The sequence below is a fragment of the Dama dama genome, chromosome 13 (genome assembly GCF_033118175.1).
Source record: "Dama dama isolate Ldn47 chromosome 13, ASM3311817v1, whole genome shotgun sequence".
NCBI classification, from domain to species: domain Eukaryota; kingdom Metazoa; phylum Chordata; class Mammalia; order Artiodactyla; family Cervidae; genus Dama; species Dama dama.
The window spans coordinates 11,072,698-11,141,168 of record NC_083693.1 but is presented as its reverse complement, the minus strand read 5'-3'; the positions used below and the strand labels follow the sequence as shown (position 1 = coordinate 11,141,168).

The following is a 68,471-nucleotide window of genomic DNA, read 5'->3' as shown; positions in this document are numbered from 1 at the left end:
GGCAAACTGGGAAATATGGGAAAATTGTGATATATACCATACCAACACAAAACACAGAAGGTAAAGTTGGCACTTGTAGTAAGTCTCCAACTTATTTTATTACCGTATCGGTCTATTATTTCAATAGTAAAACTTCTTCCACTGTCCTTTCTTAAACCAATCTATCCATGCATCAATCCATTCAGAAGGCCACCCTGAAACCATCAGTGATGCTCAGGCAATCAGTCCATCTATATGCACTGATTCCTATATTCATCCATTATTCTAGCCAGACATATCTGCACCTAACAATCTAAACACCCGTATTATCTCTACATCTAACATTCCATTCTGGAATCTAATTAAATTCTAATGTCTAGGTATCTATCTACACTTTCACTGAATATTATGTCCATCAATTCATATATGCAACTGCTTGTTTCTAAAACATTGATTCTTGGATAGCAGCCATCCTGACTGGCGTGTAATGGTACCTCATTGTGGTTTTGATTTGCATTTCTCTAATAATGAGTGATGTTGAGCATCTTTTCATGTGTTTGTTAGCCATCTGTATGTCTTCTTTGGAGAAATGTCTGTTTAGTTCTTTGGCCCATTTTTTGATTGGGTCATTTATTTTTCTGGAATTGAGCTGCAGGAGTTGCTTGTATATTTTTGAGATTAATCCTTTGTCTGTTTCTTCATTTGCTATTATTTTCTCCCAATCTGAGGGCTGTCTTTTCACCTTACTTATAGTTTCCTTTGTAGTGCAAAAGCTTTTAAGTTTCATTAGGTCCCATTTGTTTAGTTTTGCTTTTATTTCCAATATTCTGGGAGATGGGTCATAGAGGATCTTGCTGTGATTTATGTCGGAGAGTGTTTTGCCTATGTTCTCCTCTAGGAGTTTTATAGTTTCTGGTCTTACATTTAGATCTTTAATCCATTTTGAGTTTATTTTTGTGTATGGTGTCAGAAAGTGTTCTAGTTTCATTCTTTTACAAGTGGTTGACCAGTTTTCCCAGCACCACTTGTTAAAGAGGTCGTCTTTTTTCCATTGTATATCCTTGCCTCCTTTGTCAAAGATAAGGTGTCCATAGGTTCGTGGATTTATCTCTGGGCTTTCTATTCTGTTCCACTGATCTATATTTCTGTCTTTGTGCCAGTACCATACTGTCTTGATGACTGTGGCTTTGTAGTAGAGTCTGAAGTCAGGCAGGTTGATTCCTCCAGTTCCATTCTTCTTTCTCAAGATTACTTTGGCTATTCGAGGCTTTTTGTATTTCCATACAAATTGTGAAATTCTTTGGTCTAGTTCTGTGAAAAATACCGTTGGTAGCTTGATAGGGATTGCATTGAATCTATAGACTGCTTTGGGTAGAATAGCCATTTTGACAATATTAATTCTTCCAATCCATGAACACGGTATGTTTCTCACGCCAGTCAGGATGGCTGCTATCCAAAAGTCTACAAGCAATAAATGCTGGAGAGGGTGTGGAGAAAAGGGAACCCTCTTACACTGTTGGTGGGAATGCAAACTAGTACAGCCGCTATGGAAAACAGTGTGGAGATTTCTTAAAAAACTGGAAATAGAACTGCCATATGACCCAGCAATCCCACTTCTGGGCATACACACTGAGAAAACCAGATCTGAAAGCGACACGTGCACCCCAATGTTCATCGCAGCACTGTTTATAATAGCCAGGACATGGAAGCAACCTAGATGCCCATCAGCAGATGAATGGATAAGGAAGCTGTGGTACATATACACCATGGAATATTACTCAGCCATTAAAAAGAATTCATTTGAACCAGTCCTAATGAGATGGATGAAGCTGGAGCCCATTATACAGAGTGAAGTAAGCCAGAAAGATAAAGAACATTACAGCATACTGACACATGTATATGGAATTTAGACAGGTGATAACGATAACCCTATATGCAGAACAGAAAAAGAGACACAGAAATACAGAACAGACTTTTGAACTTTGTGGGAGAATGTGAGGGTGGGATATTTCAAAAGAACAGCATGTATACTATCTATGGTGAAACAGATCACCAGCCCAGGTGGGATGCACGAGACAAGTGCTCCGGCCTGGTGCACTGGGAAGACCCAGAGGAATCGGGTGGAGAGGGAGGTGGGAGGGGGGATCGGGATTGGGAATACATGTAAATCCATGGCTGATTCATATCAATGTATGACAAAACCCACTGGGAAAAAAAAATAATAATAAAAAAATAAATAAATAAATAAATAAATAAATAAAACATTGATTCTTACACCCAGTCATCCATCCATATATATTCTAGTTTCCATCCAGTCTTACCTTCAGTCAAATTTGCATCATTTATCCATTACTGTCAGAGAAGGCAATGGCACCCCACTCCAGTACTCTTGCCTGGAAAATCCCATGGATGGAGGAGCCTGGTAGGCTGCAGTCCATGGGGTCGCGAAGAGTCAGACATGACTGAGCGACTTCACTTTCACTTTTCACTTTTATGCATTGGAGAAGGAAATGGCAACCCACTCCAGTGTTCTTGCCTGGAGAATCCCAGGGATGGGGTCGCACAGAGTCGGACACGACTGAAGTGACTTAGCAATCCATTACTGTACCCTAAATCCCATAAAGCAATAGATTATTGCATCTATCTCTCCCACTCCTCTTTCTTTCCAATCTTGCATTCTTTCACCTACTAATTATTAAATCTACATAAGCTTGATTATGTATAAAATCTCATCATTACAATTACATCCTTCTTTCCATTTATCCACTCATACAACCAAGTTTTAAACCATCAATCCAACTCTCCATTCTATGCACTCATGCAAAAATTCTTGAATACCATTCTATGCACCAAGTCTTGAATTCCTTTCTGCAATTTATCCATCTATATTAGTCAAACTCAAAGAAATTTCAAAGTCTCACAGCCTTAACAAAACAATTACTTTTCATGCTATGGTTTAATCTTCCAGGATATTCTCCTTTTGTAGCAGCTATACTTTAACACTTGATTATATGATCAGTACAGGTAAGAGATGAAGGAGAATTGCACACAATCTACTGAAGTCTTCTACCCATGACACATTTCAGGTATGCTGCTTTTTCTTCAAAAAGTTAAGAGTTTTATTATGATTGACTGGAAGAGATTTTCACGAGGTATTGCTGGATGGGAAGAATATGATGCAGCCTATGTGTAATATGAACTGATTTTTGAAACAAACTAGTACAGAAATGCTCATGTATATCCACAATTATAGTTGGGAGACTTACATGGCTCACTTTGAGCAACTAATAGGCTACTATGCTAAAAATCAGCTAGAATATACAAAACTGAAAAACATAATCAACAGAGTGCTCCATGAAAACATAGATTTCCCCAAGGAACATATACCAAGATAGGCCACAGCTCAAGCCATAAAACAAGCAAATCTAAACAAATTTAAAATAAAAGAAACCAGAAAGGGTATATTCTCTGACAGTGGATTCAAATGAGAAATCAACACAGAAAGACAACAGGAAAAATGTGTAAACACTTGGAAAATAAGCAACACTGCCATGCTACATTTTACAGCGAGTTATACTATCCAAGAAACTTTCTCTCAGAGTACAGAAAGCAGTACAGTATTTCTCACATTGCCTATCACAGAAATAAATAAGCAGGATAACAGTAGTGGAACAGTGTGGCAGAGACCAAGACAGGACCAGAAAGAACAAATGAGTATCTCTCAAGACTTAAACATGCTTCACCCGCCCAAGACTGAGGGTACTCACAGGATCTTCCCAGTGCAATTTTAAAATTTCTAAAGAACAATGATTGCTATATGTCTCACATTCAACACTTTGCATTTTGTAGTTCTTATTGCAGTTGCCTTGTCCTTGGTCTGTAGCTGTACATTTGGAAGCAAGTTACTGATAAATTTAAGTTCATCTCTGGGCCAATAGTAAGCTAAAATGGAAACCTCACATAGCTGTCCTTTATAGGACTGCTGCCAAGTCACCTCATTTTTCTGTGTGGTAAGACAGAACATTTTATTATATTCAACCTTCAAGCAAAAAGTGTCAAAAGTAACATACTCATAAATTGTTTGAACATTAAACATATATTTAGACTATTTTAAAGTATATGAGCCAGATGAAGACAATACTGTGCATCATTCCAAAATTAGATAGTGAAAAGAATGTAACAAATGGAACATAATAAAACACTTTGTAAAGTGGAAAGGAAACACAAAAAGGTAAATAAAGCATTTAAAAGGTAAATAAAAACCAAGCATTATTTGCTATATAAATCTAAATAGAATAAAAATGAATTTTATAAAGGTGAAGGAAAAATATCCTAATTATAAGCTATACAAGTGAATTCTGTAGAATGAATACACATTTGAATACTCAGAATTCTCTTACATCTCTATGTGTACACAAGATTCCTAACACAGTATCAGCAATATAATATTAGCAATACAACTAACTGTTAAATACTCAAGTTTATTTGCAGTTCTTTCTGTCTTTAGACTACAGTACATGAATTTACACTAATCACCTTTGGAGACTTGCTAGTTATTTTACACTGATAATGAAATGGAAATAATCAAGGATTCATCTTTTGTTTTCAGCTGAATTAAGAATCAACATAGTTGTAGAAAGCTCCTATTTAAATCAAGAAACGTGCAACTATTAATGAAATAATGAATAAGGCCATGATTTTTTAAGTGAGCAGCTGATGCCAAAATTAAATACCAAAAGATTCTTCACATTATAGAAAGATATACAAACACTATGATGTAATAATATCCTTATAATGAATTGTGGTGTGTTGCAATTAGAAACATTTCTAAAACACATCATTAAGGAATGAATAAAACCAGTCTGATAAGGCATTTAAAATCTAAATGCCACAGAAAAATGAAAATAGCATCTGTTTGTGTCCTCTTTGATTTCTTTCATCAGTGTTTTATAGTTTTCTATGTATAGGTCTTTTGTTTCTTTAGGTAGATATACTCCTAAGTATTTTATTCTTTTTGTTGCAATGGTGAATGGTATTGTTTCCTTAATTTCTCTTTCTGTTTTTTCATTGTTAGTATATAGGAATGCAAGGGATTTCTGTGTGTTAATTTTATATCCTGCAACTTTATTATATTCATTGATTAGCTCCAGTAATTTTCTGGTAGAGTCTTTAGGGTTTTCTATATAGAGGATCATGTCATCTGCAAACAGTGAGAGTTTTACTTCTTCTTTTCCTATCTGGATTCCTTTTACTTCTTTTTCTGCTCTGATTGCTGTGGCCAGAACTTCCAACACTATGTTGAATAGTAGTGGTGAGAGTGGGCACCCTTGTCTTGTTCCTGATTTCAGGAGAAATGCCTTCAATTTTTCACCATTGAGGGTGATGCTTGCTGTGGGTTTGTCATATATAGCTTTTATTATGTTGAGGTATGTTCCTTCTATTCCTGCTTTTTGGAGAGTTTTCACAAACAGATGGAGAAACATACCGTGTTCATGGATTGGAAGAATCAATATTGTCAAAATGGCTATTCTACCCAAAGCAGTCTATAGATTCAATGCAATCCCTATCAAGCTACCAACGGTATTTTTCACAGAACTAGACCAAAGAATTTCACAATTTGTATGGAAATACAAAAAACCTCGAATAGCCAAAGTAATCTTGAGAAAGAAGAATGGAACTGGAGGAATCAACCTGCCTGACTTCAGACTCTACTACAAAGCCACAGTCATCAAGACAGTATGGTACTGGCACAAAGACAGAAATATAGATCAGTGGAACAGAATAGAAAGCCCAGAGATAAATCTACGAACCTAATGGACACCTTATCTTTGACAAAGGAGGCAAGGATATACAATGGAAAAAAGACGACCTCTTTAACAAGTGGTGCTGGGAAAACTGGTCAACCACTTGTAAAAGAATGAAACTAGAACACTTTCTGACACCATACACAAAAATAAACTCAAAATGGATTAAAGATCTAAATGTAAGACCAGAAACTATAAAACTCCTAGAGGAGAACATAGGCAAAACACTCTCCGACATAAATCACAGCAAGATCCTCTATGACCCATCTCCCAGAATATTGGAAATAAAAGCAAAACTAAACAAATGGGACCTAATGAAACTTAAAAGCTTTTGCACTACAAAGGAAACTATAAGTAAGGTGAAAAGACAGCCCTCAGATTGGGAGAAAATAATAGCAAATGAAGAAACAGACAAAGGATTAATCTCAAAAATATACAAGCAACTCCTGCAGCTCAATTCCAGAAAAATAAATGACCCAATCAAAAAATGGGCCAAAGAACTAAACAGACATTTCTCCAAAGAAGACATACAGATGGCTAACAAACACATGAAAAGATGCTCAACATCACTCATTATTAGAGAAATGCAAATCAAAACCACAATGAGGTACCATTACACGCCAGTCAGGATGGCTGCTATCCAAATGTCTACAAGCAATAAATGCTGGAGAGGGTGTGGAGAAAAGGGAACCCTCTTACACTGTTGGTGGGAATGCAAACTAGTACAGCCGCTATGGAAAACAGTGTGGAGATTTCTTAAAAAACTGGAAATAGAACTGCCATATGACCCAGCAATCCCACTTCTGGGCATACACACTGAGGAAACCAGATCTGAAAGAGACACGTGCACCCCAATGTTCATCGCAGCACTGTTTATAATAGCCAGGACATGGAAGCAACCTAGATGCCCATCAGCAGATGAATGGATAAGGAAGCTGTGGTACATATACACCATGGAATATTACTCAGCCATTAAAAAGAATTCATTTGAACCAGTCCTAATGAGATGGATGAAGCTGGAGCCTATTCTACAGAGCGAAGTAAGCCAGAAAGATAAAGAACATTACAGCATACTAACACATATATATGGAATTTAGAAAGGTGATAACGATAACCCTATATGCAAAACAGAAAAAGAGACACAGAAATACAGAACAGACTTTTGAACTTTGTGGGAGAATGTGAGGGTGGGATATTTCAAAAGAACAGCATGTATACTATCTATGGTGAAACAGATCACCAGCCCAGGTGGGATGCATGAGACAAGTGCTCCAGCCTGGTGCACTGGGAAGACCCAGAGGAATCGGGTGGAGAGGGAGGTGGGAGGGGGGATCGGGATTGGGAATACATGTAAATCCATGGCTGATTCATATCATTGTATGACAAAACCCACTGGGAAAATAATAATAATAATAATAATAAAAAAAAATAAAAAAATAAAAAAAAAAAAGAAAATAGCAAATACCACCACAGGTACCATGTCAAGAATACAAACGTTCAAAAGTTTGAAGGGAAAATGGCCTGACTGCCTCCAAAGAGAAATGACATGAAAATCTTAAAAATCCAGGGTTGCTGTAGAACCATGATTAACAAACCAAAAGAAACAAAAGGCATAATTCTTCAATTGTGGAGTTGAACAATACAACAATTTTAAAAACATAAAATAAGTTTAAATAAGAATTTTTATCAAGAAATATTTCATAGGTGGGACTAGGTATCCCACTATGATATAAGGAATGATTACATTTTATATTTTTCTAGATGTAGTATGATGGTATATCTTAAAAATGTTAGTGTCCCCAAATCTTGAGGTAACAAAATACATTCAGAAAAAATAAAACTAAATCTCAGATGTTATTTTTTGAATGAGAAGATGGAAAAATGGAAGATGCATTATCAGAGTCTCATCTGGGGCATATTTTAAGACATTCCATTAGCCAAGAGTTCACAGAAAACTGAAAACACTGTCAAACTTCCTACATGAAATAAAACAAAAAAAGAATAAAGGTCAGCAACTAATCAACAGCATGTCAACTTAGTAAGACTAAAATCATGTTTAACAGAATGATAGAGATATAGATCTCTTAGAAGCTTATACAGCTACTTAGAATTCTACACTGGACAATACACATCTTTCATAGCAACACTGCTGCTGCTCTAAGTCGCTTCAGTTGTGTCTGACTCTGTGTGACCCCATAGACAGCAGCCCACCAGGCTCCCCCGACCCTGGGGTTCTCCAGGCAAGAACACTGGAGTGAGTTGCCATTTCCTTCTCAAATGCATCACAGTAAAAAGTGAAAGTGAAGTCGCTCAGTCATGTCTGACTCTTAGCAACCCCGTGGAACCTACCAGGTTCCCCCATCCATGGAATTTTCCAGGCAAGAGTACTGGAGTGGGGTGCCATTGCCTTCTCCACCTACCAACACTAACATAGTTACAAATATGTAACTGTACTTCTTATATGTTTATATATAACTATGTTTATGATATAAACATAAATCATATATTATTCATAAAGGTATTTATATAGTCTATATACATATATATATGTATATATATATATATACACACACACACACAGAATGGGAAAGAGAATATATGAGATAGAGACAATACAAAATCTCAAGGTAGAAATAATCTAAACCAATTAACTCACCACAATGCATTCAATACACTAAAAACTAGCGCATGGATGCTTGTGTGCCAAGTCGCTTCAGTCATACTCAACTCTTTGTGACCTTATGGACTGTAGCCCAACACGCTCCTCTGTCCATGGGATTCTCCAGGCAAGTATACTGGAGTGGGTTGCCATTTCCTCCTCCAGAGGATTTTCCCAACCCAGGGATTGAACCTGTGTCTCTTATGTCTCCCACACTGACAGACAAATTCTTTATCACTAGCACCACCTGGAAAGCCCAAAAACTAATGAGTAAAATCATTAAGAATGTAAAAAACAAGAGAATCAAATTCCTCCAAAATGAAATAAATTTAAACAGATCAAATATTAAAAGCATTTAACATACACACAAAAAGGGAAATATCCTATATTAAAATAAATTAAGAAATTAAGCACGTGATAAATAAATTAATGCATTTGCCAAACCAAGATAAAAGTAGCCTAGATAAAAATGCATTCCCAGCTTGGATTCAGATTTCTTCCAACTATCATAGATATCTTTGGAACAACTAACAAATTTACATGGGGATATATTCTAAGATATATTTAGGGATTCTAGTTAATACTAGGGATATGAAATTGTAGTTATTTAAAATGTGATCTGTACACATACAAATATAGGACCAAAGTATTGCTGTATTTCTAATTTTCAAAATATGGCAAAGTTCTGATAACTATTAGTTCTAGTTGCTAAATATGTGAAAGTTTATTATGCTCTCTTCTGTCTTTGAAACTTTTCATAACAAAAACTGGATAGTTCTCAAAAACCTACACAGGGAATTACCATGACTCCTAGCAACTTTAGTTCTAAGTATCTACGCAAAAGATATGAAAACAGAGTCTCAGACATTTCTATACCAGTATTCATAGAATCATTATTCAATGTGGATAGCCATTAGCCCTGTTATTCAAAGTAAAAGAGCGGAAATACCCAAGTGTTCATCAACAGAAAAAATGTGGTTTACACATAGAAAGCCATAAAAAGAAAAATGAAATTCTGATACATATTTTGCTTTTCAAATCTTATTTCCATTAAGGAACCAGGGATCCTAGGAGAAATGGTGGGTTTCACAACTGGGGTTAAGATAAGAACAAAATGAACCTGTATACCGTTACTGGAGAAAGGATAGGGACATGTTGAAAAGACAGAGGCCAAATGTGGGATAATTCAGAAAAAAAACATTAATGTAGTGGATATCCATCTTTATCTATAGAGTAAAGAAAATATCCATGAGTCTACACTGAAATGAATAACTGAAAAACTGAATAGGGGAGAGTGGACAACTCCCAATTGGACAACTTCATATAATAAAATGCAGGCACCGAGGAAATCAGAATTGAAAGAGACACGTGTACCCCAATGTTCATCGCAGCACTGTTTACAATAGCCAGGATATGGAAGCAACCTAGATGTCCATTGGCAGATGAATGGATAAGAAAGCTGTGGTATGTATACACAATGAAATATTACTAAGCTATTAAAAAGAATGCGTTTGAATCAGTTCTAATGAGGTGGATGAAACTGGAGCCTACTATACAGAGTGAAGTAAGTCAGAAAGAAAAGCATTAATACAGTATACTAACACATATATATGGAATTTAGAAAGATGGCAGCAATGACCCTATATGCGAGACAGCAAGACACACAGATGTAAAGAACAGTCTTTTGGACTCTGTGGGAGAAGGTGAGGGTGGGATGATTTGAGAGGGTAGCGTTGAAACGTGTATATTATCATATGTGAAGTGGATCGCTGGTCCAGGGCTGATGCATGAGACAGGGTGCTCAGGGCTGGTGCACTGGGATGACCTGAGGGATGGGATGGGGAGGGAGGTGGGAGGGGGTTCAGGATGGGGACCACAGGTACACCCATAGCAGATTCATGTCAACGTATGGCAAAAACCACTATAATACTGTAAAGTAGTTAGCCTCCCATTAAAATAAATAAATTTAAAAAATAAAAATAAAATGTAGACTTGACAGATTTTCTTAAAATTATGGTTTGACAAGAAACTTCAATACACTAAAATTAGCATATCAAAGTATGATAAGAGTACTGACATTATCTTTTACAAAAGATACTTATTAATTACAATACTAAGCAAGCAAAGCTACATCACTAGTCATAAGGCACTATCAACATATGTTGTTGGTTAGAACGTCAGGACTCACTTATGACTCCATGGACTGTAGCCCCCAGGCTCCTGTCCATCGGATTTCCTCAGCAAGAATACTAGAGTGGGGTGCCATGCCTTCCTCCAGGTGGTCTTTCAGACCCAGGAATTCAACCCAAGTCTCCTGCTTGGCAGGCGGATTCTTTACCACTGAGCCACAAGGGAAGCCCACTGTCAACATTATGTGATCCCTAGTGATGAACTGAGAACTACATTACTTCTGTAGTAATTGTGACAAAAGTGTATAATTTCAAACTCAAAGGGAAAAAAAAAAGCACACAAACTCATACAGAGAGATGTGCGTGGTTCAGGTATTTTGTAGATTCTCCAAGTGTTAAAAATCAAAAAAATCAAAGCAAACTGAACAGCCGTCCCAAATAAGAAATCAAGCAGACTTTGACAACTACATGCAATGTTGGATACCACTTTAGATGTATAAAATTATCAGTTGATAACAGCACATCAATAGACATTTCCTGTTTTATATAACTGTATACTGCAAATGAAAGATGTTTACGTAAGTAGTTGGAAAATATTAAAAACACAAATGAACAACAACAAAAGCCTATGTAGTACCTTGCAACATTTGTGGAGGAATAAAGTCTATAAAAAATTTTACTAGAATTAAAAATGAAATAAGGCTAATATTTCCTGTTTCCAGTCCAATGAAAAAACATTCAAAACAGTTTTGACAGAGCTAGTAAAGCAAGCACAAAATAAAGTTCTGTGTTTAGGACTATCTTCTCAGAAAGTGTCAATAAAATAATGATGGCTCTAATAGGGGAGAGATAATATAAAAATAAACAAATTATAGTTCACATATTCATTGGATACAAAAATATTCATTTTTAGAAAAATTCAGTTATTTTATCTTAATTAATCAATAATTAAAATGGCAAGTATGATCAACTTGAAAACAAGACATTTTATTAAACCAGTCACCAAATGTGATGAAAATTTCTTAAAGGAGAAAAAGTTCCTAAGATGACCCATAAGTACTTAAGTACATAAAGAAAATCATAGAGTTTCAATGAAATTGTATTTGAAAAATATGAAAGCTGATTTACATATATTAACATGAAAAAAACTAGTTATGTAATCCCCATCACTACATTAACAAAACTATGAAATGCTTGGGAATGAATTTTAAAAAGAAAGCTAAACTAGCAGTATTCCAACATAACAATTTGATTAGAAAAATAGAAAGACATACCTTGTGGTTTGCCAGGAACTCTCAATTTTAAAGAGGTCTAGTCTCCTAATTAATCTATTAAATTGTCACAAATGAAATAAAAACTGCATTATTTTTTCCAACTTGCAATGTAATTTTAAGCATCAATTGAGAGAAAAAATGCAAGTGTAGACAGGAAATATTCTGAAAAAGAACAGAAATGAGATAGAGCTCAATGGAATAGAAAAGATTCATCAGTAATTTTAAAATAACAATAGAAAGTAAGGCAGATAAATAAATAGAAATTCAATCAATTATATGTCAGAATTTCTATGATTATGGCAGAAGTGAAGATGAGTGGTAACTACCTAAGTCAAGGTAAACAATTTGAATATGTAAAACCACAGTAAGGATATAAGGAAAGAGAAATAAAATGGCAAAACATCTGAGGAAAAAAAACAGAGAAGAAATGATACTAATACAAACATGTTTTAAAGAAAAACACAAAACTCAAAAGGCATAAAACATAGCATGATTATATTTTAATACACAACCAAAATACAAAACACCACAGAAAATTGACAGCAATAAAATATGGTATTTCATTTGCACTACACTAAGACAATGATGTAGCAAGGAAAATGAAAGGAAAAAAAAAACAGAGCAAAATGAAATAAGGCAAGAGATTGGTAAGGACTAAGCAAATATGAGATGACAGAACTGAACAGTTAACAGAAGAAAAGGCCAATTTCTTTGTAACATCATCTTGCCAAAGAATAAAAATGTAACATTTATACAGTTTTAGCAAATATATCCACATAAACACTTGTAGATAAGATTGATGAAATCCTATCTACATAATAGAGGAAAATCTATTTTACTTTGGACTCGAAACTATAAATGTTGGGTATCCTTAGTCTTCAGTTTCACTGGAATTATCTCAACAAATTAGTTGAATAAATTTGCAATTTATATATAAACAATGTTTACTGATTAGAAAAATTTATGGCTAGTATATACAGATCCCCTAAAATGCTGTGTTAACTGATCAATAAACCCACACGATGTGCACCAAATTTCAACAATAATTAGGTACACAGACAGAGGTGGCAGAATCAGAGGAGGAAAAACAGCATTTAAAAAGTAAAATGTTACACTTAAAATTTTCCATATCCTTTGAAATCTTGAAAATTGTGATTTTTTTTATTAATCAATTTTAAATTTCCCTGTGATAAATGAAAATTTTAAATATACACACTAATACTTTTGGGAGCATTGAAATGAAGCTTTGACATTACAAGGTCCTGGGCGTCTTTGTGTAACAATGTCTCCATCATTCAAGCTCCTGAGATTCAGTCCAATAGCAACAATGAAAACAGTCCACATGCCTGATTACAATTCTCTCCAATTACCCTTTGGGTCACTTTCAAATTTGAGCCTTCTCAGCCAGTTTTTCTGATCTACAGGGAGTGTTTGTTGCAATACAATAATGAGGAATTGCCATACATTATGAAGATTATTTTTTGGTTTTATGGAAGATGGTGGCAGAATCAGCAGCATCAGTTTTCCTATGTTGTCATCACTTGAGAGGACACACTGGGGGAAAAAATAGGTAAAGGTTAGTAGCACACTTCATTACATAAAATGAAATGCAATAAATAGCAATTCTAATATGAAAAAACAACAGGTGAATCAAAATTTGCCTTGGAATTCTTTTAACAATGAGAAAGTAAGGTATTGGTAGTCTTATATCTTGCTTCTTATATCTTCTGGACTGATCCTTTGAACTGTCTCCTCACATTGTCTACGTCTCCTTTTTATTACTCTTTTATCTCCAGATCACTCACTCATGATATCCTGCAATCTACATGGCTTTCTGTATAAGAAACATACCAATACCTAAACATTTCAATGAAAATATCCAAGAAGCTTAGTCCATTTGATAAGAAAAATAGTAACTAATCAGGATGGGGAATACATGTAAATCCATGGCTGATTCATGTCAATGTATGACAAAAACCACTACAATACTGTAAAGTAATTAGCCTCCAACTAATAAAAATAAATGGAAAAAAAAGATATAAAGGCTACAAGGGAACTTAGGAAAACATTTAGTTCCTAATCCATTACTTTGCTGCTGCTACTGCTAAGTCACTTCAGTGGTGTCCGACTCTGTGCGACCCCGTAGATGGCAGCCCACCAGGCTCCCCCGTCCCTGGGATTCTCCAGGCAAGAACACTGGAGTGGGTTGCCATTTCCTTCTCCAATGCATGACAGTGAAAAGTGAAAGTGAAGTCACTCAGTCGTGTCCGACTCTTAGTGATCCCACGGACTGCAGCCTACCAGGCTCCCCCATCCATGGGATTTTCCAGGCAAGAGTACTGGAGTGGGGTGCCACTGCCTTCTCCGAATCCATTACTCTAGGCCCTATCAAAATTGCTGAGCAGGTACCTCTCAAAAAACCATTAATCTTGTCTTTGAAAAAGTGAAAAGAAAGTGAAAGGACAATGGCTCTGCCATGTCTGACTCTGCGATCCCATGGACTATACAGTCCATGGAATTCTCCAGGCCAGAATACTGGAGTGGGTAGTCTCTCTCTCTCCAGAGGATCTTCTCAACCCAGAGATCGAATCCAGGTCTCCTGCACTGCAGGTGGATTCATTACCAGCTGAGCCACAAGGGAAGCCCAAGAATACTTAAGTGGGTAGCCTATCCCTTTCTCTAGAGGATCTTCCCAACCCAGGTATCGAACACACGTCTCCTGCAGTGCAGGCAGATTCTTTACCAGCTGGGCCACAAGGGAAGGCCAAGAATACTGGAGAGGGTAGCCTATCCCTTCTACAGTGAATCTTCCTGACCCAGCAATCAAACTGGGGTCTCCAGCACTGCAGGCAGATTCTTTACCAACTGAGCTATGAGGGAAGCCTGTAATCTTCTCTTTAGTTATGATTTATCCCTGAGGAAAAAGGAAACATTTTCTGATTAAAGGTAAAACTTTTACTTTCAAGATTATCCCATGGACAGCAGGTGGGCAATAAGGCTCTCTGAGAAAGAATGTTTAAGGAATTTGTCAGTATTCAGTTCTTGCCAGCACATTCCATGAAGTAATCCTACAGCAAGGTAGAATGGGGAATGAAGGAAAAGCTCCTAGGGTATCAAGTGCAGGAATTCAGCATCTGTTACATTACTGACTTCATCAACAGCTGTCCCCTCTCATTCTTCCTATAGTTCCACAGTTTCAGGAATTCTAAGATTCTACGTTTTGGTACCATACTGGACCTGAATCTTTTCCATTTTGCATTTCCCAAGTGACTTAATCCAAAAATCATGTACCTTTTCCCTAATTTCTTATCTTTTGCCTAATTAACTCCCCAAACCACAAAACAATTCAGTATGACTTTATGTCAGGCAATGAGTAAGATATTTGCCAAAAATTATCTCTCTCAGTGTGAGAAAAGTGGAATTCTGAAAATCAACGACCCCTTCAAAAACAAAAAAGCTACTGAAGCTCCACATTTGTAGCTCTTAACCTATTGTACTGTCTTCCATCTGGTCTTACAAGCTATCTGTGCCTGCAGTCACCTTGACACTATCCCACCATGCTATGAAATTCTGGTTGGCCATATGACAAGGTTAGCCAACAGAATATGGCAGAAATGATGCTACATAACCTCTGAAACTAGACCAAAAATGGCCGCCACTTCAAACACTTATTTTTATGATTCAAGTGAGAACCTGCTGTGTGATGGTTAAAAGCCTTTTAGCTAAGCCCACCTTCCAAGTCATCTAAAACCAGTGCCAGATGTGAGTGAAGAAGTATCCAGAACACTCGAGTGGTTTGAATCACTCTCAACCATTGGACTGGGTCTTCCCAGTTGATTCCACATACATTCTGGCACTCAGAAATCTTCACCCACAGAATCTGTAGAAATAGCACAATAATGTATTATAAGTTTAGGATAATTTGTTACCTATATGTTATCTGAACAATAAACACTAGCTGCCACCAAAATTCCATCAAATTTAAGAAAAGCAGAATATCAGTTCCTGTCAAACCAAAGTGCCCTGCCTTGAATCAAATGAGCACTCAGAGTGCCCTGACAATCATTGTCACCAAGGGGTTCTCCTGAACCCAGAGATGGAAGTGAAGAAAACCTGGAATGAGCAATAATGCAACTGGTCTGGTGACAACAATTACTGACACTAAAACAAAGATGGCAAAAGTATCTTTTCTTGAACTACTGCCTCCCTACAGGGAAAAAGAACATAATAAGGTAAAACACATAGCATTCTGACCAAACACTGAAGCAGCAGGTAAGTGGAGGCTAATGTGGAACTAACACTTAGAAACAGTTCCTCATTAATCAATCAATCCTATAGCTGATTCAACTCTCCAACATGACTTTACTACTATTATTCTGTATCAGCACCTCTCTTAGGCTGCCATGAACCTCTACCATTATCACACCACCAAACTATACATGCAAAAATAGCTGGTCTATTCCCTAATTTATAATTAGTAAAATATTGATCATCATTTGTTTTGCAGTATTAGTTATGTTATCATATTTGGTGTTAAGTAAATTAACTGAAGGCAGGCCATCGCCTACATTATTCATGGACTCCATCTTTAATGCAATTATATTTTTAAATAACTGTCTTACTTACTGATTCTCAGGAATATCTGATAATTCCAAAGTGCACAAAGTCTGCACCAGTGCTATTTTCCTGAGCCTAGCCAAAATAAAGCATTTCTTGATCCAGAACCTTCTTACTAGTGGTTTACAGTTGAGACTTATAAATTAAGGAACTCCATAGGAAGAATGTTCCTGATGAGGTCAGATATCCTCAGATTATCTGCATGTTTTCTTTCACCATATTTACCTGAGAAGCAAGTATACAATAAAGCCAAGGTCAGATAAAAATAAAACTCCAGGAGACACTAATTATGATAACTTTAGAAGTGACAGGAATAGTGAATGCAAACTAAAAAACTAGCAAACATGACTGGCCCAAACAGAATTTGTGTTTGTTTTTTTTTTTACTTTACACCTTCTGAGAGTACTTTCAGTATGAATGTTGAGACTACTGAAATTTTTCATACCAATTCTGAATAATCTAAAAAGCCATAAAGACCTATGATCAACCCATTTGACAGACTCAAACTACTGTAAAAGAAAATAATCCATTCTCCAATTAGGCCCATTAATTAAGAGTAATTCCCAAGCTATTCCAAGAGACTTTCAACAATATGCCACAAATATGGCACTGTCTTATAAAATTACCCTTTATAGAAACTTTCAATGACTACTTTTATCATTCATGTGTTTGTCAACCCAAATATAATTGTATAGCACCTACCTCAAATCCCATCTTCTCCCTCCTTTCCGAGGGTAATCAAATACTCTTTGTTTCACTGTTTAAAACTCTCTGCCGCACTAGTATCTAAGTCCATGTTCTTCATGATCACTCAAAAGCTATGCGTAACAGTCACTGGGAATCCAAAGCTGGATTTAACAGCCCAACACTCCCAAAATGTCAACAGGTAACGATGAAGACAAGCACAAATTGGCTGTTATTAAGTTCCTTCGTTTGTTAGATATTGCTTTTGAAATACATTTAAAATTTTAAAGGCAGTAAATAGCAGCTGTTCCTTTTTTCCTGGCATATTTATATAATAATGTTAAATTTTTGCTATGATTTTCCAGACAACTTTCTATTCCATAATCCACATTTGTATTTTTACATTGTCCTGTAGCAACATGTTTTAGTACTGAACTTACACATGTGCAAAAGTTTCAAAAAGAATGCTAAAACAATCACCATTATACTTAACACTACTGAGTAAGCATTACTTAACTCTATCATCATGTCAGAATAAACCCATTCCCTAGGAATACTAACCATTAATATTTCAAATAGAAAAAAGAGGCATATGGACACACCTCAGCATACACATTTAGCTGTTATCTGTTCAGAAATGACAATTGAAAGAATCAACTTAAAACATTCTTCAACATCAGAATATTTTTTCAGTGTTTGAATGACAGTCATACAAATAAGCTATCATTACAATTCTTCTTTTAATGATGCATATTTCAGACATTCAAATTATGTTACAATCTCTAACATATTTTCTTCATGAATTTGAGAACAGTAATAGGTAAAATCCCATCAGCATTTTATCATTTCAAAAGTTTTACATATTTAAATTTTGATTGTCATTGCCAAACTGCTACACAAAGTAAGATATACTAATGATACTTCTAACAAATTTTCATTATTTACATTATAGGCAACTGAGAATACTCCTGACATTAGTTACTGATTATAATATACAAATTTAACTACCCACCAGAAAATTTTCAAAAGCTCTCAGGAAAAAAAAAAATACTCAAAATCACAGAAATTCTGTCCCGACAGAAGTATATATGGAAACATTAAAAAAATACATAGCCACTTAAACATTTTATATAAAAATTAACATTTAGACATAAATGAAGCAGGTTTCTACACATTTAAGCTTATAACTGAAATTCAATTTCCGTTTTTTTCCAAAAAGGAAAAAAGTAAAGCAATGAATAGATGTTTAAAAAGAAATTATCCTATCTATATCCCTAAAAATAATGTTACATATGTATGTGTATATACATTTACAGTATATTTGTTTATGCATATAAATTTTCAACCAGTACATTTATATAGTACAGCAAAATAACCATTACTTTATGTTAGCTATGAAAATAGCTAGGACTTAAATGACAATTTCCTTTTAATGTCTTCCTTTCTTCCTAAAGATAAAAATAAAATCCTTTGGTCATTTTTCTTTGTTAAAAGTATGCAATCTAATCTTTTCCTATGAGAATCTAACAATCTGCAGACATGGAGACAATCTACACATCACTATGCCCAAAAACTCACTGCAAGATGGAAGAGCAGAAGGTCAGGCGCTCATCTTCTCCTCTGAACTCCAAAATTACAACTTGCTGCTGGACAACTGTTCACAGGAGAATGAAGGATCCCACCAAAAAAGAATACTCCACATCCAAGGGCAAAGAAGCAGCCCCAGCAAGATGGCTGGAGGGGCAAAATCGCATTTAGAATCAAACCCCATACCCGCCAGATGCTTGAAGGGCTCAAACAAAACCTTGGGCTCACCAGGGATGCCACAGAGTCTGAGCTAGACCTGCCTTTGAGTGTGTCTCTGGTGGAGGAATGGATCATCAGGGGCCTGCTGCTGGGGCAGGGGTTCTGGATGCAGCAGACCTGGGTATAGCATAAGCACTCCTGGAAGAGGTCACTATTAACCCCACAATAGAGCCACCAGAACTTACACAAAACTGGGGAAACAGACTCTTGGAGGGCACAAAGAAAACCTTGTGTGCACCGGGACCCAAGAGAAAGAGCAGTGGCCCCAGAAGAGGCTGACTCAGACTTGCTGGTGAGTGTCCAGTCATCTCCAGTGGATGCCTGGGTTGGTGGCGGCTTGCTGCAGGGTCGGAGCACTGAGCAAACCAGTGTGTGCACAGGACCTTCTGAAGGAGGTCGCCATTATCTTCATTGCCTCCACCATGGTTTGGCCTCAGGTCAAACAACACAGCCCCACCCATCAACAGGAAATTGGATTAAAGATGTACTGGGTATGGCCCAGCCCATCAGAACAAGACCCAGTTTCCCCCTCAGTCAGTCTCTCCCATCAGGAAACTCCATAACCCTCTTATCCTTCTCCATCAGAGGGCAAACAGAATGAAAACCACAATCACAGAAAACTAATCACATGGACCACAGCCTTGTCTAACTCAATGAAACTACAAGCCATGCTGTATAGGGCCACCCAACACAAACGGGTCATGGTGGAGAGTTATAGAAAAACGTGCTCCACTGGAGAAGGAAATTGCAAACCACTTCAGTATTCTTGCCTTGAGAACCCCCAAAACACTTTCTTGTGTTTATTTTGTGTTTATCACAAAATGATGAACTCCCCAGGTCAGTAGGTCCCCAATATGCTACTAGAGATCAGTGGAGAAAAAGCTCAAAAAAGAATGAAGAGACAGAGCCAAAGCAAAACCACCACCGAGTTGTGGATGTGACTGGTGATGGAAGAAGAGTCCGAAGCTGTCAAGAGCAGTATTGCACAGGAACCTGGAATGTTAGGTCCATGAATCAAGGCAAATTGGAAGTGGTCAAATAGGAGATGGCAACAGTGAACATGGACATTTTAGCAATCAGTGAACTAAAATGGACTGTAATAGTGATTTAATTCAGATGAAGACTATATCTACTACCGTCATTAAGAATCCCTTAAAAGAAATGGGAGTAGCCCTCATAGTTAATAAGAGAGTCAGAAATGCAGTACTTGGTTGCAATCTCAAAAATGACAGAATGATCTCTGTTCACTTCCAAGGCAAACCATTCAATATCACACTAATCTAACTCTATGCCCCACCAGTAATGCTGAAGAAGCTGAAGCTGAATAGTTCCATGAAGACCTTTTAGAACTAACACCCAAAAAAGATGTCCTTTTCATTATAGGGGACTGGAATGCAAAAGTAGGGAGCAAAGAGACACCTAGTTTAACAGTATGTGAACCGTGAAGTTCCAGATGTTCAAGCTAGATTTAGAAAAGGCAGAGGAACCACAGATCAAATTACTGACATCTGTTGGATCATCGAAAAAGCAAGAGAGTTCCAGAAAAACATCTATTTCTGCTTTATTGACTATGTCAAATTCTTCAAAAGACGGGAATACCAGATGACCTGACCTACCTACCTCCTGAGAAATCTGTATGCAGGTCAAGAAGCAACAGTTAGAACTGGGCATGGAATGACAGACTGGTTCCAAATTGGGAAAGGAGTACGTCAAGGCAGTATATTGTCACTCTGCTTATTTAACTTACATGTGGAGTACATCATGAGAAATGCCAGGTTGGATGAAGCACAAGCTGGAATCAAGACTGCTGGGAGAAACATCAATAACCTCATTTATGCAGATGACACCACCCTTATGGCAGAAAGGAAAGAAGAACTAAAGAGCCTTTTGATGGATGTTTAAGAGGAGAGTGGAAAAGTTTGCTTTAAACTGAACATTCATAAAACTACGATCATGGCATCTGGTCCCATCACTTCATGGCATAGACGGGGAAACAATAGAAACAAGGAGAGTTTACTTTTTCGGGCTTCAAATTCACTGCAGATGGTGACTGCAGTCATGAAGTTAAAAGACGCTTGCTCCTTGGAAGAAAAGTTATGACCAACCAAGACAGCATATTAAAAAGCAAAGACATTACTTGGCCAACAAAAGTCCTTTCTAGTCAAAGCTATGGTTTTTCCAGTAGTCATGTATGGATGTGAGAGTTGGACTATAAAGAAAGCTGAGGACCAAAGAATTGATGCTTTAGAACTGTGGTGTTGGAGGAGACTCTTGAAGAGTCCCTTGAACTCCAAGGAGATCCAACCAATCCAGCCTAAAGGAAATCAGTCCTGAACGTTCATTGGAAGGAGAGATGCTAAAGCTGAAACTCCAATACTTTGGCCACCTGATGCAAAAAACTGACTCATTTGAAAAGACCCTGATGCTGGGGAAGATTGAAGGCAGAAGGAGCAAGGGACGATCGAGGATGAGACTGTTGGATGGTATTACCGACTCAATGGACATGAGTTTGAGCAAGCTCCAGGAGTTATTATTGGACAGGGAAGCCTGGCATGCTAGAGTCTATGGGATCACAAAGAATTAGACATGACTGAGAAACTGAACTAAACACCAAAATATTACACAGTCCTAAAAGCCAATTATGAGTTATTACACTGCTAATACATTCATAGAAGCCACCTCATGATATTTTACAAGATATTTACAAATTTATACTTAGTGAAATCCCATGCATCTAGAAAAACTAGATTTTTTAATGATTCCTTTACTGCTATTTACAATGTTGTCTTGTATGTTGTCATGCATTCCAATTAAGTACAACACTGTATAATTCAAAGGCAATAAAATCTTATATAAGACACATTTCCTTTGATTAAAATATATAATGTCCTATCAACAGTACAACTACAAATTATTACTTGACTTTTTTAATGTACAAAAATCTAAGGACTAAACAATGATTAAAATATAAAACTTTCTCTTAGATGAGAATCCAAAAATGAAAAAGTGCCATTTTAACTCTTGCTTTTCCATAATTCAGAAAGCAGAACCCTAAACAGCTCAAGAAATCCACAACAGCATCAATTTCACTGCTGAGATTTCTAAAGAAAACAATGGAACTTTACAATGAATTATTTACAAAATTATACTTTGTGAGACTCTACACATCTAGAAAGTCTAGATGTTAAAAATTAAAACCGTATACTATATATTAAAACCTGCCTATTTACAAAATTGTCTTGAATATTGTCATGCAACTGAGGGAACACATACAGAACTGTATATAGTTCCAAGAGGTAGTATAAAATTTCTTTGACAAAGTCATTTATTAATCTGAATGTTAAGAAGAAAAAACTAAAGACAAAAAATATAAGAAGGGTGAGTAGTTAGAGCACAGAGGCTTTTTAGGGCCATTACAATATGATGATGATTAATATATTTTTCCAAACCCAAGAATGTACAAGAGCAAGAGTTAATCATAATGTGTATAAACTACTGACACTGGGTGATTGTGTCAGTGTGGGGTCATCAATTTTAACAAATGTCCAACTCTCATAGGGGATTTGATAATGGAGGTGGATTTTCATACATGTACTAGGTTGATAATGGGGGGAATTATGCAAGTGTTCAGGCAGAGGGTACATGGGAAATCTGTGCCTTCCTCTCAATTTTTCTGTGAACCTGAAACTGCTCTTAATAAAAATAATATAAATGAAATATGTCAGGAATCTTGGTTTGAATTAGATATACCAAAAGAATTTACATGGTGTAAGTTTTAAATATACGTACTTGATACAACGGCCAATTCTCCTTCTATATGATAACAGGATAAATGTGTAACGTTGTCAGTGTTTCCACTTAGCAACCAAACTAGCGTATGATAAATTTTGCATAGCTCCAAAGGCCAGTTTGTCAACTTCATTGCTATGTTGATTTTAAAAGACAATAGTACTAACACATTTATAATGAAATAGTTATAAAATTAAACTTTTTAGATTCTCAGTATATTTAGAAATATTACATGTTTAAAACTAAATATTACTCTTGCTCCTTATTTACAAAATTGTTTTGGCTATTGCCATGTTAGCAAGTGAACACAAACATTTCTATAAAATTTTCTTTAGGAAACTGAATTGCATCAGGAACCTTAGCACATCTGGGAAAATATGTTACACCTACATGTCCCACAATTAGAGGTAAAATTATATAAGAAATGTCTGTATCTAGAAAGAACACATGTTTTTAACTGCATACACAGCATTCTAAAAGTCACTCAAGAACAGTGAGACTTAATGTACCATTCCATTTCTACAAGCATAAAGCTTATGTGCTATGACTTTTAGGTAAATATATATTCAAAACCATGACAGAAATTTCTGAACATCTAACATTATATGGTATAAAAAACAAAAATCTGATCACAGGTACACAACCACCTAATAAGACTGTCCCCCCCCAATACAGACTAGGTATAAACACATAATGGTCATGCAACACTTCTATTCATAATATATATTTTTCACCATTAGTTTAACATCAATATATTGATTCCATGTGTGTGTGTGTGTGTGTGTGTGTGTGTGTGTGTGTGTGCAGTTTTAGAACACATAGGAACTTATTAAAGAAGAGCTTGCCTGTTAGACAAGTGTGGAATGTGTCCTTACTCTGTTCTAATATTTAAAACTCGAAATTTAGATGGAAAGAAAAAATATACAAGTCTATGTATTTAAAAATATGAATGATGATTTCTACAGTCTTAACAAATAATGTCTAATGAAAAAAACCTCAAGAATAATAATAAAAATAATAAACATTATTTATAAATAATAATAAAACTCAAAATTCTAGCCTAATTCATCAAGATGCTCACTCTACTTTAAGATCAAACAATGACCGTAACTTTAACGTTTCAATGAAAAGGTATTCCAAAATTATTGACAGAAATTAAAAATATTTAATGAAATAGCATGTATCTGCAATATAGAAAGCAAAGTAACAAATCAATCCCTAGCAACCAAATATATCCCAAATACAAGTAGTTTAGCAATTCAATTTGTCAAAATAGTGTTTTTTACTTTTGTCTATCAGTTTGGTTCTCACAAAATACATGCCTACCAGGCAAATCCTATGTAGACATCATTTTAAAAAACTAACACTTGTCTACCACATATCTAGCAGCCACACAATATTCTCCAGCAATAAATAAAGCTCATAAACTAAAGCTTGCTATATCATCTGCCCTCTAACAACCCAAAGAACCTAAGACTAAAGCCAAATGATAACTGGCCCCCAAAATATTTCCATTCTATTACTTTCGGTATCACTAGTTTTATACACACATATGTGCATGTATTCATATGTGTTTATATGTCTACATAGAGATGTATATAAAAACATCCTTGCAAATCGAGGACTGAATGTTTAGAGCAAATGACTACATATTCTATTTTATTAACCACCATCTAAAAACATCCCTTAACTGCCCAATTATTTACTCAGATAGTCTGAAAACTAGGCAAAATTTTCACTCTCTGCATAGTTAATATTTTATAAAACATGCATAAATTATAGCTCACATGCCTAAAAACATATAACAATGCTATTATATATATATATAATATAAAAACATTCCTTTGATCAGCCAACTATTTAATGAACTCAGGTCTGATATACATACTATCACTAACATCACCCATAAAAACTTACATAATGTCTATATAACTATAAGTAAGTACTTTAAAACAATAATTCACTATTTTCATTAAAAGTCAAATGCCACTGGCAAATGAAAACTTTTCTAACCTATGCTGTTTTACCAAATGTGAATATTTCTCTAAGTTATATAAAGGGTTGTGTTCTTTTCTATACAAATATATCTGAAAAGCATAAAAGCAGTCCAGTGATGTTTCGACCATGATGAATCCTGTCATAAAATGATATATTTACATTGGATACTCCACACCATGTATTTCTCACAACCTAAAAGTTGTGTCTAACGGTCCAATGACCATACTGAGAGGCTGGAGAGAACACTTCTTTTGGCAAAAACAAAAGTATTTCTACCCTATTCGGCTGATATGCGTTTACAATGATATACACAATCACAAGTTAGACAAAAAATTTAACATCACTTATAACAAACCGTTTAACAACTTCTACCAGAAATGAACTAATGCTGATGGGCAGTTAGAATATTTATCAAATATATTTAGATTCCCAACATCTGATCATGGAGCAAAGTCTAGATGCTGTTTAAGCTCTTCATGCCTATGCATATACATACACAATCTTCCAAAACTCCCTATTCTCTGTCTCCTAAATTCAGCTTTTATTTGCCTAACACAAAGTGGTCTCGAAACTCCTCAGTAACCAACATGATATTCTAGTAACTGAAATGCCCAAAAAGTCAGCCATCTCTATGCATGATAGGATGGTAAAGCACAGTACTTTTTCTATCATGTAGAAAGCTATAAAAAAAAAAAAAAACCCACTCAACCCTGATTATGTAAGCGTTGAGAGGCTCTTCTCTTGTGCAAAAATTTCATCATGATAAGGCAATCTCATACCATAAAAACCTGTAACACAAAAGCCATTTACAGGATAATGTCGACATCCAGATAGAGCACCCTTAACAGAATTTCTTAGGTGACAGTTGAATACAGAACAATCTCTCTCACCCCAAAAAGCCATTGCAATAATCCAATCAAATGATTTCAAATGTATACATCATTCAGAGGTATTCTAACAATCCTTATTTCTATAATCATGTATTAAAAATAATTCTTCTATATATATTAACAAACTGTTAATATTTGCAACACACTGAGAAATGTCATGAAGCAATTATATTTGGTTATGTCATACACAGTATTTTTAAAATGCATATAAACAATAACTGTGCCTTCCTTTGCTTTTATGATATAGTAATATTAGACATTTTCGTGTCTTTCTCTTTTTGCCTGCCATAAATACAGAATTCTATACAGCTTACAAAATGTCCTCAGAATCCCTTTCTAAGTCTTTTCCAGAAGACAAATTTAACACATATTTTTAGAAACCTTAGGAAACAAGCTGCATTATCTTATATAAAAATAATATAGTGATGATTATAAATGTAGACCTATGTACTTGAATATTAGATTCCAAAAGATTAAGCAAAGAAAGAATACAATAAGCTCTTACATGCTGAATTTCATTCTCTTCATCTCCTAACATTCAATGAACAATTCATCATTCAGAGTATTTTATATCTCAATATCATTACCCAAACACAATTTTCCTAAGTATTTAAAAACATTCATAAGCTACAAATGTCAAATTAATTTATGGAATTAGATTTAGAGTTGCTTTAAAATCCAAGTAAGATTTGTTTATCATAAATGTACACAAATGCCATATATATAGGGCTTTCACTGGTAACTGTGATAATCCACAGCAAGGAAATTACTCTTCCTCACCAATCCAAAGACTGCTAATGAAATATAAATATTTCAGAACCAAGATGAAGTTCAGGCCAGTATTAAACTTATTTTGTCTATAATTCTGTAGACGGTAAAGCTTCTAACTGAAATCAAGAAGCACTGTCCTTCCCTTCCTAGTCTCATATTCCTATAGGGTTAGCTTATGTGTACTTCAGATTGTGCAGACTAGCCAATACTTGAAGTTTTACCCAGTTGAAATAATTTTCAATTCAGTAGACATCCTTCACATACTTGAATCTTGAAGAGAAATCTGGAATGAGAGTTGCTGTCCTGATGCTGTTGGATCAGGCAAATCAAGCTGATTCATGTCAATGTATGACAAAAACCACTACAATATTGTAAAGTAATTAGCCTCCAACTAATAAAAATAAATGAAAAAAAAAATACAGAGTTAAAGATCTAGAAAGTGTTCATACAGACGTGCCCTGGCCAAAGATGCTTTAAATTGGCAAGAGGTGTAGAATTCCTTATCAGTCCATAAGTAAAACTGCTCAGATACTCCAGAAAAATTTGCTCATCTATGTTAAAAAAAAAGTTTGCACAACTACCCTAAATCCATCCTGAGATGCACACTGTATCTTGCTGTGCAAAATATCTTGAGATTCTTGTGGACCAAAGGGTAAGAGAAAAGGAGTTTGAAATTTATGAATCCAAATGTTCAGTAACTAGAACTGGAAAATTTCCAACTTTCACAGAGGCAAAAAATACTCAAAATATTATCATTTTATATAAACCTTTGTCCTCTTTTCCGATTATTGCTTATTTTTAAAACTTCTGAAACATGTCAATTGCAGATTTATGAAGAACACGATGTGGTTTCATCATCTTTCTCAAAGATTGTTCTGGCCAACAGATAAATTAGAGAATCTGAAGCTGGCAGTTAGGGGACCAGTTAGAAGTTTCAGTATGAAAAGCAGCTCCAAAACAGCCATCTATATAACACAGTAGCTATTGTGCAAAAAAAGATTCTAAGTTTCTGGATGAAATCCTTGTCCATCTTTCTTAGGCTCCATTCATGTCCATGAATGACAGCCAATCACCTTCAAGTTGACATCATGTTTCAAATCTCTGTAAAACTGATAGTTAAATATACATTATTCAATGATTTTAAAAGGATGTTTATGAATTATTTCCTGCTTATTTGCCACTATTTTCTTTGAATTATCTGTACACGTGTTTGCAATTTTAAAAACAACTATTCAAAGTCTTTTCTTTTACAATGAGTTGTAGGATGATGTTTATGGCACATTATAAAAACCAAGAGAATAATCAATATATATTCTGCTAACCTAAATATAACAGATGCATTTTCACGTATCTTTATGTGTTCAAGTTACTCTGTTAGCCACTAATAAATAAACTCTGTTGTACCACAGCTACTGAGACAGTGCTCCAGAGCTCATGAGGGGCAATTCCAGCCTTCACACACCTAAAGCCTGTGCTCTGCAACAAGGGAAACCACTGCAATGAGAAGCCCAAGCACCACAAGAGCAGCCCCTGCTCGCCACAACTGGAGAAAGCCCAGGCACAGCACCAAAGACCCAGTGCAGCCATAAATAACAGATCTTAAAAAAAAGCCTTTTTTTTTTTTTTTTAAACACAGAAGTTTTATTCTCCAGTGAGCTAGACTGAAACAGGTAAAGGCATTCAGTAAGAGATACACACTTTTCTCTTCACCAAAGCCCCAAATCAGAATTTGGAACGTTCACATAAGTGAGCTTAAGATAGTACAGTATTACCCAGGGAATTCCCCGGCAGCCCAGCACTTGGGAGTCCACACTTCACTACTGAGGGCCTGGGTTCAATCTCTGGTCTGGGAACTAAGATCCCGTAAGATACAAGGCGCAGCCAGGGGCAGCGGGGAACTGTACTACACAATTCCCTGATCTTAGATTCCGGCTGGCACAATAAATTTTCTTACTGCTTGACTCAATCCTTACCAAAAAAATAATCAGAAAATAAATGTTAAACTGAAAGCCAAATTTCGCCTATAAGGCCACTTTTTGTACTTACCAATAATTAAGACAATAGTGTAACAAAAATTACTATCAAAAACCTATTAGATGCCAATTATTATTAGAGGCTTTGGTGAAAGAAAAGTCATAATGACACCAAGGCCTCCAGTGAACCATTAATGTTTCATTCTAATAAAGGAAGAATATTAGAAAAATTTATCTTTCCTATATTAGAAATATTTCCAATATAAAAAAAACCATCTTTCCAAAACCTGCCATGTTATAATCTTAGACAACAAAAACATTATTCTGCAACAAGACTTTCATAAGTTTCTTCTTTGTGACTTCAGCAATTTTGAGGGAGGGAATATTTGTATTGTTACTTTGACATCACTTAGGGCCATAATTCACTGTCTTGGTCAGAAAAACCGCTCAGTCTATTTAAAATTCAAAGCCAGTGTCCAGATAGGGTAAATCTTACACTAAAAATGTTAAGTAGTAGGTAGAAATTACCATGTCTAAGAAAACATACTACTCACTGATATCATTTCTATTATTAGAAATATTTCTTAAAACAGCTACCATTTGTTTGAAATTTTTATTTATTAGTCATTTGTATGACTGAAGAGCAGAAGTCACAGAAATAAGACTTCTTCATCTACCAATTAAGAAGCTGAAATAAGTATTCTGTAGCAATAAACCAGCAGCTCCCCTGTACTAACTGCCCCATGCACTGTTTGCAAAGATATACTGGCTGTGTGAATACCTGATGTTACTTATCAACATTCAAATGTAGAACAAGCAAACCTAGATTTCAAATAATGCTCTTCAAGTGAACCTCATCATCTTACTAAGCAACAAAGGTATGCTCACTCCTATGAACTCAAATTGCACTTACTTCCATTTTTGACAAAAAATGACTAAAATGTATCCCTATGGGTACCCTGCAAACTTCATGACAAAGTACTTGGCTTCTCTACAATAAATCCTGATATTTACTAAACAGCTATTCCCAGAGAGGAGCCAAACTAACTTACTGAGTATTAAGAGCATAACATTAGATATCAAATAGCCCTAGATTCTAATCTGTCACTAATACAAGTTAATATTCACCAAGTATCTAATAAAATTTTTAAAAACCAGTAATGGCATCTTTCTTAAGCATTTACTCTGTGATAGGCTTGGATCCCATTGATCAACTGCAGACAACTGAAGAGAAATATACTGTCCTTAAACACCAACATCCATGTGACATTACTTACCACACTCACTGCATTTCATAAAATATGTTCCATAAACACTCTTTCTGGACATCACTTAGACACCTAGAACTGGTTTCCAATGTTTGATCCAAGATGTGGTAGTTTCCTTTATTTCAATCTTGCTTCTGTCTTTGTTTCCACCTTGTCACATTCTGAGATCCACAGATGAGTTTCCATTTTTGCTTTGAACAGTGTGTGTGGTATACACACACACACACACACATATATATACATATATGTATATATATATGTGTGTGCACATATAAAAAAGGAAGAAAAAAGAAAATAATTACGAAAATCTATGAGAAGGAAACAAGGGAAGCCTGGAGAACCAGCACAAAGCGCAGTACGCCCCCGCCAACTCCAGCTATTTGGTTTCCGCATGTCAAGACAGCATCTTCTGCCAAGAGTAACGTTCTCTGAAAAGTCTACTGAGGCACATTGACTAGATTTCAGAGTGTCCTTTTAAGCTCAAAGTTTGAAATCACCATGTTCAGACAAGGTCCTATGTCATCATAAACCTAGCCAAGGCCTCTGCGATATGATCTTTTTTTTAAAAAAACAAGATTATTTTACCTGGTGTGGTTTGTTTCTTTCCTAAATGTAGTTAAGTAAGATTTTCAGCCTTGTTGCAGCATTACTGGGTAGGATCCACATTGACACATCAGAAAATTCAGTAACCACATTCTCTCTTTCTTTCAGAGTCATCAATTATGTGTGCAAAAAGGCACTGCATATGACTGAAAAAGGTTCAAGAAAAAAAAAAAATCCATGATAAGATGATTTGCTTTATCTAAGAAAATTCAAATTCTGGACATTTTTATATTTATGGTCCATCCCAAGGGAGTTAGAATGCAAAGATGAATAAAACAGAATCTGGCAATATATTATAAACTCAATAACATGTATCTGAACACTTCATAATACAATAGAGGTTTGTAACTGAATACTTGGTGAAATGATTAATCAGTCTTTTTTGATATTGTGTTTTTTTCTGGTCTTTGCAGGATTTTGAAAATTCTACCATTTTCACATAATCCCATAAGTTACTCCTGTAAGTAAAGATGAAAACCCTATATGCAAAACAGAAAAAGAGACACAGATGTACAGAACAGACTTTTGGATCCTGTGGGAGAAGGCGAGGGTGGGATGTTCTGAGAGAATAGCATTGAAACAAGTATACTATCAAGGGTGAAACTGATCACCAGCCCAGGTTGGATGCATGAGACAAGTGCTCAGGGCTGGTGCACTGGGAAGACCCAGAGGGATGGGATGGGGAGGGAGGCGGGAGGGGGGATCAGATGGGGAACACATGGAAATCCATGGCTGATTCACGTCAATGTATGGCAAAAATCCACTATAATATTGTAAAGTAATTAGCCTCCAACTAATAAAAACATATGAAAAAACATTTTTTTAAATTCAGCTCAGTTAAAAAAAAAAAAAAAAACATGAGTTTTGTTTACAAAAGTTAAAAATTTTTTATCTCACTTAAATGTGGAATCTAAAGAATCTGAACACTAGAATGGTGATTGCTGCCAGGGGCTTAGCGGGTAGAAGAAATGAGGAGAGGCTGATCAAAGGTAATAAACTTTAAATTACATGATGAATAAATTCTAAGGATCTAATGTACAGCATGGTGACTACAGTTAATATATGATACACTTAAAATCTGCTATGACAAATTTTACATATAGATCTTAAATGTTCTTACTACCAAAAAAGTAACTCCGTAAGGCAATAGATGTGCTAACTCATCTTACTGTGGTAATCTTCTCACAGTATATACATTTTACAAGACATCATGCTGTGTACTTTAAAATTATACAATGCTATTTATTACTAATATATCAATGAAGTTGGGAAAAATTACAAGACTTCTAAAATTAAACATAATTACATGAGTGAGTACCAATGAGTCTATGGAAGCAGGGAACTATGTCACATCTGACATGCTTCTATACCAAGTCCAGTTTCCCTATCACATAAGCACAGAATACCACAAACAACTCAAAACCAGAAAGGCAGTATAATTATTATATTCCAAATTCTTACTTCAATTTTAAAAAGTCCCAGAATTCTACTGAAAACTGTAAACCACAATAAAAATATATATTGCCATACAATATGTATATCTTTACAGAGCCACAGTGAATGTAATGTGAACATTAAATTACATTAAATTACAGTAAATGTGAACAGGAAATCAAGAAGTTGTTGTCCAACTATGTTTTAGGTGAAACATGCACTCATTCAAATGCAGGTATGTAGGAGAAACTCTTAGGGACACCAAGTATTTACTTCCATGAGTGTCTGAAAACTGACTATGTTGGTATTATTAGTATGCGACCGCAAAAGAACTCTGTAGAAGCAGATCTAGCAATCCACAACAAAATATCCATACTTCTTTTACACCAAGTTTTCTTAGTATGTATTCTACAATGAAGAGCTTTCAAAAAAACAATTCAAGTTCTAAGCAGAGAAAAATACTATTATCACCAAGCAAAAATAATGGAAGTAAGCTTTTTGCATAATCTAGGGTTCTTGCCATTCACTTCTAACTTTCAAAAGAGGCCACCTTTAGTTAATATGAGAGAACAGGCCATCTTCAAATATGCATATCGAAAGGCTATGCACACCAGCAGACCTATACAAGGATGAGTATTTTCCTTCCAAAGACATAAAACAGTACCACAAATTATTTAAAGCTGATCCAGAGAGCAGGCTTCTCAGAAAATAAGACTCTTTACATACTTTTTCTTCTAAAAAATGAGGGTTGTATATCTGTCATATATATCAGGGTCAATTTTCTCCTAAGAGAATGGTTTTGACTGCAGCGATCCAAATGCCTGGGGCTCTGTTAATCACAAAGTTTCTTTGTAACATTCACAAACTCTAAAAAAATTATCACACATATTATAAAATCTCATAAACCAAGGAAGGCTTGGCTGCTTTTGTTCCTTACCTGAAAGCGGCCATTAATCTTAAAAATTACTTTGGGATAGATCATATAAAGTTGGGGCCAGCACTTGTGGTCATTTTGAATGCCCTTCTTCTTCCAGAGACTATTACTTGAAAGGCCATGATTTAAAAGCTGGAAAAGGTGACACAGATATAATCTCTGCTGATAAAATCAAAGCAGAAGACAAATTAGTCTACAAGTCTTAAATTATTAAGGAGTCATTACCAATCTTGAACTGTGGTGTTTTACAAGCTAAATTCCTACAGTCAGTAAGGACTCATTTACTGTCTAGTTGAAACATTAGCCATAAAACCTAAAACCTCCATCCAACCTCTTCTTTTTAAGAGATTTCACTGTTCCATATCAACTCTAACTAGACCTAGATATTTTGACATTTGTTAATTATTTAACTGGAAGATGTTGTCTACTTCTCTGAACTTCCCATACTCACTAAATGATGCAGCTGGATATGACTGTAACTGGTATCTAACAGAGTCAACTAGGTTCTTCCCTGGTAGTCCAGTGGTTAAGACACCATGCTTCCAATGTAGGGGGTGTGCATCTGATCCTTGGTCAGGGAACTAAGATCCTACATGCTGCACAGTGCAGCCAAAAAGGAAAATTTAAAGGAAGTGTCAGTCATATCTTAAGTAACACAACTGGTCTCAATATTCAATCTCCCCAGTTTCCAGGACCCATACTCTACCACTCATTTAAAAATTTGTAAATACTTACTCACTGGTAGGGAAGGATGATTATTCCAGGATCATGTCATCTCTCTGACCAGACAGGCACAAGGGCACTATGTCCAAAACGCTCATCAACTGAAGCAAGCTTGCAAGGAAGGTAGAACTTTCCTATTTCAAACACTTTGATTGAAGAAACCAAAATCTAATTCAGTATCAGTTTCCTTCTATAGATGGCTGTACAAGGCACCACATCCCTACTTTCCTTCAAGTATATGTGGCACGGTAAAGTAGAGGGGACAGTATAAAGTTTATTATGTGATACCAGCCAGTGTACAAAGTCAAAGTTGTGAAGCTAAAACACGTATCACAACCGTTTTACCGTAAGATATAAAGACAAAATTATTTAAATGAGTTGGTTAACAGGATTTACCTCATCCATAATAACTTCAAGACTAGAAAAATCCCAATCTTAACTCTCACCTAAACATCAAAAGGCAAAAAATGTACAACAGTACCTCACAGTTTAATTGCTCTATGCATTTATTAGCTAATATTAATGGAACAGAGGGGACAAAAGCTCACAAACATTTCACACATTTCACAAGCTGCATTGCAGGACAAAAAGTGACTAAGAAGGATCAACAGTATCCTAGGGTCTTGGTGGACGCATTCCTGGGGGAGGTGGACCTTGAAAAGAAAAAGCAAAATTCCATGAGATCATAAAAAAATAGACAAACATAAATATTCAGGGGCCTGGCTAGTACCACTGAGAAAATTATTAATACTCACTCACCTCTTATCCCTGGTGGAGGGGGTCTCATTCCTGGAGGGGGCATGCCTATTGGCGTCCCACGAGTAGGAGGAAGCCCAATTGGTGGGCCCATGGGTGGTCTCATACCAGGTGGAGGAGCCATAATTCCTAGAAAGAAAAATGGCAGAAAAAAAAAAGGCACATAATCAGCTAAGATGGTAGCATTAAGCACAAGATAACAGTTAAAGAAATAAGTCAGGTACTAGGTAAAGAGTTGAACAAATTTCTCCTTGACCATTGCTACGGCAGACCATCCCAATTCACGCTTTTCATTAAAAATCAATGGCCAAAGTGAAAACATACTCCAAGTGCCTAGGTAGGGAGTTAGGCTGGGCCTTAACACAGTATCTTCTTAAAGAGTGCTTTTGGTCGTGACTTTTTTTCACAGATCCACGTCTGTGTCTAAGAACCAAATCATTTCACAACTCTTTTTAGAACCACATTCTCCATCGATTGCTTACCTGGAGGTGGGGTTGCTCGACCAACAGGTGTAGGTGCAGTCCCCCGTCCCGGTGGATACTGAGTTGGGGCTCCGGCGATGCTGGCAGTAGCAGCAACTGCAGCAGCTGCTACAGTGCCTCTTCCCTGGGGGGTCATTACCTGAGAAAGAGTGCACAGACAGGCAGCAAATGTAAACACTTCCTCCCAGCATTCAAATATAGAAAATAAAAGGCTGGCCATGCATTATCTATTAAACACAAAGTAATTATAGCAAGTCTGCACTTCTCCCATTTTTCTCATTTAAAAGTATCCTGGCAGAACCAACCACCACTATCACACTCGGCTTTAAAGTGAACACGCCCGCTTTTAGCCTCAGCAGCCCTCTGCATTCTCAACTCTGGTTCATCTATCCGTATTCCTCTGCGCTCATCAACAGTGCTGAGTTACAGCCATCATGGGGGTTTGATAATGTGTATTTGTCCCTCTCTTCCCTCTACAGCATATACTGCTTTACACAGTACAGGATGTTCACTCAGTTTTTTCAATCTCCTCAGTATCAGATTCCAGGCACTTTCTCTCAATAACAAAAATTTCTCCTGGCTCCTCACCTGTTGTGATGGCCCCCCAACCCCTCGGACAGGGCCTGCTAACCCAGCAGGAGCCTGGGGAATCGGAACACCGGCTGGAACGCCTCTGCCAGCGGCCCTGCCAACCCCAGGGCCCCCTGCAGCTCCAGCAAGTGGCACCCGAGCAATGCCAGTCTGAAACAAAAAAATACACATATAGCTTGAAATCACATTTATGAAAGCCATCTACCAAAAATCATTCCTAAATAATTACCTCTTTCCAACATTTTCCCATATCACCTATCTTATATGAGGTTCTATATTCAAAACAGCATCAAGAGAAGCATCCTACAGATTAGATGTACACTAGTCAAATTGGGAGTCCATATATTTTCACAATCCTATCAAGAGAAAACAAATTAGTAACTCCTACCCATAACTAAATTGTAGTCAGCACATAGAATCACTCATTAGAATTGCTTAATTTCCCATTATAGATAAACAAGAACTTATATCAAGTGCCAGGAACATTTTGAAAAAGGTATAATGTACTTTGTCTCTGTTGTACGCTCATTTAGCAAATAATTCAAATAATGGGATTCCCTCCCACATTAATGTTCTGTCCTGTCCTACATCTTTCTTACATCTTTAGGGGGTGGTCCCTCCACAGTCATGGAAACCAAGTTCTCCCCACGCAACAACACCAGACCCAAAACTCGCTTTTCTTCACGCTCTGGCTGCTTAGCATTCTTTGGCCTATAAATAGGAACAAAATTTTAGTATGATAAGTTATGGATCGACTAACATTTTTATAGATCATTATGTATCAAGACATTAATCCATGCCCAGATACTCATGCTCAGTTGTGACAAAAACAAAGAAAACTGGACTCGATATATAAAGGTGAGCTCTTTTCCTACCATACATCAAACTTCCAGAATATTCCCTCAATGTTATACTATAGCGAAACTAATTTCTTCTTTGTGAAACACAGATGCAAATAACATTGCTAAGATTCTTTTAATAGTTGTTGCTATTGTTCAGCTGGGAAGTCATGTCCGACACTGCGACCCCAGGAACTGCAGCACAACATGCTTTCCTATCTTTCACTGTCTCCCAGAGTTTGTTCAAACTCATGTCCATTGAGTCAGTGATATCATCCAGTCATCTCATCCTGTCACCTCCTTCTCCTCCTGCCCTCAAGTCTTTTCCAGCATAAGGGTCTTTACTGACAGCAAAACTTGGAATTTTATCTTTTTCCTTCCAGTTTTACTGACATATAATTGACAAACCGTACCGTGTTAAGTTTAAGGTGTATAGCATGACTGACTTACTTCATGAAATGACTGCCACAATAATTTCAGTGGACCTCCAACATGTCTTACAGATACAAAAGAAAAAAAATGTTTTTCCTTGTGATGAAACTCTTTTAACAACGTTCATATATAACATACAGCACTGTTAATCTCATTTCTCATGCTGTGCATTACATCCCTTGTACCTAATTATCTTAAAAATGGAAGTTCATAATTTTTAACCACTTTCATCCAATTCACCCCACCACGTCCTGCCTCTGGCACCCACAAATTTGATCTCTTTTTCTGAGTTTGTTTTTGAAGTATAATTGACACTACATTATTTTCTAATGCACTGCATAGTAATTCAATTATTTCTATTATAAAGGGATCATTATAAAGTGATCAACACTGGCTAAGACTTTGAAGATAGGCAACATTGAAACTTTTCATGTTAAGATAGGATTTAAATCATTTTTAACTAAATAAGTAAATATTGATGACAGACAACTGAAATAAGGATAAGAACAGCAACAGGCAATGACAGCCTAATAGCAGACACCTGCTTATTCCTAGACTTACCACATGCTATATTACCATGGGAAGTGGCTTCCCAGGTCATGCTAGTGGTAAAGAACCCATCTGTCAATGCATGAGACATAAGAGACGTGGGTCTGAGTCCTGGAAGATGGCAACTCACTCGTGTTCTTGTCAGGAGAGTCTCATGTACAGAGCAGCCTGGCAGGCTATAGTCCATGAGGTGGCAAAGAGTTGGACACAACCAAAGTGACTGAGTATGCATGCATATAATCAGGGGCTATCTTTTTGAAAACTTTTTGAACCTCTGTTAGTCTTATTTCCTCATGTGTCGGCAGCAAAATTCATACAGCTTCTACCATATAATATAGATAGTGCCTTATTTAGGTGAAATTACCCCTAAAACTTACTGAAGAATGAGACATAAACTAAGGATATACCTAAAGCACTCTCAATTGTCTTTAGTATTTATCAAAGTTGTAATTTAAAATCCTTTTCAGTAAAAATGTAGATTATTTAAACAAAACCTTACCACTGATCATTAACTTAGCATTCATCATCTCGAATTTCTGAAATAATGCAACTTCATGTGCAGGACGAAAATTAAGAATAAATAAAAATGGAAGGACAAGGAATATGTTATGGATTCTATTAAGATTTGAGAAGAATAGACATGTATAGCAGTCAGGCAAAACTCATCATCACCTTTCTCTTCATACAGAAAATTCTAAGTGAAATGGTCAAATTAAATTTTTGGACAATGTATCATCAACTGTGGGAACAGAAGAAAATGAAGCCAATGGTCAATGTAAATTCTGCCCCTAGATAAGAGCCTGAAACAAAACCATTCTGAACATCTAGAGATACTACAAGCACTGCCCCAAATACTCTGAATGAAAAGTCAATAGAGTATAATGCCTCTGGGATCTCCCAAGTGCCATGCTGTTATTGTTAAAGGAAGTTCTTCAAACACAGGTGCAAAAAGGGTAGTGGCGTAGGTAAGGCACAAGCACATGGTCATTTCTGGAGAAAGAGCATGGACAAACCCCCAAAACAAATAAGCAAGGGAGGTTAGAGGCTGATGCCAAATAAACACTGACCACGTGAGTTCAGACAAAACAAGGGGCAGGCAAAGAGGCTGGCTAAACTGCTAGACCAGGCCTGAACTATTCTATTCTCATTTCAACTCCTCAACCATGAAGAGTAATTGTGACTCTTACGATTCCTTCGATCTCAATTTTATAAATAAATATAAATTGTTATTCTAAGAGTAGCATTCAGCTTTTTTTCTCAGTTTTAGTTCATAATTGTAGTTTCAAAATTAAAATAGCAGTGTGGATACAGTGACTCTAATACTGGGAGATTCACCCAATTCAGAGATGAGACCAGGACAGGACTGCCATTTTTCCTGCCTCCTTCAGCAGGTACCCTAACTACTTACTTTACCCTCATTTACTGTTCTGCCTCTCCCTCAGGACCCCACTGCCCAAACCCAAAGCGGCCTTACTTGATCTTCCTGAACTCATCACAATCACAGAGGATCAAGTTCATATGCTTGTCAAAAGCCTTAAAGGTGCCAATGAAGATACGACCATCTTGCAGAATACATCTCATCCTATAGTCAATGTGCTGCAGCATCTTGCTACTCTTTCCCACAGTCTGGAAGGAGTAAAAAAAGAGTTAGTCATCACTTTGTCTGCAGCTACTTTCTAACCCATTCCTATTTCTTCCCTACTCCTATACCAATCCAAATTTGGCTGCTTTCTTAAGAAAAACATCATGCAGTCAATCTTGTTTCTTATCTTTAGGATACTAAATTTGGACCCAGGACCACTTATACTCCCCTATAGAATGGTCTACTTTTCAGAATCCCTATGTAGTTTTCCACTGCCCTAAATATATGACATCCCCAATAGAATGCCAAACCCAGTTCTCCCTTTTAGCGTACCATCATTCTAAACTCTGTCCTTTCCCAATTTGAATCCCAAATCTCACTCTCCTACAGAGTACTTGATCCTGAGGACTATTTCTTTTCCCACTAGACACCCAGACAATTGGTGGGAAATTCTTATCTCCATCAAAAACTTTGCAGTTTCTATCAACCCAATGTAAACACAATGTATTATTTTTCAGTTCTCTTTTAAAGGCCTCTATCCTAGCTTACACCCCACCTCTTGTATCATTCAGAACTTTCATCAGTGTTCCTCAAACTTTTAATTTTTTTTAAAAGGTGCTACTAAGGCATCTTTTAAAAAGATTTTCATCCCAAGTGACCACTCCACTGAAATTTTAATATGCAGAAATACTATTTACATACTGTGGACCTCTGGAAGACCCCAAACCACTGTAAAAATCTAAGATTCTTTCTCATTCCTCAAAAACTAATTTTCAGTTCCTTTGGATATCCTTCCCATTAAGAATGTATGTTCTTGGTTACCTAAACTTAAACAGAACCACAAAATGGATCAGGATGCTGTATCTCTCTAGACTGCTTTCCTTTGTACCAATCAAGCCTCAAAGACCTCCATTTTTCTTCCCCACTGATTCCAAGCCTGTTCCTCGGCTGTGGTTTTGCTGGACCATCCATTTTCAAAGTAGACTTTTCAATCTATTGAAATATGACCTCTTGAGTCCCTCATCCGCAGGTGATCCCTCACCACTGTAAATATGACCAAAAATTCTCTTTTGTTTTTCTTCACAATGCAAGATCTCTATAACAGGACAACATACATAGGTTTTCTCCAGTTTTTATTCAATGCAATGAGGTATCATCACTATAGATTAATTCCTTATTAAAAACCCAACACCCCACACTCTGGAAATCCAACATATTGAGAGAGTAGCTTCTCTCCCCTCGACCCTAATGAACATCTTACCATGATTGCTGTTCCACCAAATTCAATATCCACAGGAAAGTTTCAGGATCCTTAAGACCTAAGGGAAGGCTACAGATAAAGGTATGACGCAGGTTCTCTTACAAACAATGCAAGCTGAGGCAGAAGCTTCAAATAGTAGATGGAGCCTGCAGAGGAAAGCACGATCAAGCTGCACCACATCTACCATGGTTTAAACAGGCAGAAAATCTTGCATGAAAAGTACTATTTGACATAGTCAAAATCACCCCCTTTCACTCTTATACCCACCAATTAAACACCAAACTTCACTATTTGATCACCTTATCTCCCATTTTTTGCACACCTATAAGTTATCAGTTTGTTGAATATAATTTTACACAGAAATTCTTAAAAGTTTCAAAAATAAGCTTAATTTTCTATTAATATTCCCAAAATGTAGTATTCTCTTTTTCCATCCTTATTTTAAGGTGTTTGATTCTCTGGTCACAAATTAATACCAAGTAACCTCAACATTTTGGTATTCCTAAGTTTCTCCATTTGAATTCCTCGAGTTAGCCCAGATTTTGCCCCTTGGCTAAACCACCTAAATGCTTTCAACCTCAATGTTACCTCCCCACACCAAGCCAAAGTCCCTTCAGAATAATGCTAGGAAATCTCTCTTCACTAATAATGTAATATATTATCACGTACCTGCTTAAGATGTCCTTTGTTAAAAGGCGACATACAACTACTGAATGCTTATATGTATGTACAGTCAACTTTCTTAGTAATCAAAGAAACAAGCATTAGAATACTATGTCCCCCTGGTATTCTTAAGAAAATGCTTCTAATAAGTATGAACCAAACCCAGCCAAAACTAGTAAGTGGTCTCAAACTGATAATTATATTTAAAAAGTAAACACACACATTATGTTCTTTATGAGTGGAAATTTGGTTTTACATATAAAAGTAACTCAGTATCATAAACAAAATCTAGTATAATTGTACTTTCAACAATGCAAACATTTCAAGTAAGATTGTTGTCTCCATTGTTTTCAGTACAGAAGATTTACAAACAGTAAGCTGGTTAAGTAATTTACAATCATCTGTTTTCTTATGTGAAAATAAAATCATTTAAATAGTGGTTAAGATCTATGGCATCATCAAAAAAAGAATGGTGTGTAAAACTATAATAGATTAGAAGAGAGTTTAATGAAATTATACAAATAATTCAATAAGGATGGTAAAATGTAGAGGCAGTATTTCCCTACAATTAGCAAAATTTGGTGTCAGTTCAATACATTTTAAAGAGAACTTGGAGGGTATTAGGTTTTCTAAATAAAAAATAAAATAAAATGACCATTACTCAGAATCTCTCTCCCAAGCTTTGTTCTCCACATGCAGACTGTCATGCATCCTTTGTGCAGCTTTTTCTGTAAGTCAATCCTACCCTCAATAAATGTAGTTTTTTCTTTTCCAATCTGGATTCATTCCTTTTTCTTCTCGGACTGCTATGGCTAGGTCTTTCAAAACTATGTTGAATGATAGTGATAAGAGTGGTAAGAGTGAATAATAGTGGTGAGCGTGGACTCATCTTATTCCTGAATTTAAAGGAAATGCTTTCAGTTTTTCACCACTGATGATAACGTTTGCTCTGAGTTGGTCATATATGGCCTTTATTTTGTTGAGGTATGTTCCCTCTATGCCTACTCTTTGGTGAGTTTTTATCATAAATGGGTGTTTAATTTTGTAAAAGGCTTTCTCTGCATCTACTGAGATGATCATGTGGTTTTTATCTTTCAATTTGTTAGTATGGTGAATCATATTGACTGATTTCTGTATACTGAAGAATCCTTACATCCCTAGATAAAGCCCACTGTTGGATTCTGTTTGCTAGCACATAGTTGAGGATTTTTTCATCTATGTTCATCAGTAATTGGCCTGTAATTTCCTTTTTTGTGGCATCTTTGTCTGATTTTGGTAACAGGGTGATGGTAGGAGACTTAAAATATCCCACTCACACCAATGGACATATCATCCAGACAGAAAATCAATAAGGAAACACAAGTTTTAACTGATACAATGGATCACTTGGACCTAATTGATATCTATAGCATTTCATCCAAAAAAAATAGACTTCACTTTTTTCTCAAGTGCACATGGAACATTCTCCAGGATAGATCACATCCTGGGCCAGAAATCAAACCCTTGGTAAATTTTAAAAAGTTGAAATCATTTCAAGCATCTTTTCTGATAAGGCTGTAAGATTAGGTATCAACTACATGAAAAGTACTATAAAAAACACAAACATATGGAGGTTAAACAACATGCTTCTGAATAACCAATAGATCACTAAAGAAATCAAAAAGGAAATCAAAATATATCTAGAAACAAATGACAATGAAAGCACAACTCAAAATCTATTGGATGCAATAAAAGCAGTACTAAGAGGGAAATCTATAGATATACAAGCCTACCTCAAGAAAAAAGAGACATCAAATAAACAACCTAACGTTACACCTAAAGTCAACTAGTAAAAGAACAACAACAAAAAAAACCCAAAGCTAGTAGAAGGAAAGAAGTCACAAAGATCAGAGAAGAAACAAATGAAAAAGAAATGGAGACTATAGCAAAATTCATTGCAAAGCTGGTTATGTGAGAAGATAAAACTGATGATCCCATCAAGAACAAAAGGGAGAAGACTCAAATCAATAAAATTAAAAATGAAAAAGGAGAAGTTACGACAACACAGAAATACAAAGGATCATAAGAGAATAGTATGAGCAATTACATGCCAATAAAATGAACAAGTTGGAAGAAATGGAACCAATTCTTGGAAAAGTATAACCTTCCAAACCCAAACCAAGAAGAAACAGAAAATATGAACAGACCAATCACAAGCATGTAAATTGAAACTGTAATAAACAATCTTCCAACAAACAAAAGCCCAAGGCCAGATGGCTTCTCAGGCAAATTCTATCAAAAGTTTAGAGAACACCTATCCTGCTCAAACTCTTCCAGAAAATTGCAGAGGAAGGAAAACTCCCAAATAAATGAACTTTTAATCTAAATTCACATGAAAAGTTTCAGGCCTATAATTTAAATGTTCTGAATTCTGACAGGATTCTCTATATAAAAGCAGTCTGTAAATTCAGGAAACCTTGGTATATGTTTGAACCACTAGCAATTTCCATTTTTATGATGGTATAGCTAAGATTTAAGATCTTCAGCAATCCATGGAGACAGAAAGTAAGTTAAGTGGTTATCTGAAATAGGGGGTGGAGTTGGGGAATGCATTAAATGGCACGAAGGGATCTTATTCGGGCAACCGAAAACCCTAAAAGGACGTGTGGCAATGGCTGTAACGGCAACCTGCTTATAACTGGGCAAATTCTATGGTATATAAAACATACACCAATAAAGCTGTTCTTATACAATAAATTGTCTGAACCGTCAAATCTTCAGAGTTTCTAAGATTACATTTAATATTGCCATTAGTGCCTCCAAAGAACAAAAGCAGCTGAATGTTCAATAAGACAGTATTCTTGGCGCTTATTCCCAAATGGAGATATGCTACTAGACAATGAGCCACAGACAGTGATTACCAGGGGAAAAAAAACAGGACTGTATATGACTTTTCAAAATTTCACTTATAGGAAAGAAATGTAATCACAGAAAGGTTTCTGAAATAAAGATTAATATAATAGGCTTTCCTGGTGGTTCAGACAGTAAAGAATCTGCCTGCAATGCAGGAGGCCTCCGTTCGATCCCTGCATCAGGAAGATCCCCTGGAGAAGGGTATCACTACCCATTCCAGTATTCTTGACTGAAGAATTCCATGGATATAGCAGCTCAGTGGGCAATAGTCCATGGGGTCGCAGAGTCATACATGACTGAGCAACTAATGCTTTCACTTTTCAGTGGGAATCAGTATTAAATGTGCATTTAAGGTGGAAATTTGTAGTCAGTCACCTCTCCAATGAAACTTTATAATTCAGAGACAGGGATTTTACCTTCAATGCCAAAAGACTTCAGAGTCCAGATTTCCCAAATCAGACCCATTCCAAATGTTTTATCCTGCTTGGCACTTCAGTGAACACATACCAAACCAGGTTCATACAGCTTAGCTATAGATCAACAAATGCAAACAAAGATTTCCTGGTATAGTGGATCAGAACACATAAGGAAGCCAGTCAGGCCTGTATCTGTCCATCTAACCTGCCTGAGGTTCGAAACTCCTCCCACACCCACTATGTTGTTACCATGTATAAAAATGCATCTGGGGATTTGAGTCATGGACTAAAGAACTGGGGACATAAATATGTAATATGTATAAAATAATCCATATAAATAGGAGATAACATTTCACATTAGGGGTTGACTAATTGGAGAGGTTAAGAATGGGCTTCTCTTAATGAGATGGACTTGAAATGTCTCTCATTCCTAAATTAAGCATACTATAATTAAGAATCCTTGTGAGGGAAAGGAGATATATTACTCTGTAGAATGATCAAATGTTGTCTCCACAGCAAAGAACAAAATGCTTTAAGAGGGAAAAAAACAAGAGCAGCAATGTTACAATGCACTAAGGAATTAGCAGTTACCATAAATTTCCTGGTGAAAGTGGACATAAACAAATAAATGGTCCGGGGGCCTGACTATATCCTGGGACTTCTCAGGAAGAAGCGTTCTCAAACTTGAAAACGGTGGACTTTGAAATGATTCAACTACGTAAATATGTAAAGCTTCCTTAAATCAAAAGATCTGATGGTCAGACTTGGCCAAATAACATACAAAAAATAAGAAGTCACAGAATAATGGTATAGTATTAGTTCCCATTCACCTGGTAAAATAGACCTTTCACAGAAAAAAAAAAAATGCAAAAAGTCTAACATGAGAAACACAAGTAAGTGGACACTATTAACCACAAAGCAATGCCAGTTAAACCAGAGGAAAACAATTTTTCCATTTTGAAAAGTGTTTACTTATCAAAGGGGCGAAAAGAGACATCAAAGGTGGTACTAAGAAATTACCACTGTAGTAATTATTCTTGAACTTTTGAACTGTGGTGTTGGAGAAGACTCTTGAGAGTCCCTTGGACTGTAAGGAGATCCAACCAGTCAATCCTAAAGGAAATCAGTCCTGAATATTCAATGGAAGGACTGATGCTGAAGCTGAAACTCCAATACTTTGGCTACCTGATGAGAAGAACTGACTTATTGGAAAAGACCCTGCTGCTGGGAAAGACTGAAGGCAGGAGAAGGAGATGACAGAGGATGAGATGGTTAGATGGCATCACTGACTCAACGGACCTGAGTTTGAGTGGACTCCCGGAGTTGGTGGACAGGTAAGCCTGGCGTGCTGCAATCCACAGGGTCGCAAAGAGTCAAGACATCACTGAGTGACTGAACTGAACTGAATTATTCTCGATGGTAATCAATACTGCTTATGATGTTATTAGAAAGGAACATAACAAAACATTTAAGAACTTACTAATTTTTATACCCAGCATACCCAAACTGAATCATCATCCTAATAACTTTAAAATACCTAATATACAGTATCTTAAAAATGCAGAATATTCATAATAGCATAGCAAACTAGGGGGAAAAAAAACACAAATACAAAGGAAAAGTAAATCATGAAGGGACCATCATTTATTCATTACAAATGCTATTGAGGATTATGTAATAAAATGAAGGAACATTAATGGTATACATAAGTAGAATAGTTTAAAAGCATGATTACAACTATGTTTTCAAAAGAAAAGCAAATGGGTAAAACGAAAGAAAATTCTAAAAAAGGCCACTATGGTTCCAACATGGCTATTTAAAATCTGTGGTTTACTTTCCCATTTTTCTAGGCTATCACTCATATGCTTTACATTTTTATAATGAAAAAGAAAACATATCAATTGTTTAAATGTCTTTACCCACTTACATGTATAGCAGACTTTAACAAGACCCTTATCGCCAAATTCATCTGATTCTCTACTCTGCACTGTTTACTTCATCTCCTCTCCTTATCACACCTTTCCCTTTGCCACATTCTAAGGTACCAACACTCCACTACTGGCTCCACCTTATGTTTTCATCTTTGAAAGTGGTTCTCTAAGAGACTAGCAGACTTTTTCTTTTAAAGGGAAAGATAATAAATATTGTAGGCATTGCCTGCCATTCAATCTGTCATGAATACTCCCATCTGCCACTGTACTGTCAATAATATCCACAGGCCATATGTAAATAAATGGATATGGCTCTGTGCTAACAATATTTTATTTACAAAAACTGGCAATAAATGAGTCAGATACTTTATCAACTCCTGCTATAAAATAATTCTAGTAACTAGTACTACTTAGATGAAACTAGCACTTAAAACTTAGAAAATTAGATTACTCTACTTGCAGATCATAATTATGATTTAAATAATACTACACAGGAACTTTCAAGAGTATCTAAACTATAAGGGCCAAAAAATTCTTGGTTAAAAGATCAATGATGCACACTTATTCATGTAAAAATGTTCTTACTCTGGGGGAGAGCTGAGGACAATTATCAGATTCCACTGTCTGAAATCAATTCTACTATCTTACAATCAAGTCCAGGCAATTACTGGAGAATGCTGGGTAAAGAATTCAGTAGGGGAGGATTTTTCCTTTTGAAATGATGGCCATAAACAAGCCTAATAAATTTGAGATGCGGGGTTATACTTTGAAATAGAAATAAAGAAAATCTAGAAAACTCATCTATAAACTTCTTTCCTCTTAGCTTCTGAAAACTACATATTAAACTCTTTGAATTTAGGTCATTCAAATCTTAAACTTAAAAAAAAGAAAGGAAAAATAAAGTATTTAATCAAAACTAATTGCAATTTCCTAAAATTCTAAGCAACTAACACAAAAAGACACTGTAAATAAATCTACATAACACTGACAAATCATGGGTTAATAGTTTTGTTACACTGTCAGATGATTCAAACAAATGAGTAACAAAATATGAGAAAAGAAAACAAAAAATAACTAGTAAATAAGCCTGGGAAAATATTTAGCTTCTCATCTGTTAATGGATGTGATGTGTATTTCTAATTTAATAGAAATAAATTATATGTAATTGACATAATTAATGCAGATGAAAGTGTACCTAGCACTATACTTTCTCATGGCAATAAAGACAAATAATTCATAATATAATTTAGAACATGAACCTTAATTCAAATTCCTTGACTTATTTTTATATCTGCATATCCAAGGAAATGATCCTATCTAATGTTTTACAAAAAGCAATTCACTGAAGCTTCATTTCAAACTACCAGCAGAAAAAATAAAGTTCTCTCAGAAAGGAATTATAAAACACATTAGCAGGATATTCAGCAACTATTTATAATGAAATACTTTTCTTATGTTAAGGTGAAATGCAGTACAAGTTAAATATGAATAAAACTAACTAAAAAGCAAACACTACATTGTCTAGAAAGTAACTCATGACAAAAGTCTTTCAGGGTGAAAGCATTAAGGTACTGCCTTTACTTTTTTAAACATTCTGCTATGTGTTTATATTTGTATGAAGCCTTTAAGGAAAAATAATTGAATATATCCAAAATAATTAAAAATGACCTCCAAACATCCTACCCTTTAATTAGTTGTTTAACCCTGATCATGATTTCATCAGCTATAACCTGTTTTTATTTTTCTCTTGAAATCAGCTACCTTGGTGTTCCAATACTGCTTTAACCACCTCTTGGTGTCTCAGCTAAGAATGCCTGTCTCAGTTCTGCCTGGAAATCCACCACAGGTACTTGCTGCTGCTGAGATCGCCTCAGGTACAGGTGACACCTAAAACAAGAGCACAGAACACATAAATGAAAAGACATTTGCCTAAATAGTTAACAATGTGAACATAAAAATACCCTTACATTTAATCCTCATCAAGGTTCAGAGCATACCATTACATTATGAACAAATTATAAAAGAGGAGACTCTGCACATAGGAATGTATAAGAACTGATGGATACTTACCCTCTTTGGTGATATTACCAAGGAACTTAAAAAAAGAAAACGTAAGAGTTCTTTTGGTTTAAAATGCCTTATAAAAGAACCAAGAGTATAATAACCATTTCTAATCTGGAAACAACTCTTTAACCCCTAGGGAGGTAGGGGGTAGGAAGGGTTAAGGCATTTCCAGTGAGACATTTTAACATAGTTATTTATGCTGACAAGAAGTTACTAACTGAAACAAAGAATTTCCAAGCTACTTAGGTTCTCAGACTATGTAAATCTACCATCCTTTAGTTATCAGGGAATCCCAGAAAAATACTCAACATATTCCTACCTATGAGTAGGACTCTATCTGGCCGTGAATCTGATCCTGAGGATGAGATACAGGAAATTAAACAGGGTTGCTGGCTAACAAGACAAGCATAAGTAGATCACCAGCCAACAAACTGCCTTCCTTGGTAAGTATGTGCTTGCATGCTAAGTCACTTTAGTTGTGTCCAACTTTTTGTGACCCTGTGGACCTCAGCCCACCAGGCTCCTCTGTTCATGGGATTCTCCAGGCAAGAATACTGGAGTGGGTTGCCGTGTCCTCCTCCAAGGGATCTTCCCAGGGATGGAATCCACTTCTCTTACTACACTAGCAGGCAGCTGATAAGTACATATGCATGAAAACATTCAGTAACAGCTAGAATTGAAAATGGGACTGTGATAAATGGTTTTCCACTATTTCTATACTTTTAAAATAAGATTTTTAACTGCAGTTCATGGGGTTGCAAAGAGTGGGACATGACTAAGCAACTGAACAACATAAAGAATCAGGCTAGACTTTTTTCATGGTTCCTAGGAGGTAATCTCTAATCCTTTGAGTTTAACAAGTGATGAGTGTCTTTGTTATTCTTGGTGGGCCTCTGGGATCACCCCAGAGTTAAAGCTAACTAGATGGCTCAGGTTAAAAGCTGGGCTTAGAGAACAGAATATTTAAACTGCTTACCTGTTCCTATAATCCAACTATTATCAAAGTGGACAAAGGTGGTTGGGGAAATTATATTATTTTTCTAACTAAAAATTATCCTCAGATTCTAGTTCAGCACCTCCTAGTATTTATAGATAACATATACAACAGACATCAGGAAAATGAAGTTGTCTCTTCTTCAAAAGCAATAAAATATTTCCATAGATATGGACAAATGAATGAAACCTAAAGCAGGCTTTTAGAATATTAGCATATGACCACCTGTTATACTGATGATTCACACTGATGTTACACTGGATAAAGCCTCTAATAAAATAAAACAAATGTAATAGAACCTTCACTCACTAACAAAGATCCTCTCCCAAGAAATCTCCTCCACCCATACCTCTGCCACAGTCTCTAATCTATTTCAAGTTATTTCTACAGATTCTGGGAAGGAAAAAAAAATGGCATTACCATATAAAAAGAAAACAGGCAAATGCCTATCATAAATGATAAATTATATAAAATATTCATTCAAAGTATTCCTTTTCAAAATTTAATAAAGGAAAGAATAATGAACTCTGCAGAAAAAGTAAAGTAAAACAGACATGGGAAAATGGAGAAATCTTTTGCCTTGCCAATAATTTTAAATATGCAAAATACTGAAATTTTTCCATATATTAAACGAGCAAATAACAAAAATAAGATATAAAATGCTACCCACATTGTATAATAATTTCTGTAAAAAACTTCATATTTGAAGAAGTGAAATAAAATACAAATAAATATTAGTAACAGTTGACCCTTAAACAAAAGTTTGAATTGTGTGGGTCTACTTATATGTGTTTTTTCCCCCAATAAATATATTAGGGATTTTTTTTTTTTGGAAATTTTTGACAATTTGGAAAAACTTACAGACAAACCAGAGCCTAGAAATATCAAAGAAACAAAGTTAGGTATGTCATGAACACATAAAATATATGCAGATATACATTTAATATCAAAATGTTGTCAGTCAACTGTCTACATTATCAGTAAGGCTTCTAGTCAACAAGAGGCCATTTATAGTTCAATCTGGGGGGACTCAAAAGATACATGGGGATTTTTGCCTATGTGGGGGATTGCAACCTAACTCCTTCATTATTCAAGAGACAACGGTAATATTAATATTTTCAGATTGACCGCTCCTTTCTTCACGGCAGTAACTAAGAAATGCAAACAACCTAACTACCCATTAGTAAGATAATGATAAATGTTATTATAGAACGCCTGACATGGAAAGACTCCTAAGGCATATTGTTACAGAATAAATCTTATGTATATAAACAAACATGCCTCCCCACACATACACACACTCCATATATGTATACATGAATGCATATTAAAAGGTCTGAAATGATAAGAGATCAAAGTACCTGAGGATTTATCTTTGAAGAGACACAGGGAGGGGAATGGACTAGTGATATTTGATACTCACTGTGTATCTCAAAATTACATGTTTTATGAAAAAATTATATTCATATATTAATAACAGCAATACAATTTGAAAAATTACTGCTTTAGAAAAGAAAAACAATTTTACCACTGATAACTATCAAGATTTGTAGTAACAACAAAACGCACAAGACCCAATGTAGATTCAGTATGTGTCATGTTGTTGTTATTGTTTTAGCTGCTAAGTTGTGACTATTTAGAAATGTTAATATAGTTTTAATTGAAATGCTCCTTCTAGAAACATATTCATATCCTAAATTAAGAGGAAAATGTATACATTTCAAATGCACTAACTAAAAAAATTCTAAAGATTGCAGAGCAAACATGAACACATAAATTTACATCTCTTCAAAGCATAGAACATTTGGCAAGCACAACAAAAGTGTAACAGATAATAAAGCAGAAACATTTTAATATAAATATGTTGAAGGAGGTAGAACTTTATGAACATACCATGTTACCTACACATGTATAGAAAAAAGGAAATACATGTCACTAAAATTTTAGCAAAAGTTAAGTTAGGACAACATGGTTATGGATGATTTAATTGCTTTTTTACTGTATCAATATAACATGCACAAGCTTCTTTCATTAATTAAATTCATTTAAATTCCCTGTGGCAGCATATTTTGTTCCAATTTGAAAACGCCCTAAATTGGTTCTCAGGGCCTGACTGTACTCACTCCTGGTTGCTCAGTGAGGCTGTCCTTCTACGTTTGACTTGGACTTCCACCTCTGGCACGTGCTGTTCTGTAGTCCGTCTCAAGTGTAAACGGTCCCTGAGGTACAAAGAGGATTTGTTTTACAAACTTCATCAATTTCTGAAATAACCACTTACTTAAAGATTATACATATATCTAGTAAAATGGAATTTTTAAACTCCATCTAATCTAATTAAAGCAAGGTATGGTGATATATGCCAATTACAAATCAATAAAACAGACAAAGGTAGAATTAAATATTAGAAGATCTTTATCCATCAATGATCGGAATCTAGCCCAAAACTATTTTCTCCCTTTAGATTCCCCTTGACATCAGAAAACTTCAAAGGAAAAATATCAAAAAAGTAAGCAAATCTGTGTATTCCTACATATACTCACATATATAGATATAGCACTATATATTTATATATACATTTACATACAAATAAATATACATACCCCTGAAAAAATGATTTGAAAAATATTTTATTATCCTTCTATATAGTGGAATAAAGTATAAAATTTAAATTACAAAATGTCTATTTAAGTAATCTCTTGTGTGACTGCTTCCTTCTTAGGATTTGAGAAACAAGAAATTTTTAAAATGCTTAAGAGAAAAAAAAAAAAAAACATAGCCACTGACAGTATAATCTGCAGAATAGCTCACAAAATGGCTGCTCAAGGGATCTGAACAGGAAATCTGTTCAGCACTTGGGTCACAGATTAGAAACTACAGGAACTGAAATTTTAAAATGTCAACTCAAAACAGAGATAAGGAAATGCATTTTACACAAGTCAAGCAATATAATAATTCACAGGCAGATTTCAAAGGACACACTCCAAAAGATTATTTCCTGAACCCACGCTATTTTACGTTTCATATTAGATTATGCAAAATAAAACAGTTTACCAATAATCCTGATTTGCTTCCAAAACTTTAATGTTCTAATCAAGCAGTAGAAAAGGTCATTTAAAAAAAAAATACCTTTGCTAATCTCCTTGACCTTTGGACCTTTGATTAGGTTAATACTTTCTTAGATTATGACACCTAAAGTACCTAATGGAGAAAGGAATTCATAGGATTTCACCAAAAGTGAAAAGTCTGCTTCAAAAGACACTTAGAAAACAATTAGAAGCATGGGAGAAAATATATGCAAATTATATATGGGATGAAAGTCTTTTATCCAGAATATGTCAAGTATTAGTATTAGTCACTCAGTCGTGTTCGATTTTTTGCGACCCCATGGACTACATGTAGCCCACCAGGCTCCTCTGTCCATGGGATTCTCTAGGCAAAAATACTGGAGTGGGTCGCCATTTCCTCCTCCAGATATACAGAACTCTAGAGAGATATAAAGAACTGTTACAACTCAATAATATAGTAACAAAACTCAACTTTAAAATGAGTAAAGGGGGCGTCACTGATGGCTCAGTGGTAAAGAATCCACCTGCCAATGCAGAAAACACAAGTTCCATACTTGGTATGGGAAGATCCCACATACAGACCATGAAGCTGTTAAGTCCCTACACCACAACTTTTGAGCCTGTGCTTTAGAGCCTAGGAACAGAAACAACTGAAGCCCAGATGCCCTAGAGCCAGCCTCCACAACAAGAGAAGCCACAGGAAAGAGAAGACCTTTCACTGCAAATTAAGAGAACAGCCCGAGCTCACCACAACTAGAGAAAAGCTTGTGCAACAACGAAGACCCAGCACAGCTATAAAATAAATAAATGAATTACAAAAAATAAAATAAGTAAGGGATTCAAACAGATCACTTTCCAAAAGCATAAAAATTTCCCTTAACACAAGAAAAGATGCTCAATATGAGGGCCATTAGGAAAACACAAATCAAAACCACAAACACCACTTCACACCACAGGAGTAGGATGTGGAGAAATTGGAGAAATGAAAAATTATACAACCCTGGCACTTCTTAAAAATGTTGAGCATATTAACATGTGACCCAGTATTTCCACTCCAAGCTTGGAGTGAAATAAAAACTCAAACTTGAACATGAAAGTTCCTAGCAGTGTTAGTTGTAATAGCCAAAAATAGAAATAACCCAAAGTATAAATGATGAGTGCATACACAAAATACAGTGTGGTATGGTATATCATACAATGGAATGCCATTCAGTCATAAAAAAGGATGAAATACTGATACACAAGATGGTAGTTTCAAATATAGTTACTAATACATTAATACAGTAAAAGGAATTATAAATCTCTGCTTTGCCATAGACCTCTACTTTATCATAGACCACCCATTATGATTAATGGAAGCTCAACTGAGAACACCCCATTATCCATTCCACCCCTCAGAAAAAATCTTCAGTTCCTTTATGTAACCTGAAGGTCTGTGTTCAATTGAGAAAAGAATCAGTACATAAAAGTATTTTTTTTTAATTTTCAAAGATTTTTAAAGCTACATGCAAAATCAGTGATGAGTAGATTTATTTTGAACTTTGTTCTAAACACACATATGTACACTTGTAATGTCCCTAACTGCATTTCCAACTCAGAAGCCAACATTTCAGAAAATCCATCATTTAAGGAGAAAAAAATGTTACATGTACACAATGTTAATTTTTCACTCCAAAATCCCTTTCACTAAAAAATTAATACTAATCTGGAAACATGGGCTTCTCAGATGGCTCCATGGTAAAGAGGCCACCTGTCAAACAGGAGACTCTGGTTCAATCTCTGAGAAGATCCCCAGGAGAAGAAAATGGCAACCAACTCCAGTATTCTTGCCTAATAAATCCCATGGACAGAGGAGCCTGGCTATCATCCATGGAGTCCCAAAAAAGTCAAGACATGAGTTAGCAACTAAAACAACAAATTTGAAAATACACTGAAAAAGCAAAAGATGATGAGATATGATAGGGTTTTTTCCTATATAATATTCTATCAAATATTCAGGATTCCTTACACAGCCCCCCCCCCACCCCTGCAAAAAGTAATAACTCAATGACTAAGACCTCAAGGATGAGAAATAAAAAGATAGTGTGAGGTAATCCCAGGGTGTGAATTCCCCACTAACATGCAAATCAGTGCCTCCAAAAACAAAACCTTTAGAATCAAAGAGAATTCTGAGCCAGCCAGCACCCAGGAACCAGAAAATAAAACTTCTCTGCCCACCCTTATTAGTGAAGTATGATGCCTTAACCATCAACAACTCCTGTTCAAAGTACCTTGCCTTAGAAAACAACACATAGTCCTTGCTCTAAACTTCAGACAGGGCTCATATTCCTTTCCCATTCTTAAAAAGCTGTGGTACTATGCCAAATATTCCACAAGGCAGGACAGAGACCTTCAAACTTCAGGTCTTTCCACAGGGTCCGCCATATTGAGGTCCTAAGTCAGAGGGCAAGACTACAAAATGGCGGACCAGGATGATGCACTCTCATCTCGCAAAGGGCCAAATGATCAGATGTTCATATTTGAAGCAGTATCTTCCTACAAGCAGAAAAAAAAAAAAAAAAAATGCAAATCATAAGTATCACAAAATACCAGAGTCCTGCTATTTTTCAAGCTACTAGAAAATAAACAATTACAGAACAAAGCTTCCAAAGCTTAATTTACATTTCCCTTAATTACATTCAACCTGGGCACACAAGCAGGCGTACTGTTTATGATAAATGAGTAAAAAAGGCAAGCACATCAAAATTCTGCAAGGAAAATCCTTAAAAATGTCCCCCAAAATCAAAGTATGGGAATAGTAATACAACAATCATGATACAGGAATAGTTACTTTGTTAATTACCCCTTCTCAGCGAATATTCATAGCAGCTCCAACTTCAAAAAAAAATGGAACAAAAATAATAATTAAAAAATCAAGAGGAAGGAGATATGCACACATATAGCTGTACACATGAGCAACTGTCAAGTTGCTGTACAGCAGAAACTAGCACAGTATTGTAAAGCAAATATATTCCAAATTTTTAAAAGTCAAGGGCAAGAATTCACTAATCCCAGATAAACCTAGGACTCACATCCTACATTTTTCTCTGCGTTCTCCTTGAACAAACAACTCATAGACCTCAGTTCCTAAGAGTCTTAGAGGAGCCTTGATCCCCTGATTTAAGGAAATTATAAAGGTAACATCACCAATGGATTATCTAGCGATCAAGAAATAGGACAGACAGGTAAGGAAAGTGTAGCTATAGAATTATATAATCTAGAAAACTGAAATCAGAGATTAAAGGAATGAGAGTTGTCTAAAAGGCTAACTGAATCCACTTAATACAGTGAATAATTAAGACTGCTCACAGTACCACCTAAGGCAAATGAGCAAAACTGAAAAAGCTCCTGCACCAGTGATGGAGGCTGTCTTTTAAGTAGCATAGTGAATCCTGAAATGCACTCACCTCTCTTGGCCTCCAAGCCCTCACCTCTCCCTTAAGAGGTAGGAGAAGGCCAAGGGCACAGTGCAGCTGCCCTGACATTTCAGGCAGGCACAGGATGGAAAAATTGTGCAACTCTCTAGCCTACCTGCTCCACTCCACCACGGCACTACAGGGAAGGGGTGACTTACAAGCCAGAGGCTGCGCAAACCTGTGTCCTTCCTCTCCCGAGTTCACTCCAGCAGAGCAGGGAAGGGACTGGGACCCGGCACATAAGTGTAGGCGGTGGAGGGCCGCCCCGCCCAGTGGAAACTGCACAAATCCCCTCCCCTAGTGCACGTCAGAGGCGTGGTCGTCACTGACGCGCCTGCGCACCCCGAGCCCACACCTTCCGTACTGCAGCATCGGGGTGCGGCAGCCGCCCCCGACTCCCCGGTCCGCCTCTCCCCCTTGGCGCACAGCTCTCCAGGGCGCGGCCGACCCCCCGCCTGGAGTCGGCGGGACCGCTCCTCCCCCACTGCGGTACCGCGGGGAGGGCCGCGCGCCCACTCCGCGCCTGCCCAGAACCGCACAGCTGCGGCGGCCGCCATCTTCACAGAGCCGCACAAAGGTTGTGATGCGACAGCGACCGCCACGCTCCTGAGCTGGCCTTCGAAACTCATTCCAAACGCAGGGAAAACGCATGTGAACACGCATGTGAACGAGAAACGCCTCTGGCTGTCACATACCAGAACCTGGCAGGTCCCCCAAAAGATGCATTAGATGGGCTGTGAATAACACATCCCTCCTCTTACACCAAGCTCACAAATGTGAGATAGTTAAAGGAATCAAGTACGTAAGGACTAGACATTTTTGCAGCCACCTCTTCAATTTAGGGACAGGGTAGTTTTGCCATGCTATTCAAACTCTAAAGGCACCGCCTGGTGCACTGGGAAGACCGAGAGGAATCGGGTGGAGAGGGAGGTGGGAGGGGGGATCGGGATGGGGAATACGTGTAACTCCATGGCTGATTCATGTCAATGTGTGACAAAACCCACTGAAATGTTGTGAAGTGATTAGCCTCCAACTAATTTAAAAAAAAAAAAAAAAAGGAAAGAAAAAAAAAGAAATTAAAAAAATAAAAAATAAATTAATAAATAAATAAAGCACTGCCGGTCACGAGAACACTGAACAGTTTTCTCCCTTGTCTTCAAACAGACGGCCTCCTCCACCCGCGTGCCCGCACCTGCTCCCCCTCTCACTCTTACCAGTGTCCAAGACGACCGCGCCGCAAGACTGCTTTGTCGCCCCCGTTGTCGCTGGCACCCCACCGCCCCCACATACCGAGGCCACAGAGGGACCCCACCACACTCCCATGGCCCATTCACCCCCCACGAGCGGCGCGGTCTCTCGGCCGCCCCCTCAACAGCCGCCGCCACGGCCACCCGTCCCCCCCATCACGGCCGCGGGGACCACGCCAACCACCCCCTCCCGCGGATGCCACACATCAGCGCCTCTGCGGACATGGCACCTGCTGCCGCCTCACGGCCGCTGTGGACACCGCTGACCCCGCCCTCCCCTGCCTGTCGCATCGTGGGCACGGCCCCAACCACAGGAACAAAGGGCCACCCCAGAGAATCTGCGGGGGCGCAACATGACGGTGCAGATACCCCCGAGACCTGATAAGACACGGTCGGGAGAGTCACTCCAGCCCCAAGCCTCCAGAAGTTGCTCCGTCCAGCCACTGGACAAAGAACTTGAGGGCCCAGATCTCTAGTAAATACCAAAATACTTCTCGTTCTGGAAGCTCAGGTTGATTAAAAAAAAAAAATCGTTGCCCACCACACGGCTGACCTGGCCCGCTCCATTGCGCCGCTGGCCGCTCCTCAGAACAGAACGTCACGCATCTCCGGCTGGCAGACAGCGCTGCGCTCCTCTGCCGCCACGGCACCGCTGCGCGGACTCCGCCTGCGCTGGCGCGGCAAGCGGCTCCGCTCCCCGCGGCCGGACTCTGCCGCGCCTGCGCAGTCTGTTTGCCGCAGTGGCGAGGCTCTGCGGCACTGCAGGTGACGCGGGCCTTCCCAGGCAGGGAAATCGGGGTTGGTGTCTACCCCACCCCGGTGGTCAAAGTCCTACGGCCTTTGGGGTGGGGGAGCTCTAGGGACCACCACGAACCGACAGTTAATGGCTCTTCCAATCGCACCAAATGTTAACAGTAGTATTTCGACCCAGAGTGGTACCTCCCAGTGGAGTGGGAACTGGGTATTTCCTTTTTATGAACATTTGTAAAGTCCGTACCTTATTCAGGTTTCCTCAGGTTTTCCGCTGGTGAGCTTATCCTGTTGCATGGTAACACAGATATTATGTTACATTTATATGTCTTATATACACATATAAAGCAAGTCATGATTTCGTTAAATTCTTTACTGTGACATTTTAGATTTTAATCTATTTAAAAATTTTTTTACTGTGTTTGTATTTTTACAAACTTTCAGAATTAAAGTATTACTAAGATAAAACAAAATTAAACTTAATTCTAAGCTCTAATGTACTTGCTGTCAATTTCCTTGACCCATCTTCACCCTTTTCTAGCCTGCTCTTTCTGCCAGTCTGCCCAGACTCCTAATTTTGTGGCTGCTCAATATTCCCTGGTGGCTAAGACAGTAAAGAATCTGCCTGCAATGCTGGAGACCTGGGTTCGAGCCCTGGGTTGGGAGGTTCTCCTGGAGGAGGGCATACAACCTACTCCAGTATTCTTGCCTGGAGAATCCCATGGACAGAGAGCCTAGCGGGATACAGTCCATGGGGGTCACAAAGAGTCGGACATGACTGAGCAACTAAGTACTATAGTTAAGAACCTGGCTTTGGATGGCGGGAAAGGCATGATAGGATCCCGACATTACAAGTGACACAGAGAGACTGGCCATTTTGGCTCACTCATTTATTGAAAGAGAATATTTAAAATCAGTTTGTAGGGGTGAGCATGTCCTGCAATTAGCAACTGAATATACAGAAAAGGAGACTTTCCAGCAAAATGATGTCGTCCAAACAACCCTTTTTTTTTTTTTAAGTGTAGGCATCACAATTCAAACACTCAGATATGAACTTAAAAGACATCAAATCTAGACTATAATTATTCTCTATGCAACTGAAACTGGAGTCTGCAAAAGGTGATCAGAGCTCCTACATCACACAATATACAAAAATGAACTCAAAATGAATATGGATGAAAGTTTGTTTGTAAGAGTAAAATGCAAATTTCTTAGGAGGAAACGAAGACGTAAATCTGTGATTCTGACTGAAGGAATCGTTTCTTAGATACACCAAATGCACAAGCACCCTAAATAAATAAATAAATAAATTGGACTTCATCACAAGTACATTGTTTTTGTTTGAAAGATTAAAAAAATGAAAAGATAGCCAGCATAATAGTAAAAAAAAATTTTGCAAATCATAATGCTATCTGATAAAGGAAGACTTACAATTCAAAACTAAAAAGACAAAAAGTTTAATGGGCAAAGGATTTGAATTTGATAATTTACCCAAACTGGCAAACAAATGGCCAATCACCACATGAAAGGATGCTCAGAATCATTAATTCTTAGAGAAATGCAAATGAATGGCTTCCTGAAATATGAATTCACACTCACTAGGAGGGCTATAATCAGAAAGACAATAACAAGTGTTAAGGAGGATGTGGAGAAATTGGAACCTTTCAACACAGCTCATAGGAATGTAAAATAGTGTAGTCACTTAGGAAGAGTTTGGGAGTACCTAAAATTTTAACCATGAAGTTACCCTATGTTCCCCTCTAGAGTTCTGTTCCTAAGTATGTAACCCAAAATAAATGAAAACACACATCTGCAAAAAGTTGTACATGAATTTTCATAGCAACCCTGCTATAATAGTCAGAAGTGGAAATAACCCAAATGTCTATCAACTGGTGAATGGATAAGCAAAATATATGGTATGGTCAAACTGTACAAAAGAATAGCATTTGGTCATTAAAAGGAATGAAGTATTGATTCATGCTACAAAATGGATGAACCCTGAATATGTTAAGTGAAAGGCTGCATTCTTTTATGTGTCCATTAAATGAATTGTTCAAAATAGCAAAATCCATAACGTTGGAAAACTGATTAGTGATCGCCAGGAAATGAAAGAAAAAAATGGAGATGGACTGCTAATTGTTAAAGTGTTTCTTTACAGAATGATGAAATGTTCTGGATTTGGATAGTTGGGAGGGTTTTTAAAACATTGTGAATACATTAAAAAGCACTGAATTGTGCAATTTTTAAAAGATTTTCTTGTATGTGCATTATAAATTAATTTCTTTTTAATCCCAATTGAGGGACAGTCTACAAAATACCTGACTAGTAATCGCCAAAACTGTCAAGAGCATCAAAAACAAAGGCTGAGAAACTTTCTGAGTCTTATCTTAACCAAGAAGAGCCTTGAGACAGGAGTACTACATGTAATATATCATCCTGAATGAGATCTTGGACATTATGGAGAAACTGGGGACATCTGAATAAACCATAAACTTCTGTTAATAATAATGTACCAATATTGGTTCATTATTGTAGTGAATGTACCATACAAATGTAACATATTGATAATAGGGGAATATATGTGTGAGATATAGGGGAACTCTCTGTTCTACCTTCAAAATAATTATGTAAATATAAAAGTATTCTGAAGTTAAATTTGGTTAAGGGAATAAACCTGATCAGAAAATGATATGCAAAAATGTTCTAACATGGTCACCTATAAAGGAGAAGTAGGCTCACATACAAGGGAAGAAGGGAGATTTTCTACTGAAAAAAAAAAATCTCTCTAATTTGAAAGTTTTTTCTGTAATTTGAATTTATGAACTATATGAAGTAAAAAGTAAAGGGAACAGAAAAAGTTGTTCAAAGAAACTTGTCTGGCAAAAGACAATAAAGTTAAAAGGGAAAACACAAGATAACTCGTTTACTATATACTTAGATAATGAATTATCATTAATTCTGTATCATTAATGAATCATTAATTGTCGTTAATTATCACTACAGCCAGAACGTATAGAAATCAATAAGGAAAAGGGAACCTCAAAGAAAAAAGTGCAAGGATTCCCAATCATTATGAAGTATCTTCCAGGTGCTTTAATACTAGTTCAAATAACAACCACATGACAAATTTCAAATCTCCATCTCTTTTACAGGTTAGGAAATTGAGACACAGAGCAGCCAAAATCCACACTCAAAGTCATGCAGCTCATAGGTGGTTGAGCTCAGATTCAAGCCCGGCACCCTGGCTCCAATACCCCTGTGCTCTTAACCACTACTCTTAACCATCTGTAATGGCCTAATCGTCTTGTAGGGGTAATGGCTCTGTTCATTATAATTTTAATTCCACAACCGATGTGCACAAATCCACATATGAGACCCTTAAGCTCAAGCAGAAAGCTGGGTGAAAAGAGAGAACAACAGAAAAACCCGAAAGTGCCCCCTTATTCTCCTTACTTAAGGCACTGGGAGGGAGGCCTGGCATGCCACAGTCCATGGGGTTGTAAAGAGTCAGACAAGACTGAGTGACTGAACTGAACTGAGCTGAACTGAAGGGGATGACAGAGGATGAAATGGTTGGATGGCAGCACCGATGCGATGGACATGAGTCTGAGTAGGCTCCAGGAGTTGGTGATGGACAGGGAAGCCTGGCGTGCTGCAGGGCGTGGGGTCACAGAGTCGGACGCGTCTGAGCGACTGAACTGAACTGAAGGCACTGGGTGGCAGTCTTTCACTACAGGCACAGCTGGTTCACAAGAAGCTCAACAGGAGAGAGAAATCTTTGCTGCAGGCCCCCTCCCCCACCTTGGGAACAGCAGGAGGGAGATTCTCCTACTAGCAGCCTTCTTGGAAAGTCCCGGGATCAACTCAGGAAGAGGCTGATCAGGGGAAGAAAGTACCTACTTGTTTAGAAACAAAGCACACACAATAAAAAGATACTTTTCCACCCACAGATTCTATATACATTCTCACTGTGTCTCCAGATTTGGGGGCAAGAATTCTCTTGATGTGGTCAAATGACCACATCACATCCCACCTACAACTTATGCATTTTTTAATGGTTGGGGAATCAAAAGAAAGAATATTTTGTGATACAAAAATTATATGAAGTTCTAATTTCAGTATCCAGGAATAAAGTGCATGCAGAACATAGCTGAATAGAAAAACCCAGACTTTTTCCAAGTAAGAAAAAATACAGGTCCCTTTAGCCTTACACAATTATCACCCTCACATAGAATATTTCACTTCTGACATTTCCATCACCAAATATGTGTTGGGTTTGCTCTAAACCAAGCAATTATCCATTACACCAGCTGAATGTCTTACAATTTAACTCAATTCTAATATTATCTACCTGGATATAGTGTCAGATAACACAGGTCAGAGCCCACAGCTCAGTTCTACGAGACTATTCCTACCCTGCGTCAGATGCCAAGTGCAAGGAATACTCGCCACGTTACCCGTAACTTCTGTGGACAAAGAATGTAGCCTGCCATAGCAGTAAACAAAGGAGGTCGCCACCATCAAGCCATCACCCTCTGCAGCCACCCCCAGCTATGCACCCTGAGGGGATTCAGGATGGAGAAAAACAGGATGTTGACCCTATATGGTAAAGGTGCACATCAAAGGAATGATTTCAGTGAGCCCAGACTCTCGCATCTTCCCAAACATAGAAAAAGTGTTAAGTTCATTAACGAGATATCTGGTTTTTCTCTAATTAACAGCAGACTTTTAATGTTCCCACCACCTGGCTGTTGGGTGGGACGTTGGTTGATTGTTTTTTTGTAAAAGCTCCTAAATATCTTGGCTCCTTCTTTACCTCTGGGAAACAGTCCCTCAGGACTGAGGGGTTATTTCATGGGCTTCAGTCCTCAGAAAATCTGCCAAATAAAATTGAATTATCAACTTTTAGGTTGTGCTTTTTTTTCCCCCAGTCAACACTTCTCTGCAGTTTGGAGGCTCCTATGATCTCCTCAATTTATTTGCTACAGCAACTCACAGAATTTAGGGAAATCTTTACCTACATTTCCTAGCTTATTAAAGGATATGATAAACGAAACAGCTGAACAGCCTGAAGTGATGCTTAGGGTGAGGTCTGGGAGAGTTGTCCTGTGAACAAGCATAGGAGGTTTTGTCCCGTGAACCTGGGGTGCATAAATATCCTCCCAGTACACAGATAGATCACCAACCTACAATTTTCCTAAACGTCATATTTTAGGAATTTCTGTGCAGCCTTCCTCATATAGGCATGTTCAATTATTAACTCCATTTACAGCCCCTCTATCCTCTCTAGAGAAGTGAGGGGTGGAACTGAAAAATTCCAGGCTTCTAAGCATGGCTCTGTCTTTCTGATGTTCAAGAGTCATTGAGTAGCCCACCCAGTCACCTCATTAGAACAGAAGATGCTCCAAATATTCTTCTCACTTCGCAACTTACAAAAGATTTAGGAGCCCTGTGTTAAGGATGAGGTCAGATACAAATATTAAACCAGAGATGCTGCTAGTGTTCTTATTTTTCAGTCACTCCATTGTGTTTAACTTTTTGAGACCCCATGGGCTGCAGTACACCAGGCTTCCCTGTCCATCACCATCTCCTGGAGCTTGCTCAAACTCCTGTCCATCGATTTGGTGATGCCATCCAGCCATCTTATCCTCAGTCATCCCCTTCTCCTCCTGCCTTCAATCTTTCCCAGGATCAGGGTCTTTCCCGATGAGTGAGTTCTTCACATAAGGTGGCCAAAGTGTTGCAGCTTCAGCATCAGTCCTTCCAGTGAATATCCAGGGTTGATTTCCTTTAGGATTGAATGGTTTGATCTCCTTGCAGTCCAAGGGACTCTCAAGAGTCTTCTCCAACACCGCAGTTCAAAAACATCAATTCCTTGGCACTCAGCCTTCTTTATGATCCAATTCTCACATTCATACATGACTACTGGAAAAACCATAGCTTTGACTAGATGGACCTTTGTTGGCAAAGTAATGTCTCTGCTTTTTAATATGCTGTCTAGGTTGGTCAAACCTTTTCTTCCAAGGAGGAAGCATGTTTTAATTTCATGGCTACAGTCACCATCTGCAGTGATTTTGGCTCCCAAGAGAATAACATCTGTCACTGTTTCCACTGTTTCCCCATCTATTTGCCATGAAGTGATGGGACTGGATGCCATGATCTTAGTTTTTTGAATGTTGAGTTTTAAGACAAGTGTTCTTATTACTTAGGAATTTATAAGGTTTTAGGAACTCTGTGGCCAGAACTGGGAGCAGAGACTGGCATATAATTTTTTTTCCTGTTATCTCACAATAGCTTTGTACATTTGCTTATATATTATCTATGGTTACAACTGCAGAGCTGAGTAGTTACAACTGACAGGGTTAAAGACATACTGCCTCTGGTGGCTCAGATGGTAAAGAATCTGCCTGCAAGGTGGGAGGCCTGGGTTCAATCCCTAGGTTGGGATGATCCCTTGGAGAAGGGAATAGTGACTCATTCCAGTATTCTTGCCAGGAAATCCCAAGGACAGAGGTGCCTGGTGAGCTACAGTCCATCAGGTCAAAAAGAGTCACACACTACTGAGGGACTAACACACATAGCCCTAACATAGGGACTTCCCCAGTGACTCAGGTGGTGAAGAACTCTCCTACCAGTGCAGGAGACTCAAGAGATGTGGGTTCCATCCCTAACTCAGGAATATCCCCTGGAGAAGAAAATGGCAAACTGCTCCAGTATTCTTGCCTGAGAATTTCATGGACACTGGAGTCTGGCAAGCTAAAGTCCATGAGGTCACAAAGGAGTTGGACAGGACTGAGCACACATGCATGCACGCACTCATGCCTGCATCCCAACATATGCTTCATTGAATATTTTAAGCTGAAAGTTAGGAGAAAATAGAAGAAGCAGGAAGGTCACTGTGATCTTCTCCCAACCCTCCTCTGAGATAAGTCATAAAAGTCTCCTGTGAGAGGTGCCTGTCCTATACCCAGGGGGAAGGATCATTCTTATTTCCAAAGACAAAAGGATGCCAAGAAGAATAAGAAAAATAAGTTTTAATAAATTTCATCCAGTTTTCTTCACTAACCTCATCCTCTCTGGCATTACTGTACAAACTTGGCATAAAAATACTCAAGGTCTGCTTCTATAGGAATTTAGAATTCTATACAATTTAGAATTCTAAATATAGAATTTAGGAATTCTAATTTTCCTTAGGAATGAAGGCTTTTATGTCACATACAACTCACATTAAATAAATTTGCATGGGGAATTCCTCAGTGGTACAGTGGTTAGGACTCCATGTGTTCACTGCTGAGGATCCAGGGTGTGATCCTTGGTTGAGGAACTAGGACCCCACCAGCCACCCAGAGCTGGCAAAAGAAAAAAAGTCATAAATAAATTCGTTTATCTTTGTAAGTTCAATTTTCAAACCCCGCCAGGAAAGGGTTAAGGAGAGTTTTTTCCTGCACTAAACAGCAGAAACTATTTGGTTCACAAAGCCAAAAACATTTACTATCTGACTGTGATGGTGATTTTATGTGTCAAATTGACTAGGACATGCTGCTGCAGCTGCTGCTAAATCTGTTCAGTCGTGTCCAACTCTGCACAACCCCATAGATGGCAGCCCACCAGGCTCCCCTGTTCCTGGGATTCTCCAGGCAAGAACACTGGAGTGGGTGGCCATTTCCTTCTCCAATGCATGAAAGTGAAAAGTGAAAATGAAGTCGCCCAGTAATGTCCGACTCTTAGAGACCCCATGGACTGCAGCCTACCAGGCTCACATGAGTCAGTTTCTAAAAATAAATCTCTATTTGTCCAACAAATTGGCCCTTTAGAGAAAAAGTTTGCTGATCTCTATCTTAGTCACTTTTATCACAAAAGTTGTCAGGAATTCCTAGTCAGAATAGTGTGATTAACAATCTTCCTTTTACAATATATGTAAATGAAACCATCATGCTGACATATAGCAACAACATGGATGAAATTTCAGGGCATTATGTGAAAGAAGTATGGCAGACAGCAAAGGACAAATATTATATGATTCTACTTACATGAGATACCTGGAGTAGTCAGATTCGTATAGACATAAAGTAGAATGGTCATTGCTAGGGGCTGGGAGTAGGGAGAAATGGGGAACTGTTATTTAGTGGGCACTGTTTCAGTTACTCAAAATGAAATGAGTTCTGGAGATGCATGGCTGATGGTTGCAGAACAGTGTGACAGAAAATGCCACTGAGCTGTACATTTAAAACGGTGAATTTTACTTCACACGAATTTTACCACAGTACAAAAAAACAGTACAAAGCACTATGATGACTAAGCAAATTATTAGATTCATGAAAAGAAAGCCCAGATGCAAATTTTTTAAAAATACCAAAAATGTCTATATATTATAGGTTTCCAGGGAGATTGTTTTGGTTCTGTTAATTGCTTTATAAGTTATTTGCAAAATACATTTAAATAATTTTTACATCAACAATAAATTCTGTTGATAATTTAAAGTAAGTAAAATATTTCTTTGGTCTCTACTACTGTGGTGATTCATGGGGTTGCAAAGAGTCAGACACGACTGAGCAACTGAACTGAAGTATCGTGGCACCAACCGTCATTACTCCATTGGTCCAAACTTGCACTATCAGCAAATTCGTCTCCCCTCAATTGAGACACTGATTCTCGACACCTTCACAAGTTCAGCACCACATTCTTACCAGATATCAAGAATCAGAGTTCCTGAAAGTTTGTGCTGGGCTGTGCCAAGTAACTTCAGTCATGTCTGACTCTTCGTGACCCTAAGGACCATCGCCCGCTAGGTTCCTCTGTCCATGGGATTCATCAGGCAAGAATACTGGACTGGGCTTCCATTCCTTCCTCCAGGGGTCTAATTTATAAGACACCAAACTTGGCCTCCCAGATCTTGATGCCAAAAGACATATTAAGTTGTACCTGATTCCTAGAGACATTTCACACAAAATCATAGAATATAAGTAAATGTATCTTTCAGCAAAAGGTTCATTAATTACACAACTTAGAGGCTACCGATGAGAATCTTGAGTGGGAAAGAGCAGGAAGAGTGCAAAAGGGAGAAAGAATATAAACCACACAATTTATAATATATCTTTGCCTTAGTCCCAAAGAGTGAAAACTCATAGTATACTTTTCTCAAAAGCAAAATGAGCTTTCTAATACCTAACCTTATTTGGGGGCAAATTTTCAGATACCACTGCACTGAAAGTGAAAGTGAAGTCACTCAGTCATGTCCGACTCTTTGCAACCCCGTGGACTGTAGCCTACCAGGTTCCTCTCTCAATGGGATTCTCCAGGCAAGAATACTGGAGTGGGTTGCCATTTCCTTCTCCAGGGGATCTTCCCGACCCAGGGATTGAACCCGGGTCTCCTGCATTGCAGGCAGATGCTTTAACCTCTGAGCCACCATACCACAAACCTAATAAACCATTGCACTGAACCAGAGATCAAATTGCCAACATCCGTTGGATTATAGACAAACCAAGAGAGTTCCAGAAAAACATCTACTTCTGCTTTATTGACCATGCCAAAGCCTTTGACTATGGGATCACAACAAATTCTGGAAAATTCTGAAAGAGATGGGAATACCAGACTACCTGACCTGCCTCCTGAGAAATCTGTATGCTGGTCAAGAAGCAACAGTTAGAACTGGACATGGAACAACAGACTCGTTCCAAATTGGGAAAGGAGTATGTCAAGGCAGTATTGTCACCCTGCTTATTTAACTTATATGCAGAGTACATCATGAGAAATCCCAGGATGGATGAAGTGCAAGCCAGAATCAAGACTGCCGGGAGAAATATCAATAACATCACATATACAGATGACACCACCCTTATGGCAGAAAGCAAAGAGGAACTGAAGAGCCTCTTGATGAAACTGGAGTGAAAAAATTGGCTTAAAACTCAACATTCAAAAAGCTAAGATCATGGCATCTGGTCCCATCTCTTCATGACAAATAGATGGGGAAACAATGGAAACAGTGACAGACTTTATTTTTTTTTTTTTTGACTCCCAAATCTTTGCAGGTGGTGACTGCAGGTGTGAAATCAAAAGATGCTTGCTTCTTCGAAGAAAAGCTATGACCAACCTAGACAGCATATTAAAAAGCAGAGATATCACTCTGTCAACAAAGGTTCATCTATTAGATGAAAAGTTTCATCTAAAAACCATCATTTGGTTTTTCCAGTAGCCATGAGAGTTGAACTATAAAGAAAGCTGAGTGCCAAAGAATTGATGCTTCTGAACTGTGGTGTTGGAGAAGACTCCTCAGAGTTCCTTGAATTGCAAGGAGATCCAACCAGTCCATCCTAAAGGAAATCAGTCCTGAATATTCATTGGAAGAACTGATGCTGAAGCTGAAACTTCAATACTTTGGCCAGCTGATGCAAAGAAGTGATTCACTGGAAAAGACCCTCATGCTGGAAAACATTATAGGCAGGAAGAGAAGGGGATGACAGAGGGTAAGATGGTTGGATGGCATCACTGACTCAATGGACATGAGTTTGAGCAAACTCCGGGAGTTGGTGATGGACAGGGAAACCTGGCATGTTGCAGTCCATGGGGTCACAAAGAGTCAGACACGACTGCACAGCTGAACTGACTGATATCTAGAAAAGCACTAATTATCTTCATGGTGACATCAGATCCTCATGACTAGCAGAAAAACTTTTGTAAAATGAGGTGGGGCCTTAATTGTATTGAATGCTAACTTCACCAAAACCTTACATATTGACTTTCTTTCCACTGCCTCTTTGGAGCAGTCTCTCAGAGCTATCTGAGGTGTTGCCTCCTAGGCTGCAGTCCTCATTTTGGCCCAAACAAAACTTAACACAATTTTCTGATAGTATCTGTAGGGTTTTCTAAGTAAAATATCATGTCATCTGCAAATAGTGAGAGTTCTACTTCCTCCTTTTCAATCTGGATTCCTTTTATTTCTTTTTCTTCTCTGATTGCCACAGCTAGGACTTCCAAAACTATATTGAATAACTGTGGTGAGAGTGGGTACCCTTGTCTCATTCCTGATCTTAGAGGGAACATTTTCAGTTTTTCACCATTTAGAGTAATATTTGCTCTGGGCTTGTTGTATATGGCTTTTATTATGTTAAAGTAGGTTCCTTCTATGCCAGTTTTTTGTTTGTTCGTTTCCCAATTATTTTTATTA

General features: G+C 37.2%; 2 protein-coding genes and 1 non-coding gene across 6 annotated transcripts; all 3 read right to left on the bottom strand.

Moving 5' to 3' along the window:
* Positions 1-21,216: 21,216 nt before the first annotated feature.
* On the bottom strand, positions 21,217-47,616 carry SNRPN (small nuclear ribonucleoprotein polypeptide N). 4 transcript variants are annotated; one of them, XM_061158542.1, is made up of 11 exons: positions 45,098-45,293; positions 39,828-39,973; positions 38,459-38,610; positions 35,764-35,875; positions 35,162-35,314; positions 34,574-34,712; positions 34,095-34,220; positions 33,348-33,988; positions 32,616-33,208; positions 29,651-30,390; positions 21,217-27,509 (listed from the first exon to the last, which is right to left on the bottom strand). In XM_061158542.1, the coding sequence occupies exons 2-8, from the start codon at positions 39,828-39,830 to the stop codon at positions 33,951-33,953; spliced, it is 723 nt and encodes a 240-aa protein (XP_061014525.1). In that variant the 5' UTR covers positions 39,831-39,973; positions 45,098-45,293; the 3' UTR covers positions 21,217-27,509; positions 29,651-30,390; positions 32,616-33,208; positions 33,348-33,950. The 4 variants fall into 4 exon arrangements, with proteins under 4 accessions (XP_061014525.1, XP_061014526.1, XP_061014524.1 ...); XM_061158543.1 differs by lacking the exon at positions 45,098-45,293 and adding an exon at positions 47,491-47,536 and having other exon boundaries at positions 32,616-33,988; positions 39,828-39,896; XM_061158541.1 differs by having other exon boundaries at positions 32,616-33,988.
* On the bottom strand, positions 30,099-30,172 carry LOC133068735 (small nucleolar RNA SNORD107). Its single transcript, XR_009695686.1, has one exon. It is a non-coding gene; the product is annotated as a small nucleolar RNA SNORD107 (small nucleolar RNA).
* SNURF (SNRPN upstream open reading frame) lies at positions 45,421-57,246 on the bottom strand. Its single transcript, XM_061158545.1, has 3 exons — positions 57,108-57,246; positions 50,911-51,006; positions 45,421-47,616 (listed from the first exon to the last, which is right to left on the bottom strand). Exons 1-3 carry the CDS (start codon positions 57,119-57,121, stop codon positions 47,511-47,513), a joined length of 216 nt encoding a protein of 71 aa, XP_061014528.1. The 5' UTR covers positions 57,122-57,246; the 3' UTR covers positions 45,421-47,510.
* Positions 57,247-68,471: the final 11,225 nt, after the last annotated feature.

Coding starts and splice junctions, on each gene's coding strand:
- SNRPN (XM_061158543.1), bottom strand. Junction 35,315..35,763: donor AGGGACCACCCCCTAAAGAT/GTAAGAAAGATG, acceptor TTTTTGTTTCAG/ACTGGCATTGCTCGGGTGCC. Junction 34,221..34,573: donor TCGAGCAACCCCACCTCCAG/GTAAGCAATCGA, acceptor TTTTCTTTCTAG/GAATTATGGCTCCTCCACCT.
- SNURF (XM_061158545.1), bottom strand. Junction 47,617..50,910: donor GCCTCACTGAGCAACCAGGA/GTGAGTACAGTC, acceptor CTCTTGTTTTAG/GTGTCACCTGTACCTGAGGC.